General features: G+C 52.0%; 2 protein-coding genes across 7 annotated transcripts in view; one reads left to right on the forward strand and one right to left on the reverse strand.

Moving 5' to 3' along the window:
* Positions 1 to 9,417: 9,417 nt before the first annotated feature.
* On the forward strand, positions 9,418 to 48,938 carry LOC116830233 (CYFIP-related Rac1 interactor A-like). 6 transcript variants are annotated; one of them, XM_032789583.2, is made up of 13 exons: positions 9,418 to 9,639; positions 33,922 to 34,006; positions 35,565 to 35,804; positions 39,285 to 39,364; positions 40,527 to 40,648; positions 40,741 to 40,846; positions 42,506 to 42,642; positions 43,121 to 43,198; positions 43,780 to 43,896; positions 44,364 to 44,443; positions 44,831 to 44,957; positions 46,185 to 46,255; positions 48,135 to 48,938. In XM_032789583.2, exons 2-13 carry the CDS (start codon positions 33,948 to 33,950, stop codon positions 48,196 to 48,198), a joined length of 1,281 nt encoding a protein of 426 aa, XP_032645474.1. In that variant the 5' UTR covers positions 9,418 to 9,639; positions 33,922 to 33,947; the 3' UTR covers positions 48,199 to 48,938. The 6 variants fall into 6 exon arrangements, with proteins under 6 accessions (XP_032645474.1, XP_032645476.1, XP_032645480.1 ...); XM_032789585.2 differs by lacking the exon at positions 35,565 to 35,804 and having other exon boundaries at positions 9,419 to 9,639; XM_032789589.2 differs by lacking the exons at positions 9,418 to 9,639; positions 35,565 to 35,804; positions 39,285 to 39,364 and adding an exon at positions 36,017 to 36,097 and having other exon boundaries at positions 33,923 to 34,006.
* A 16,603-nt stretch (positions 48,939 to 65,541) lies between these two features.
* TRIT1 (tRNA isopentenyltransferase 1) overlaps positions 65,542 to 70,195 on the reverse strand; it is a 24,035-nt gene continuing 19,381 nt past the window's right edge. The window contains exons 9-11 of the mRNA XM_075060882.1: positions 69,387 to 69,496; positions 68,777 to 68,894; positions 65,542 to 66,169 (exon numbers count right to left, since the gene is read on the reverse strand). Coding sequence (XP_074916983.1) covers positions 66,021 to 66,169; positions 68,777 to 68,894; positions 69,387 to 69,496 — 377 coding nt within the window. The 3' untranslated portion in view covers positions 65,542 to 66,020. The remainder of the gene's footprint in view (positions 66,170 to 68,776; positions 68,895 to 69,386; positions 69,497 to 70,195) is intronic.

Raw genomic sequence — 70,195 nt, forward strand, 5'->3', positions numbered from 1 at the left:
CCTCTCCTATATGTAATCTACAGGGTCAGGTGGCTTACAGAGAACGTATATTTGTGTGTATTACTAATGTGGGGAAGTTTCTTTATTAGAACATTGATTTTTTTTAACTTGATGCCCTGGAAGTTTATTCCTTTTAATTGGCCTGTCCCCTGGATCAGGGTTTCCTTTTAAATGGTCTCGCCGGATTCCCATCTGGTCCAGGCAATTTATTCCTTGAACAGATCCTTTTTCCTCTTCCGAGTATTTGTTTAAGTGAGCACCCCTGCACCTCTGTCCCAGCACGACAGGCAAGGGGTGAGGCTTGTGTAGCTATCCCAGGATGACACCCGGGGTTAGCCGGGAGTGCTGATACCTCAGCATGGGGTCATTCACTGGTAAATGCCCTGCCAGGATCTGACCTGATTTCCTTGGAGCTGGATTCCTGATAGGCTGCATACATTGCACACAAACGCGGCTTTGACACGGCTTCGCTCAGTGCAGTTATGACCATATATGGGAGAGAGAGAGTGAGAGACGAGCTGTTCTCAGCTGCAACATCAGAGGTGGGGGTGGTCCCTGGTGGACAGTTTTCTGTGTCACTGTGCAGCTTTACTATGCACAATCAGCTAGTTCACAAGCAAGAGGCAATCTCCTCCTCCTCCATGTATCCTCCCGAGGCCCAGGGTTAGAACCCTGCCTTACCTGGGTCAATCCCACCAAAGAGCCACTTTGCGTGAGCTGGGGCGTTAACACAACACAATTAGCCATGATGGGGGACTCTGCAAGAACACATGTGTAAGTTGATTATTTGGCCTTCCTCCTGCTCTGGAGGGTGCTGAGCCTTTGGGGCAGATGGAGACAGTGCCAGGGAAGTCATTCAGGAAGGGTTATGCCCCGCACAATGGAATTCAGATCTCTGCCTTGGCAAACAGCAGTGGATTCTACCTGCTGCTGCATCGAATAGCCCAAGGTATTTCATTAGCACATATGCACAGACAGACACGGGAACAAGACGGCATTGAGCACGGTACAGCCAGGAAAACTGCAACCGGGTTAGTCAGATACAGCAAGGATGAGACAAGTGGAGCCAGCCAAGCCTTGATCTACTCCAAACAACATTAATGGACCAAACGTGACTGTTCTTTTCCCACCAGGTCCCACTCCAAGCCCAGTGACATGGACCATCCGCAGGACTGTGTCTGGTTTGAGCAGGTGTCACAACGAGCCAGTCAGTCTCAAAGGAAGCTGAAGAGGTTAACACTGGAAGCAAGTTGTTCGGTGTAGAGAAGATGGACCATATTCACTATGGACGCGATAAGGATTTATTATGGATATTATAGTACCATGTAGGGGTCACAGCCGAGATCAGGGCCCTACTGTGCAGAGTTGCACAGACACATGGTGAGAGACAGTCCCTGCCCCCGAAAACTTACAAATCTTAATAGACAAGACCAGGGCTGCCAAGAGTGGGGGGCAAGTGGGGCAATTTGCCCCAGGCCCTGGGCCCCACAGGGACCCCCACGAGAATATAGTATTCTATAATATTGCAACTTTTTTTATGGAAGGGTCCCCCAAAATTGCTTTGCCCCAGTCCCCCTGAATCCTCCAAGTGGCCCTGGACAAGGCAAAGGGTCACAGAGAGGAGAAATGACTTGCCAAGAGCAGGCTCGTGGCAAAACCAGGAATAGGACCCAGGTCGCACGAATCATAATGCAGTGCCCTAAGCACTGGATCACTTGGCGAGTAGGCTCAGACTCCCTGATGTGAACCAGAGATGGAGTTTTGGAGCTAAGCAAGATACTGATAGTCAGGGAAGGTTGGTGCATTAAACACTACACACTTCTACAACCTTCCACTGGCCTCCACTCAAGATCAAGCACTGCATGCTCGGGCCTGAACTCTCCTCTGAGTCCTGGACCCAGCCGTTCTAACAACAATGGGGATGATGGCAGCGAGTATTGTGGGTTACTCCTTGGGCCCCGCTTGGTCTGTGAGATGTGCTGGGACCCCTGGACCAGGGCTGCCCAGAGGATTCAGGGGGGCTGGGGCAAAGAGGGGGAGCTGCGGTGCTTGTACTCACCTGGTGGCGGTCCAAGTCTTCGGCGGCATTTCGGCAGTGGGGGACCCTTCAGTTGCTCTGCATTTTCGACAGCACTGAAGGGCCTCCCACTGCCAAAATGCCACCAAAGACCCGGAGCAACTGAAGGGCCCCCCGCCGCCGAAATGCCATCGAAGACCCGGAGCAACTGAAGGGCCCCCCGCCGCCGAAATGCCATCGAAGACCCGGAGTGACTGAAGGGCCCCCCGCCGCCGAAATGCCATCGAAGACCCGGAGTGACTGAAGGGCCCCCCGCCGCCGAAATGCCATCGAAGACCCGGAGTGACGGAAGGGCCCCCCGCTGCCGAAATGCCACCGAAGACGTGGACCGCCGCTGGGCCAGCGCTCACGGGGCATTTTGGCAGCAGGGGACGCTTCAGTTGCTCTGCATCTTCAGCAGCACTGAAGGGCCCCTGCCGCCGAAATGCCACCGAAGACCCGGAGTGACTGAAGGCCCCCCCGCCACTGCCGAAATGTCACCAAAGACCTGGACCGCTGCCGGGACAGGCCTTTCAGGGCTCCTGTGTGGCCCGGGGCCTCGGGAAAATTCCCCCCCCCCACCCCCTGGGTGGCCCTGCCCCTGGCAGAGAATGAACAAACCTTGTTCTAGTTCAGAAATCAGTAGCGCGGAGACCTCAAAGGGTAGATCTATACTGCAAAACAAACCTAAAACAAACCTGTGGCAACGAGTTTCTGGGCTGGTCTACAGTGGGAGGGAAGTGTGTGTGGGGGAATCGATCTAAGATACTCAACTTCAGCTACGCTATTCACATATCTTAGTCAAAGTATCTTAGTTCGACTTACCTGGCCATCCTCATGGCGGCGAGTCAACTGCCGCGGCTCCCCCGTCGATGCTGCTTACTCCTCCTGCCGAGGTGGAGTACAGGCATCGATTCGTGGATCGATTGTTTGCTACCAGCCGATCCGGCGGGTAGTATAGGCGTACCCTCAGAGCCCAGCTCAGGTCCCTCAGGCTCGCACTATGGGGCTAAAAATAGCTGTGTAGATGTTCCCACTCAGGCTCCGAAACCTGGCAGGGAGGCAGGAGGAGAGGCAGAGCTCAAGCTCCGGTCCAAGTGGGAACATCTACATGGCTATTTTCAGCCCCGTAGTGTGAGCCCTGCAAGCCCGAGTCAGTCGATCCAGGCTCTGAGACTCCCTGCTGCGGGTTGCTGGGGGTCTCTTCTGCCGGGTAGATGTACCCGAAGACATTCCAGTGGTTTTCGTGCACATGTTCAAAGGAAATACCTAGAACTATTGGACGCAGCACGAATGTAGGATCTGCTGCTGCCTGCTAAGGAAGAGACCTGAATTCTACTGTCCACGGAGTAACCCTTCCCTAATGACTCTTCCCTGGCAGCCCTTTCCCCTGTAGAACGGCCCTGAAGGGTCAGCACTTTCCAGAGAGGATGAGGGCCATGTAATGAACCTTCAAGCCAGGTCTTGCAAAGTTCCCTTTCATGAATGATCATGTTCTGAGAATAACCCATCCTCCCCTACCCTGGGAGACATTACCGCTTCCTAGTCTTAAGTCCACCATTGGCACCCTTATGGGAAAAAATCCTACTGGGAAATCAAGGCCACCTGTCCCTGGACGTCACAGCTGAAGGAGTTGGATCTCTGTCAGTAATAAGATGAGTGTTTAACTTCAAACTCTTTCATAAGAAGAGGTAATTCTGTTGGGCCAAAATGCAATGAGAGGAAGACGAAAGCCATAGCCTTGGCAAGACTGGCCCAAACTCTGACCTACAGCTTTGGACAATGGTCCAAGTTTGACGGCCTGTTCTAATGGTTTGTCCATTTCACCTGCTATTCTATGAGCCATTCATTTCCCCATGTAAAAGTCTGACCCCTGAATAGCCTGCATGTCCTCACATCAGGGGTTGGCCAGGTCAGAGTTCAGGAATTAATATGGCTTTGCTTTCCCTGCTCCCAGATGCTCTCCAATGTGGTTTCTATGGTAACTGTCACGATGCTGGTGGGAAGGCTGAGTATTTGTCTTCTTCACGAGGGTAGGAACTTGGTCCTGAGGCCAGGGCTGAGAGCACATCTTCACACGTACTCTGAGGGGCAGGCCACCCTGGGAGAGGAGGAGAGGGAAAGGAAAAAGGGAGAAAGCGTATTACAGAGAAGAGAGAGAGGAGGCCTGGAGGACCAAAGTAGATGGGTGAACCTTAATCAGTTCAGAGTTCAGTTCACTGCCCAGGAGTTTGGATGATCACTGAGCCTAAATCCAGTATCTGAACCAACTAGCTGGGCTGGAAACCTCATGAGAAAAAGGTGGGTTTTCAGCATTTCTTCTCCCAGGCGCAGAGGCTCTGGTGTCCAAATACCCTGAGAACGTGAGTTCCTGGTAGGTTCTAGAAATGGGGCAGGTCTTTCTTCCTTTGCAGCCCAGGGCTTCTCCTGGAACAGTTTCTGAATCTTCCCATAATGTCAGACGTCACCTAGGGCAGGAACAAGGCTCCACCGTCCCTGTCTATTCTGGGCCACTCTTTGTGTGTCCTCTATGTTAAGTTCCATCAGCCTGCCCTCTCTGAGTACCGCTAAGGGAAGCGATTGCTTTCGTCAGCCCCTTGTGCATGTTGCTGCAGCTGCCCAAGGCACGCCTGCTACAGCAGACACTCCAGCTTCATTCTTAACACTTCTTTTCTGAACCAGTTTGCTGATCAGTACAATGAATGACAGATGGAAAAACTTGAGAGAGAGATTTTACAGCACTGAATCGCTGCTGGAACTTCCTTGCTCTCCTGGGCCCCAGCTGAACACCGCACAATCACTGATGGATTTTATCACCACAACACCCCTGTGAGCCAGGGAAGTTCTGTCTCCACTTTACATGGGAAACTGTAAGCACAGAGAGATCGGTTCAGCCAGCAAGTCTATAGCTGAGCAGAAAACTGAACCCCCCGTCTCCCATAGCCCAGTCATAGGCTCTAGCCACAGCACTACGGCAAACACAAGCATGGGAGGCTTCACCATCACCGTTGTCTCTGTCCCTTCCATCAGCGTTTATTCTTCTCCCTGATCCAGGGCTGCTGAGCAGACGAGGTGTGTGTGTGTGGGGGGGAGATTTTGTTCAAAAGAAATAAATAAACCCCAACATTTTGTTCATTCTATTAACAGTCACAACAAATCTGTGGGGCAGGGCTGGGGAGGCTGGGACCTGTTTGACTTTCTGACATTACAGCCAGCTCAGCGCCCCCACTGAGCATGTGCTTGTTTCCACAGCATGGGCCCCAGCTGGTGAGAAACGTTCTTGGGGTGGCAGGGAATGCAGACCTTTGCCGTGGGCTCATGGCTAACCCTGTCCTAGGAAATGTTCCCAGCCAACAAACAGCTCAGATTGGGCTCCGCGATGGCTGAACTCCCCATCCCTGAACCGTGGCATGTGGAAGCCAATCCCTTATTGTTTAGACTCTCTCCACCTTATTCTCAGTAGCCTTAAGGAGACTTCCCTAGTAATGGATACAGCCCTGCTGCTCGCTCCAGAACAGCTCGTGTCATTTTACAAAATGCGTCGGCGACCTAACCAGTCTATAACTTACCCGTTGGTAAAAGAACGGGGACTCCTTCCAGTATGAGCCAAGTGCAGGAAGAAATATTAAATCATAATTCCATTAACCACCTTCCCATGTGCACCGGCCTGATGCTGCTCCCTGGCACAGCAGAGGCAAAACTCCGCTGAGGTCAGCGGGAGCTGGAACAGGCCGCATGGCTTTATAGCAAAGGAAAGCCCAGCTAAACTTATTCCTCAAAAACAATGAGAAGTCCGGTGGCACCTTAGAAACTAACAGATTTATTTGGGTATAAGCTTTCGTGGGTAAAAAACTCCATGCATCTGAAGAAGTGGGGTTTTTACCCACGAAAGCTTATGCCCAAATAAATCTGTTAGTCTTTAAGGTGCCACCAGACTTCTCGTTGTTTTTGTGGATACAGACTAACACGGCTACCCCTCCTAAACTTATTCTACTACTCTGTCTAGCACCTGAACCTCCACCTACCTGTTCATATGAACTATATGGCTGTGTAGATTCCCCCAGCTACACACTTATTACAGTACATTGTATAGTCACCTCCCAGTACACTTGTTCTTATCTATACAGCCACACAGCTCCCCAGCTACACCCATTTTAATATTATATTGTCATCTGCACCATCAACAGCACCAGGTCTTATATTCTGGAAAGCCACATCGATCCTCCGGCTACACCCTTCTTGCAGTCTATTCTGCATAGCCACAATCACTCCTCCTTATACTGTGCATCACGAATGACAACTCTCCATATAGTCTGTGCAGCTAAATATAGCACTAGGATAGCCTCATATTCTGTGTAGTCAAATACCATGAGCTGTATAGTCACAGAGCCCCAGCAAGCCCTTTTCCTTCTATGCTGTATAGCAACGCAAACCACCCATGCTCCTAACCACACCGACCCCTAATAACAACCCTTTCTAGGCTCTGGGAAGCTGCACCCCCCTGCTCTCCAGTGCTGAGATCCTCCTGAAGCAATGCCCTGGGAGGAGCAGTCCCTCTTCTTTGTCCTTATGGGACTCTCCCACTCCCCACTCAGTGAAACCTAGTTATAATGAGCAACGATCTGTTTTGTGTCTCACACCACCTCGATGGCTGGGGCAGTGATGAATGAGGGGCCAGTCCAGCATGAGGTGGTTGGCTGTCTCCATGGAAATCCAAGGAGATTTAAGCCCCCACTGGTGGGTGACTCTGTGAGGGACACATCTGCCAGCCAGTCTCTGTCTGCTCCTCCTGTGGGATTGGAAGAGGCTGGGTACAGAGCGCTGATACGTTTCCCCATGGCCATGTGAACACAATGTGGGGTGAACGAGGCCCTGGCCTCGGGCACTTCTGTCCCTCACCCCAGCTCTCCCGCCCAACGGATGAACCTACTCAGCATGGCCACTCTCTCATGCTCCCTGCCTAGGGAGATCCTGGGTGGAAAAACCTTATTTTTTCTTCACCTAAAGTCAACTTGCCGGAAACCTGTTGGCCCAGCTCTTGCTCGAGAGCTGCCATCTTGGATTCAGTCGGCTTCCCTGTCCCCTGATGTGAACTCCTCAGGGCGAAGGACCCGGAGAGTATTTCCTCCCTCCTTTTGCGGTCAGGGCTGGGGCGCCACGCGCATCGCTGGCTGGGTTCAGAGGCAGAGCGTGGAATGATGCTGGCTTGTCAAAGTTGATCAGAATCACCTGGGCTACATTCCAAAGTGGAGGAATCTGGTGCAGGTGCTTGGTGCAGCCGAATCAGGCCCGGGAGCAAACAGGATGTGGCCCCTTCCGCACTCACCACGTGACAGTCCTGGCATAAGAGGACATCATGAGCCCCTCCGGAAAACATGCCATATTTCTGGGGCCTTCACTGTCCTTAGTTCTTAGGTTTGCAGAATGGCAGTGACAGGCTGAACAGCTGGGAAAACTTCCAACCCCTGAGACTGCATTAGTTCCACGGTTTCACAGCACAACATCTGGAAATCTACAGAGCCAAGAAATGACTGCGTTCCAGCCATGTGTTACAGCCCAGCATCTAGAAACTGCGAGGGCCGCAGTACTGACAGAAGGCTGGGCTACCTCTGGAGAGGAGGGATAGCTCAGTGATTTGAGCATTGGCCTGCTAAACCTAGGGTTGTGAGTTCAATCCTTGAAGGGGCCATTTGGGGATTGGTCCTGCTTTGAGTAGGGGGTTGGACTAGATGATCTACTGAGGTCCCTTCCAACCCTAATAATGTATTATTCTACAAAACAGCTGGGCCTACAAGATTCTACTGCATCACATTGGCTACCTCACTGCAAGACACCCAAGAACTGACAGCAACCAAGCACATCAAAGAGAAAGCCAAAGGAGAGAAGTGTGGGGAGATGGATTGGGACTAGTGGCTGGAGACAGAGAGGGCTGGAAATGGCATGAGGGCAAAGCTTTGGAGGACAAGAGGCAGGCGGGTGGAGAGGAGAATGCTAAGGAGGTGGATTTGCAGCTTATGAGCCGGGATCTGGGCTGGGAGTCAGGACTCTTGTCAGATTGCTAGGAGAGGAAGAGTTTTCACAGAGATGTAGGAAGCGTGGGGGAGATGTTAGGAACTGCTGGCAAAGGGGGAAGGAAGGGAGGTTCCTTAAACCCAACTCTGAGGCCTCTACCAGGGTGGGCAAGTCTATAGTTGCAGGGGTGCAATCAGCCCAAAAGGAACCCCTGGCTTCATCCACGAAGCAAGACCACCCCCGTCATTCCTGCTAATGTCTTATCTAATCCACTCCAGAATCCCTGCCGGGACGGCACCTTAACCATCGCCCTTGGGAGTCAATGCAAGCGCCCAGCAGATCTCATGCTTTGAACGTTTCCATTGTCTCCTGTCCTCCCATCTTCTGAAGGGAGGCTCCCTTCTGCCACACTCCAGCTTCTCAGCCTTTTCCCTTGCCCCCCACCCCGCCCGATGGAGAGGGGCCTTTCTCTCCTTCCCCCATTGCTCCGTGCCAACCTTCCCTTGTGATCACTTCACAGCTAGCCACTCTTAGCCCAGCACCACACGAGCTGCAAAACCCGTCACCTGCCAGACCTAGAACAGATACGGCAGGCTGGCTAAGAGCAGGGGGGCTGGAACAATTGGTGCTGAGGTGAGGGTGCTGAGAGCCATTGAACCAAACTGTAAACCCTGGACATGATGGGAACCACTTCAAGCGGGACTGGGGTGGCAGCACCCACAGCACCTGCACTCTGGCTAAGAGGGAGCCCTGGGGACAAGCGGTAAATATCCTGCTTGCCACGTGGGCTTGCTGATATTCTAGTGGTGAGTGGGATTATCGTGGTCTATGTCAGAGTAGAGCCCAGGGCTCCAGTGGATGAGAACCCCATTGCACTAGGCACAGAGTGAGAGGCAGCCTCTGCCCTGGCGCCCTTACAATGGAACTAAGCAGGATCGGCCCACGGCGAGAGGGGAAACAGAGGCACAGAGATGACATGCCTCTCCTGGATCGGGGCAGAGCTGAGAGGAGAATGCCTGGCTCCCAGGCTAGTGCTCCAGCCACTAGATCCGTTGCCAGACGAATGGACAGCTGGAGCTTGTAAAGAAAGAGCTGCCCCCCTACAAGAGTAGGGCAGACAGAGCTGTGCGCTAGCTTGGCAGACCCCTAGCAGGGGCAGGAGAGCATTTAGAAATGGGTCTCCTGGCTCCTAATGCCCTGCTGCTCCCCCACCCGAGATCTCCCCGCGCTGGGTTCTCCAGGGTGCAGTGGGACCCCAGGCACGGGCAGTCCAGCGAGCAGAGGGTTAAACGGCCCTGGCTTCCCTGCACTTTAGACGTCACTGCTGTCTTAGGAGGGGAGGGGGGGAGCAGTGGTCTATGGTGGTCTTTGTGATGCATTTTCTACTGATAGCAGCAGCTGCTGCACTGAGCCTGCTTTCATCTGGGAGACACACGCTCGCTCACACACACCCAGGGGCCCGGGCGGCTGAGCACCCCAGCCGCGCCTCACTCCTCCTGGGCTCTGCAGAAGACTGGGATCCAGCCTCCATCCTCACGGCTGCCTTTCCCTGAGAGCCAGGCTAGCGAGCGGTGAGTGCCAGGGAAGGAGACAAGAGGTGGGGTGAGGGGGGCAGCAAGGCTGGGTTGGGTGCAGAGCCCTGGAGCATCTGGCATTTGCAGAGCCCGAAGGAAGCTGCCCGCTGGGGGCTCCCCTGGAAAGAAGTGGGACAGCTCCCCGGGTCTGTCGGGGGGAGAGTCCCTGTTCAACAATCCACCTCCTGCCTCCACTGCACCCCTCAACTCTCTTTGCATGGGGGGGGGTCTCTCTGTCCCCATGGCTACCGACGCCAGGCTCGCCACCTCCCAGCCAACCCTGTCTGCAGAGTTCGCGCTGCTCTGCCCCTGTGTTGGGTGGGAGCTGAAGGTGACTCCATGCCAGGCATGGATGGCGCGCGGAGGGGCTGGGGAGGGAGTCCGTGCTCTTTGCAGGCAAGCTGGGTCCTCCTCCCACCCTGCACACAACGGGCCCCTCCAAGGAGGAGAGGGTCTTGTTCTGTAAGCTGGGGGTCGGTGCATCCCCCGCTGCCGACAGCTGGGTGCTGCATCTCCCGCCTCAACTCCCCTGCGGTAAATTCTCCTGCAGTAGCAGGCAATGAGAGAGGCGAGAGCGCTGCCCAGCTTGGCACTGTGGTGCAGGCTGAGCACCCTGGCTTGGGAGCTGGCTTTCTCTCTCCCTCTCCAACTGTGTCAGGGTCCGAGCAGCTCCTCTGGGGTCCATGGAGACCTTTGTCACAAGTTCCCAGAAGGGCCGGGAAGGAGGCTGCATGGAGGTACCAGCAGCCTGGCTGGTAGGAGAGTGGCCCTTCGCCTGCTCTGGCCAAGGGTGGGCAAGACCCACCAGGGTGCTACTGTCAAGCAAAGTGAGTCTGGGGACATGGGAACGGCGTGCCATTGTGCCCATCCCTGTTACCTTACCTCCTGCTTCTGGCAGCTCCCAGACCCAGAGATGCCCCCTCCCTTTCCCAGTAGAGCCCAGCATCCATCTCCCAAAGTGGTGGGAGATGGTTGGCCTGTAGCTGCCTTCTCTTGATCAAAGGGGCTTCTTGTTGGTGAGGGTGACTTCCAGTTGTTGTTGTGATGCCTTCTTCTGGGCCAGTGCCTGGGTCCTGGCTGGCCTGGAGAATTGGACAATGGAGGCAGCTTCTGAAAGGGGTGAGAGAATTTCAGGTAGTGCAGTGAAATTCATTCCCAGGTTGCCTTCCAGGGAGTGTTTATTAAACTCCTGCAAAACAAGATCTGGGAAGGAGGAGGCCTGACTGGGGTTAATCTAGCTCTGCCCTTGCTGGGATCTGGGTGGGAGGACATTGGGCATGAGGAGAGGATCAGGCCCCTCAGAGCTTCCACCTCTCCAGTGGTTTTGCAGCTTGTAGATTCTCATCTCTGCGCTGTGTCTGGTGGGAATGCGCCAGCATTCTGGTACCTAGGTACCCTCTGTGGCTTAGCTTGCTGGCACGATACAGGGGAGTCGGATTCAAATTCAATGATGCAGGCTTTCAGGCTCAATGCACCACTTCCCTTGAGCATCAGCATAAAAGCAACACAGACCAAAACTACATGCAAATAAGTCAGGGTCCCTAAAGGACAAGGACATAACTGCATTTCTGGCCCATCCCAGCAGAGGGGTTTCTTCAGACAGACGGAGCAGTGCTCACCTTGGGACAGGGTGGTCAGGCCAGGGTGGAAGATGTGCAGACGAGAAATGAATGAACATGAAGATTGCCAAGAAAGGAGGGTCCATCCATCCACATCAGGGGGCTTTGATGGAATATTCTAGACTGGGGTGGCCAAACTTACTGGCCCTCTGAGCCACCTACGACAATCTTCAGAAGTTCGAGAGCTGAGGCACAGCTGCTGGGAGCCAGGGGCTGGGGCTTCAGCCCTGCTCCTGCCGAAGCCCTGACCCCTGGCAGGTGTTCTCCGCAGGGCTGAAGTCCCAAGACCCCCTTCCACGGCTGGGTAGAAGCCCCTACCACACCACCCTGCTGCAAGGCAGAGATCCTGAGCTCTCCCCCCACCGCCCCAGTCTGGTAGGTAAGAATGGGAGGGCGTCGGGGGCTCTGCAAGCCCCACTTTAATGGTAAAAGAGCCACATGTGATTCATGAGCCACAGTCTATAACAGGGGTGGCCAAACTAAACCCTGGGCTGTTGCCCCCCTCACCTGGGCAAAGGCTGGTCCTTGGCTAGGCAGTGGTGGCGGTAGCCGGGGGTGGTAGCATGAAGGTTTCCAGCAGCAGCTCCCAGAACGCCAGCTAAGGTGAGCAATGGCTGCAGCTTCCGCTCTGCTCTAGAGAAGTGGGGCGAGCCCAGTAGACTCCAGGCCCCCGTGGCTTGCAGGGATCCACTGGAGTGCCTCCATTTCCCCTAGCAGATCTGGAGGGAGTAGGGCTGACCAGGGATGGGACAATGTGTTGGGATGGAGAGGGAGTCAGCTGAGTTCCAAGTGGCCTGTCTAGCAAATGCCTCCAATCTGATGTGTAACAGGCTTACTGTGTCTCTGCCAGGGGGTCGCTCACAGGCTGCCCTCCTGGCTCGTCTTGGGCTCCTCTGCCGAGCCTGCTCCTTTGCACTCTCAGCGTCACACACTCTTCACTTGTGCAGCTGGGATGCCTTGCCCCACCCCCTGGAGCTCACAGATGCATGGAGGGTGAGGAGAGCTGGGGAGCATCACCAGCAGCTCCCAGGGGGAGAGTGGGGGGCTTTTGAAAAACTGAAATCCTTTGCATCTGCTCTTCTGTCATCTCTGCACTCCCTGGGTCCTGGAGCATTGCAGGGTATGGGGCTGGAGAAAACATCTCCAAACTCAGTTGGCTTGAAGGCGGATTATACCCCAAATGCCTCTGTCTTCAGGATCTTACTCAGAACAGCCCCTTGGGGAACGGGAGATAGGTCTTCCCCACTCACCCCCACAGCTATAGCCTTCCCCCACCCCCTCCCCCATATTTGTATGCAGCTCCCGTCAGACACATTCAGTGCACTGACAGGAGCAGACAGGGAAAGCAGGTGTTTACTGGGCAGCGTTAGTGCTGGCTGCATCCAGCCTCGACTGTACTCGATGGAGCACGGACACCTCCAGTCTGTGCTATAGCTGTTTTTCTGGTAGGTCCATCATTATACTGCCCTTGACCTGATCCCCATGCAGTCTCTCCTAGATCCTGGCCCATTTCAGATGCCCAGAGTTCAGTAGTTCCAGTCCCATCCCTGCTTAGCAGGTCAGCTCCGTGACGCTTCCGCTGGAAATTCCCATGCTGCAGACTGGGGCTACCAGCCCAGCCTAGCCCCTTTCACCGGCACTAAATTCACATGCACAAAGGATAGGATCTCGGACTGCGCCTGGGCTGAGCCTGCCAAGTCGATATTGCCTTCGGGCTGGTCCTGTTGAGTCCATACACTGCTATAGCAGAGCTCCTCTGATTCGTCCTGCTCTTGGATTGGGGCTCTCCACTATCCACTGACTCTCCTCTGTGGTCACTAGTGCCCTTGAATTAGCACCATGTCTTGGGGCAGCGCTGACATTCCCATGCGCTGCCTTCCGTTCGTAGGGCTCTGCTCTGCCCCTGTCTCTGCTGGGGCCGCGCTGGCCTGCTCTGACCCCCCCACGACCGGTGCACCTCCTTCATTCCGTCTTCACTCGGCTTTGTCCATTGTATGCTGCACCCAGACACCTTTGAACCAGTCCGCTTCTTGCCCTATAACCGAGCCCATTGGCTCAGGCCTGTGTTGATTAGCTCCCTGGAAAGCCCTGCGAAGACAAGCCGCAGCGAGGTTAGCGAAGGGCAGGTCTGTGCTTCTCCTCCTCCCTTTAAACCTCCTTGCCTGTTCCTCGGGCACAAATCGGCATTAAATATTCATGTGTTGATTTAAAGCGTTTCATCTCAGAGACAAAACCCTCGGTTCCCAGGGCCTCCATGTGAGGCAGGAGCAGCACAGAATGGAGGCTGAATCCCTGAGCCACCCCTTTGTGCCATGTGAGTGTCGACCCTGCAAATCCAGCGGCAGCACCGCTTCCTTGCTGCTGGATCCCAAGTGAGGGAGTGGGACGGCGGCTGGAGTGAAGCGCCAGGGAGTGCATTCTCCCAGCAGCAGCTGCCCCACTAACCCCTTGGAGAACATCCCGCGCGTCCCATTTGTCATTCTGCTCGTACCTTCTTCCTTCCACATCCACTGGTTCTGTGGCTTTCTCCTCTTTCACCTCCCCACTGTCTCACTCCCTCTCTTCTCCTCCTCCACTTCCCTTCTCTGGCACCTACCCCACCCCCGCTCTCCCTTCCCCTCTTTCCAGTTCTCTCTTCCTCTGGGGAGTTCCGCTCCTGCATCCTCAGTCTGCCGCAAGCCCTCTCCAAGCAAGGCTCCTGGGTGCTGTTTGCTGTGCAGACCGGCCCGTACTGAGGGCATCTCTGTCGTGTTCTTTCTTCGCTAACACAGGACCCTAGAAGCGTCCGGCAGAAAGATGTGCTCAGTGCAAAGGGGAATGAGGGGCCACGTAAACCCATGTGGGTAGCACCTTTCTGTAGACTGAAGGTACATCAAAGACGTACCTGCAGAGACGGGCACTGGCTGGTACAGCAGATTCCCCCAGTTTTCAGTTCATCACACTGGTGATCAGCCAGTAGTACAAACCGTGGGACACTCGTGAGATCCAGATCACGGACTCTGAAAATAAGCTACAAAATAATGCAGTTCTGTAGCTAATTACCAATGCCTGGTGCCTGTGTTACTTACCTTTCCCTTGAGGGCCTCAAAGTGCTTAGCAAGGATGAATTAATTACACCTCCCAGCAGTCTTATGAGATGCACCCCTCAGTAAGTACTGTCATCCCCATTTTACAGCTGAGGAAATGGAGGTACAGAGAAATGAAGTGACTGGGCTGAGATCACACAGCAAGTCAGTGGTAGAGTCAGGAACAGAACCCAGGAGTCCTGGCTCCCATCTCTGACTCCTGGAAGAAGCATTCCCCACTCATGGCAAAGCCTCAACTCAACCACTGAAGTAAATTAAGCGGTGATTTCTGAGGCAGGGACTTGTAAAGAGATTTAGCCCAATGCCCTTTTCCTTCTACAGTGTCCTCCGCACACTGTGTACCTGACTGAGCAATTCACTCCCATCCCAGTATTATATCCCCTAGCAGGGAGCAGCACCTACTGCGCAAGGCAGAGCAGACCTGTTCAGCTGGCAGCTGCATGCCACAGGCCCCGAAAACGCTCCCTCTCTGGGGGTTTCATTCTCCTCTCCTGCCCCTGGAAATTTCCACTACATGCATCTGATGAAGTGGGTATTCACCCACGAAAGCTCATGCTCCAAAACGTCTGTTAGTCTATAAGGTGCCATAGGATTCTTTGCTGCTTTTACATTCTCCTCTCCGAGAGGCAGAGATACCCCCACACACTACCATCAGGGACACTCCTACCATCAGTAAGAGGAGCAGGACCTGCCTTATCTGGCATCCAGACCAAAGAGAGGGCTGGCCCCTCCTGCCCCCCTCAGACAACCAGCTCCATAAACAGCTCCGTCCTCTCCATAGGTCACTCCTTCCTCCTGGTTTCTGCTCTGTCATCTGCAGCTGGAGCCTCCGCTACCCTGCCGTGCCCAGCACCTAGCGCTGGCTGCTGCAGTGCTTCAAAAGGAGACGGCCAGCCGTGGGGGTTCTGGGATGTAGCAGAGACCCAAAGGCAGACAACAGAGCAGACGCAGAGACAGCCTTTGAAGGTACCAGGGGACAGATGGCGGGAGGGCGCAGAGCAGCTTCAGACAGCCCTATCTGCGCTCTCCTGCCTACTTGCACTATTCTGCGGCCATCCCCAGGCACTTGGCATCTGGAGTGGAGTTTGGAGCTCCAGCCCGGCTGACCTTTCCCCACAAACTTCACTCAGCCAGACCACAGCTTCTCAGCTACCCCTGCTGAGGTCGGTTGTCTGAGCTTGCAACACTCTGCTGGAAAAGACATGGGTTTTTGGTGCTTGAGGGATCAAATACTGCGGTGAATCTTCCCTCCTCCCCTGTTCCCCCCCCAGCTCCCTGCCTTCCTAGCTTTAATCTCCTTCAGTTCCCACCTCAGACATTTTGGAGGCAGCCTGACAGAACTCTCAGAAGAGATAATGAATCCACTAAACTCCCTCTGGCAGCAGTAAACCCCCACCATTGCAGGCAGAGCAGAGCCAGAGGGGATTGTATACAGGCTCTGGAGAGCGAGCCCCTCTTTCCTTCTCTTTCCTTCCAGAGCCTTGCGGGAATCGGGAGAGACTGACTGGGTCTAAAATCACTCAAGGGAGAGTAATTCCTCTGTGGCGTGGAAGGGCCATTAGAGAGAGAAGATCATTCTTCCTCCTCACCTTCACCTTTTAAACTGTTATTTATTCATCCAGGATCTTGCTATAGCCTGGATTCCTGCAGCATCCCTCTGCATACGTAAGAACCAGTGCGTGGGACATAGACAACACGTGGGCGCAGACCGTCAGATGTATTTAGGATCCTAACTTCCACCGGTTCGGCGCCTAAATCCCTTTGAGTCTAGGCCCGGGTTTCTGGTGGCCTTAGATCAAAGGACGGCAACCAAGAACAATGTGCTGAGGAGAGACCAGAGCCCACTAGAAGCTGAAGAGACATTTCAACAGTGAAGGGGGGAAAAAACATTCTGGCTGGTTCTTCATCTCTTTGCGCTGCCCTAGAATTGCCTGCAGCACAGCCACAGAAACAGGCCCACTGAGAGAAATTTGGGGGCCGGTGTATCATGTACCTTAGCTTTTAAGGGCAGAAGGGACCACTCTGACCATGTACTCTGACCGCACATAAGCACATGGTTTGCACCAAGCTGGGTTTCCGAGAAATCCACCCATTCCAAGAACGCTCCTTGCTTCTCTAACAGGAAGAAGGATGCTGCAGACATTGGTTTCCATGGATGCTTGTTTGAACTTTAAAGGAATTTGCTTTAGCTGCATTTGCTCCTCGTTTTCAGGGAAACTTCTGGACAATTTTACTAGCAAAAGTGGCCCATGGAAAGGGCATTTCAAAGCCCAAGTACCTGCAGACACCAAATTGTAAATTTGCACAGGCACATATGTACACGACAGAACCATTCACCTGCTGATCCAATCAGAGTAGAGAAACAATCCCATGCGACCTTTCTTACCAATCCCAGCGATGCTGGAATTTGGACTGTTTTGTATTTGGTCCAGAAAGCAAGCCCATTGGAAGAGGCATGGATGGAATCAGCCAGACTCACCATCAGATGGTGGATAAAAGAGGCTGAATATGGTTCATAAATTATTCCTTGCTAGTTATTTATTCAACTCTGGCTTCTGCCACATAAAACCCATTAAAAGCTCGACATGTTGGGATGGGAAGGGAGAGAACATGGCTTTCCCAAGGCACCTGGCATAAACTAGGTAAAAGCTTGGTGAGCCCGGGTGCTCCCACTGAGGCAGAGAACAGGTTGGCTTTGTAAGAACAGAGTTAGCCCTGCCCCTTCCGACATTTGCTCGGGCACTAAGCAGCAGCCCAGCCCTGATCCTGCAGCTCCCACACTGCAAGATCCCTGCAAGCCACCAGAGCCGCGCAGAGAGATTCCAGATGGGGAATTCACCTCGGTGTCAGCAGGGCACTAAAATCTCCTGGAGCAGGCGGGGTTTGGGATTCGTTCTGGGCTCCTGGCTTATTTAATGAAGTAGTTTGGGGTTTGTATTTAAAAAAAAACAAAAAAAAAACAGAGAAAGAAGAAATAATCCATATGTAAAAAAACCCAAACTGCTGCTGAGAAGGCACTAGTCCCACCACACCCCTATCCTTGCTCCAAAACCATCCAGAAGGTCATTTGCACACACCACCAACCTACTTGGAACCAAGCTGTCCAGCTCTCCCATTTCACTTTATGGGATAAAACGGGCTGGTTCTGCAGGAGTTGAGCGCTTGTGACTTGCTCAGGGATTGAAGAAAAGAGCGGGCAATTCCCTTCCGACCCCCGGAGCTTCAAACAGAGAGCTTAGGGCCTGGCCCTGGGCAGGGACAGACCGTGCTGCATCAGCTGCTGCATTACGGTTTAATGAGGAGTGTCAGATAGTTTACAGGGCCTGTGGAGGTATTGAGATAACAAAAAAAACCCAGGGCCTCTTGGAGATTTAAGGTTCTCCCTTAATTTAGTGCTTCTGAATATCAGCACTAGCTTCAAATTTGACAAAGAGACGGCTGTTCTTTTTCAGGTTATTTTAACTTCATAGCGAGCCACAGACAGAAAAATACCACGTCTGGAGTGGTAGGTTAGTTTGTCATGGCAGCCTGAGGCAGAGGCTCATGGAACTTAATTGTTGTGCAGGGATGGCCAAAAAAAAGACCCTAAGTGGAGGAACTAGATGGCTCAGGGGACCGGAGGGGGACATGGAGACTTTGCCCCTATGTGGCTAGTTCAAATCCAACCCAGTTCTGCAGGAAGTGAAAGTTATCCCCACGTATTGTGGTAGCACCTACATGGATAAAGCCTCATCTTGCTAGGCAGTGTACACGCTGATAACAAAAATACAGCCCTTACCCCAAAGCGTTGGCAACTGAAGATTAGAGACAACAGGTGGATCCAACAAGCAGACAAGGGGTAGCACAACATCCATTTGGTGACATCTGCCTACCTGTTTATATCATGTTCCTCCCCACAGCATCTGGACGTGCCATGCAAATCAACATTTGCATGCATGAATGTCCTCTGCCCGGTCCAGACTCCTCCCTGCTCCAGGAGCAGCTGGAAAAGCTTTGAAATGGTACTTAGCACCTCTGGGGGAGGTGCTGCCTGGAAGACAGTCACAGCAGCAAGCACTGCATTGTGAGAGTTGAGATCTGTGGGCATCTCTCACCTCCTCCAAGGGAGTTCCCACAGCTTCAAACCCGCTTGCAAGACAGACCTGTCCCCAGTGCTCGTGTGCTTAATGCCGGGGGTCCGCAGCTTTATGGTGGCTGTGAAATGAAGCTGTCAAGGGAGGATGTGGTCTCTGAGTGAAAGATGTTATGTTAGGTAGGGAGGGCCGATACCGCAGAGTGGCCTTCATGAGAAAAGCCAGGATTGTGAATATGCCCCTCTGCGTGAGACTGCCTAGCAAGAGAAGCACAGGGGATGGTGGGCTCTTGGATCCAGATTGTCGAAGGTATTTGGGTGCCTAACTCCCAGTAGAACTGGGCACCTACATGCTTTTGAGGCGCCGAGCCTTGGTGACCAGCAGTGCTGAGAGCTGGACCAGCTGCTGTTGTTTTGAGGTCAGTGTGGCTGTTTCTGATGGATCACTGTGACCAGCTCAGTATCTGCTTTCCCATTATCCCCTGCTACCTCTCAGAGGCAGGAGGCTGGTAACGTCTCGGAGGCGAGATGGTTAGGATCCGTGGTAATAACTACAATGGGCTTTGGATCAGGAAGCTCCCCAGTCGAATTTGCTCATCGTCCAGTTGGCTGCCCAGAAATCTGCTGCAGCAAGTCTCTTCCCTAGGATGACAGCACAGCAAACATTCACTGAGCGCTCCCAGGATGTGCGATTACCATAAAACGGCTCAGACGCAGGGTAGGAAGAATCAACCATAGACGGCTGACCCGATCAGCCAAAAAAACAACCAGTTCACATTAGAATGTAAATGAATAGGAAGTCAGTGCCTGAACCGGGAGAAAAACCAAAGTCATGCACACCCAGATCCAACCATGTGGACACCCATCAACGCTGAGGCTACTTAGCCACCACCGAGAGATTGGAGTCCCATCAGTCCGTGTTTGGAAAAGACTGGCCCTATCTCTGGGCTGCCCTATCCATGTATTGGAAGGTGTGGGGGCATTACCAGAAGATGCAGAGCCCCACGTCAGGTTGTGGGGACGACCCTAGACAGAGAGGCTTCTGGAGGGGTGTGATAAGCATGCACAACTGGGGGAATCCATACCCAGGAAAGATAAATGTCTATCAGGGATGGTGTAGACAGTATTTGGTCCTGCCATGAGGGCAGGGGACTGGACTCGATGACCTCTCGAGGTCCCTTCCAGTCCTTGAATCTATGAAACAGCAGTCAGTTTCACTGCAAAACACCTGCTGGCTGTACGGCTCCAAGAGAGTTCAGTCTCCAACAGCAGGTTCATACTATTTTGGACCTAGCTGAAGGAGCCACAGTGAGAAACAGAGGTACTGAAGCCTGCAGCTTCAGAATAGTGGAGGACGGGGCCCCTCCTTTGAAAAGAGTGGAGGCCTAGGGCTTAGCACTAAATGGTTACCCTCCCAGAGAGACTGAATACAGCTCTGTGGCCTAACACACCATGTGAACCTCTGACAGCCTTCATGAAGATGCAATGGCACACAGGGGTCGACTTTCCAATGTGCCGGGGGGTGCTCCACCCCTGTCCTGCCTTTTCCCACTCCTGCTCCACCCTGCCTCTTCCCTCCCCCGAGTGCATTGCATCCTCACTCCCCCCGCCCTGAGCTTCCTACATGCCTCAAAACAGCTGATTGTGGTGGGCAGGAGGATGGGGAGGGAAGGGAAAGCACTGATGGGTGGGGCCCACTGGAGGGGGTGCTGATAGAGGGGCTGCCAGTGGGTGTTCAACACTCATCATTTTTTCCCATGGTTGCTCCAGCCCCATAGCACCCATGGAGTTGGTGTCTATGCAGCAGCATTGCTGCTGAGCCATACTAGGAGTTTGGTTCAAACCAGGATATAAACAGTTTTGGTGTCTCTCTCAGGTGCAGAGAGAACTAGGAAAGAAAAGTTCTGGAGGAAATATCCTAGTACAACCAGGCTTGGTGAGAAAGCTTAGGCTAAAATCTGTTTGGGGTTGGTAGATGAGTTACCAGTAAAGCCAGAATCCAGGAAGAGGATAATTTTGGACCCTATTTGTTCACTTTATTAGGAGCAAGGTTAGAAGCCCTGCCTGTTTGCACTGTTTTTTCTCTCTTCTGCCTGCACCCAATCTTGGATTCGAGAGGTCTACACAGATACATCACAAAACTCAGATTCCATATGGTGAAGTACTGGCAGCTATCAGTCCTTTGTGCCCACAAGACTGGTTTGGGGTGCTTGACTTGAGAGATGCCTATTTCCACATCTCAGTCAGGCCACGTTGCAGGAAATAGCTACATTTGTGTAGGAGAAGATCAGTACACCATCCTTTCCTTAGGATTGTCCACAGTCCATGGCCTCTTCACCAAATGTACTCTGTGAAGCTAAGAAGCCAGAGTAGTTGCAGCTGTCCCTGCTTTAATAATAGCTTAGTCACCTTTGAGGGATAACCTTATCTTTCCACACAACTTTATCACTGATGCCAAAGGCTGGATCCCTAGAAAAATTGAGAGACATCCATATTAATTTCTAACTTAGAATTCAGTTTTCATAGGAGCCGTGCAAGGTGCTTTCAGAGTGCTTGCTACCTTCCCTCTGGAAAATATCAAAATATGAAGTCTAATAGCTGCTCTTTTCAAAGAACCTTGGGTAATTGTGAGGACATTGTCACCGTGGTCCTTCATGCACAGGTGACTGTATACCTGAAGTGACAGTTCTCAGTTCATCTGGGACTGTGTGTCACCTTCTTACCCCTTGCCTCCAGCATGAGGGTATCTTGCCCCTGCCTGACTGGGTGTCAGCTCCCTGGCACCACCCACCTTTCAGCCACTTAAGCACTCGCCCCAGGGCTGTGCCAGTCCTGTCTTGGCCTTGCATATTAACATTAGGTCACCAGTCAGTGAGTACCTTTGAATGGTTCCCTTTGTAATACCCAGCCCCTGACACTGGCCACTCAGAGATGTCCCAGATCCTCTGCCCCCAAAGGATCATTGTACCCCAGTTTAAGAATTTTTCCTTAAATCACTACTCCTGTATAACCCACAGCACTTGTGTTCACTTACAATAACAAGTAGGTTTATTTAAGAAGGGGTAAAGATTTAACTAGAAATGAGAGAGAGCGGTGGAAACAAATGGTTACAACACAAAACAAAATCATAAAATGCGAACCTGGCTCTACACCTGTTAATAGTTACCTTTCCTGTGTAATGAAGTAGGCCCCTCCCCTCTCACCAATTCCAGTCTGCTGCAGAGCTGCCTTTTTTCATGAGACCCAGGATCCAAGGGCTTTCCTCAGTGAACAAATACAGAGAGATTCTCCATCCTCTGTGTAATTCTAAAAACAGCCTTTTGTTTCTATTCACAGACAGGAAAACCCAAGTCCCTTTTGTACTTTCAAGTGGTTTGGATTGTTTACCGTAGCCTCTGATGGTCTTCCATTGGAAGTCTTAGTGTTGCACAAGGCTAAACAATTGAGCCTTGCATTGCATCACTGGCTAAACAGGGCAGGATGACAACTCCGCCCTGTCCATACGTGCCATCATCGAGGCACATTATCTCCTGGTGACTAATTTTTACTGAGTCCTCAAAGCATACTTTCAATATAAATATACTATTCTTTAAAAATTACCCATACATACACCTCTCAAGGATCATGAATTTTGACATGTCACAAGCTTTCTGTAGACTCTTTGGGGATAGATATCCTGTAAGATGTGTTTGGTATAGTGAGTATATCAAGTCTGAAGTGAGAGTTGTTTGCAAAGACCAGGGGACCGTTTACCAAGGAGCCTCTGTATCACGCCTTGCTCAAGGTGAGTCTACTTCAGAGTTTGGTTAAACACTGTCCAGTTTCAGTTTGAAATTCTCAATCATCTCCATAAACATTGATTTACAGATTTCAGCAGGGAGCATTATGATCATCTAGTCCTATCTCTCGTGCATAACACAGGCTGTACAGTCCCAGCCAGTAATGCGTGAATCAAGCCCATAACTTCTGTTGGTCTATGATCTATCTTTTACAAAGACAATCCAGTCTTGCTTTAAAGACTTCAAGTGATGAGGAACCCAGCACATGCCTGAGTGAATTGTTCCAATGGTTAATTAGCCTCACAGTTAAAAAATGTGCAGTTTATCTTTAGTCTGAATGGGTGTAGGTTCAAGTTCCAGCCTTTATATCTCATTCTACCCTTTTCTGCTAGTTTAGAGAACCATCTGCGATTGGAAATCTCCTCCCCATTCTAGTGTCTGTAGATCATGATCAAGTCATCTCTTACCTTTCTCTTGGATAAACTATGTAGATTGAGCTTCTTTAATCTTTAACTGTAAAACAAGTTTACCAGACCTCAGATTATTCTTGTACCTCTTTTTAATTCTTTTCAGGTTTTTTTAACATCCCCTTTGAAGTGTGGACACCAGAACTGGATACAATGTGGTCTCAGTATCTTAGAGGCTTTTTAAGGTCAGGCTTGACAAAGCCCTGGCTGGGATGATTTAGTTGGGGTTGTTCCTGCTTTGAGCAGGAGGTTGGACGAGATGACCTCCTGAGGTCTCTTCCAAACCTAATCTTCTATGATTCTATGATCTTAATAAAATATAAGCTTTAACCCAGCATCTATGGTCTTTGTATGCAGGGGGGTCTGGCTGGATGGTGTCAGTGGCACCCTCTGGCCTTGGAAGCTGTGATCTGTGAGTATCCCTATTTATCCCCTTTCTTCGTAGTCTGTAGGGAGAAGAGGACTGCCTGCATTGCCCTCAAGATGCTTTTAACACTTGCAGCTCTGCATTAAGATAATGACTGTAATTAAATCTCAGGCTGCAGGGCTTTAGATGGTCAGGGGATCAGGAAGGAATGTTTTTTCCCTAGTGCACAGTTGCCTGGATTTATTCCGTTGGGTTTTTGTTTTTCACCTTACTCTGAAGCATCAGACATTCTCCAGAGCTGGAGAAGGGACATCAGTGCTCTGAGGTCATATAGAGCAGTGGTTCTCAAACTTTTTTCATTTGCAGACCCCTCAAAAATTTCTAGTGGAGATGCGGACCCCTTTGGAAATTTTAGGCATAGTCGGCGGATGCCCAGGGTTCAACGGACCACAGTTGAGTTGAGAACCACTGGTCCATCTACCCCAGTGTCCTGTCTTCCAACACTGGCCAGTGCCAGACACTTTAGAGGGAATGAACAGATCAGGACAATTTATCAAGTGATCCATCCCCTATCATCCATGCCCAGCTTCTGGCAGTTAGAGGATTAGGGACACGCAAAGCATGGAGTTGCATTCCTGACCACCTTGGCTAACAGCCATTGATGAATCTATGCTCCATTCCTTTTTGAACCCAATTATACTTTTGGCCTTCACAATATCCCCTGCCAATGAGTTCCACAGGTTGGCTGTCCATGATGTGAACAGGTACTTCCTTAAGTTTGTTTTAAATCTGTTATTAATTTATAATCAAAGAGGCTAATAAAGGAGGTGCTGTTGTCATCATGAACAGGTCTGACTACCAAAAGGAGGCCGCCAGACAACTCTCCAATACCAAGNCCCCCCCCCCCACTGTGTAATGCCACTCAGAAGGCAAATGACGAAGGGAAGGCAGCCTGCCTAAGATAACTTGGTCTGGAGAGACAAATGGCTGGGGTGGCGTTTACCGGGGCTCTCTTGTGCTTTAGAGTGGAAGGTGCCAGGATGCGCTGTAGTGCTTCCATCCTTCAGCCTGGCTGAGGGCAAAGCTCTGTCCTGGAGGGGATTATTCAACACTTAGCATTCAAGACAAGCACTGAGATGCAGCATGGGTGACACCCTTGTATTTCAGAATGGTGCCCATGAGGCTCTGGCATTGGGAAACATCTGTGTCACCTTGGATCTACTACAGCATAACATAACATCTGGGACCAGTTCCTGAGCTAGTGCAAACTGGCTTATCAACTATGGAGCTACACCAATTTACACCAGCTGAGGATCTGGCCCTGGGGCATTACTATGCCCCAATTACAACAGCATCCGGGAACACGCAGAGATGAGGGATGGCTGCATCAGGTTTGGTATCTTACCACTGGGAGAGACAAGAACCATCTCTACAGGGCAGTGTCTAGGAGAATGAATAACTTGCCTCACCTTAAAATTTTTTGTCAAGACCTCATTTAATTCTCCAGCAACACAACGTCCCCAGAAGGGACACAAGTGATTTAGTCCAAAAGGAAACCAAGCTTTATTTTGCGAGAGCTGTTTGAATAAGGAGTCAGACCCTGGTAGCCTTTACTGTAAATAAAATCCCTTTGCACTGTGTATTACAGGTCCCGTCCTGGCCTCTGAAGAAGTGGGCTGTAGCTCACGAAAGCTCATGCTGAAATAAATTTGTTAGTCTCTAAGGTGCCACAAGTCCTCCTGTTTTTTCTATCAGTATAGTGTAACATCACCTCGTCCCCAGGAGGTTAGGAGGAAGAGGAGGGGGTAAGGGCCCGGGGGCGAGAAAGAATCCACAACAATAGCTTTTTTTCAAGGAACAGCTTTCTAATGGGGTCCTTGTGCAAAGTTGAGGGCTCCCCTCTTGTCCTGGAGAACATGGGAGCCATCTGAGAGTTTTAATGAGAGCGGCTCTCTGGCTGGGTAGTTGCTGCCTTGCAGTTGCTCAGAGGCCTTCCCGAATGTGTTTCTCTAACACACGAGAGGGATGATTTGCCGCGGTGAGCTGGGTGCAAATTGCATCATGAACCCTAAGCCCTTTTGGATCTTCTGCCGCATTAATTAAACCGAGCAGTCAGACTGTTACATGCAAAATCTAGCTTGAATGGGAAACGTGTGGCCCAAAGAGACAAAAGACAGAAAACTCTAACCAAGGGCTGATGCTGCCTCCACCTCTTACCCACGAGTGAAAGAATGAATGAGAAAGCAGCTTTGGGGAAGGCATAAGGGGAGGGCTTTGTTCTGCCCTCAGCTACACCAATCTGAAGGAACACCACCAATGCCTCTGAGAATTTGACTCAGAGGACCAGGCATAACTTTGGGCCAGATCCTGCGGTCTTTTGCTGAGCAAACCAGGTGTAGGCTTGCAGGGGAATTCCTCCTCTCCCCGCCCTGGGGATGATTTTTTTCTTACCTACTGCTCGGTGCAATCTGTTCCATTGGGACTGTGGGCCCCAGTGACAAGTCTGGCCTGCAGGGATGATGCATCAAGATCAGGGATGGGAGCAAGGGGTGGGGGTGGGGGTGGATTTCACCCATACAAAACCCAGTGATGGCATTTTAACCAAAGCCCCCCACCAGCATATCAGTGATCCACCTCCGTCTACATCAAGCAACTAGCAGGTTGGTGATTATGCAGAGAGCTCGCCACTGACACAGGACCCAGTGCTGTTCCCATTAAAGTCAATGGAGCAGCTGGGAGTAGGAGAAGCCATGGTTTCCCGTCTCCACACGATGTCTCTTGCCTTGTACGTAGGCTCTACGTTCTTTGGAGCAGGGAATATCTTTGTGTTCTGTGTCTGTACAGAGCCTAGCTCAAGGGGAAGCTTGGCCCATACTTAAGGCTCTTGATTGCTACTGCAATATAAATTAATAGTAATTATAATCATCTGGTGACTTTACCCTGGTTGTTGCTTAGGCTGTATTCTGAAGCCAGCTCTGATTGTCAGGTTCCTCGTTGGTTTCCTCATTACCAAATGCCATTTTCCAGGGGGGACACTGGTCCTACGTGGCAGCCCTGCTAGCTGGAAACATGCATCTTTAAAATAGCAAAGAGTAACAATCCCATTTACCAGCTGCGGCTCGAGCGTCCGCTGTAAATCTCTGGATGACAAGAGATTTTCTCCTCTGGGTCTGACAATTTGTGCGACCTGCTGCAGATGAAAAATTCACCTATGCAAACAGGCATAAATCAGGGAAAACCAATGACTTGGAGACCTGTTTGGGAATTTAGTTCCATGTCATTGGAAATAAACAATCTCACCCAATCCAGTTGCAGTCAGTTTTCTAATAAACGATAGACAGAGGGGGAAGGACAGTTCAGGCACTAGCTTAGGACCTGGGCTCAGGTCTCTGCTCTGCCACAAACACCTGGTGTGACCTTGGCTAGTCACTTAGCCTCTTGGAGCCTTAGTTCCCCATCTGTCCCATGGGCTCCTGGTACTTCCCTACCTCACAGGGGTGCTGAGAAAAGCTCGGATAATATGGTATCAGGGTCCATATAAGAACCTAAGGCTACATCTCCACTGCACCCCACTACACCCCGCAGGGAAAAGCAGGTGGCTTTCACGCTGTGGTGTGTAGCTAGACGCAGTCAATGAAAGGCTCTGGTGGGGCAAGGCAGTGAGGAAAGCCCAGCAGTGGGGAGCTACTGGAGCCTTTCCCTGCTGCCGGAGTCCTTCCCTGGCAGCAGAGTGGCAGTGGGACACTACACTGTTTAAAATGGCAGTGGAGAGCGGGGAAACACTGCTTGGGTGTGCAGAGGGCTGTATAGGGTACATACTCACAGGGCTCAGGTGTGTCCTAACTCTACTCACCTATGCAAAGCCTCACCATCTACATTGCTATCTATACCTGTGCTTGGGGGCGTGGGTGTAGTGCAGGTACCCAACACGCCGCAGAAAGGCCCGGGCACTGTAGCCGAACCTTAAGATAGATGCTTGGCCAAATTCGCCCCCGGCATTGCTGTATCAATATCAGTGGAGTTACACAAGTGACAAATTGGGCCCAATGTAGTGAGGAATGATTTTTTTTATTATTGTTCTTTTGTAAAGAAATTAAAAACCCCATAAAAATAAAACTCACCCTCCACTGGTTGATTTTCGGGTGGCAGGAGGGTATTTTGCACCTGTGTAAGCGGCAAATTAGAGCATGCCGGAGAGGGCGTTTTGTTAAAGACTCATAGCCTATGGCAGCCCGCTGGGGAATTCCGGCTGTCCTGGGATCTAGAACACAGGAAACGAGCAATCAGATATTAATTGCTGGGGTATCCAGGGAGCTGGTGGTGGAAATAGCTGTAGTTTGTTTCAAGACTGATGTACCAGAGCCAGGAGAGTGTCACGGAGTCACCGGAGTGATGCTCTGGAACTACTGCATGCAAAGCCAGCCAGTACCCTGGGGAAGCCGCCTCTCTCGGAGCAGCCTGTTGCCAGGGCAAGAAGATCACAAAGCTTCGACCTTCCTGGGTCTGAACTTGGAGCATTCAGCATCCCTTTCCACATTGTGCGCTTCCCACAGCGAGTCTGCCCAGGCGGGGCTCCTGGGGAAGCCAGAGGGCCCTGCACCCCAACTCCGCTGTCAGACGTGACTCAGCCAGCCAGTAAAACAGAAGGTTTATTAGTCGATAGGAACACAGCGTGAACAGAACTTATTAGCACAGAAATCAGTGACTTTCAGCCAAGTCCATCTTTGGAGGAGGGGAGCCCAGAGCCAGGGCTCTGGCCCTTCCCCTGCACCCCCAGCCAGCCGAGACTGACTCACTTCATACTGCCTGGCCCCTGTCCTGCCCGTTGCTCCTCCTCCGGCCTTTGTCTTGCTTCCCCGGCCAAGAGTCACCTGGTCACATCACAGCATCCGTGCCGGAGCAGCCCTGCAAAAGTCACACACCCTTATTCTCACCACCTAGACACTGGTGCAATATACAGGGAAACTGAGGCACACACAGTAGTCATGCAAAACAGTAAGACTCACATAGGCTTACATACCACATAACAAGGGAAAATCCCCACTTTGTCACAGGGAGTTTCTTGTGAGGAGAGGAAAATCGCAGACAAAACCCAGTAGAACAACAGGCAAAATTCATCTCTGTTGGCTTCATCTCATCAAGCTTTCCAATGCACTAGCCAGGCCGAAAGGTGAATGTCCTGCCTGGAAGGACGTTTGAGTAGACGCATACCCAATGCTTGCGGGAAAGCAGTGTGGTCTGAGGGGACTAAGCCCATGGGTGGGAAGCTGGTGGTCCCAAGTGCTAATCCTAGCTCCGCAACTTATTCACTGGACGGACCTGGGCAAGTCACTTTGCCTTCCAAGCGCAGTGTGGCTGCCTGTAAAATGGAGATCAGCCACCAGTCTCACACAGAGGTGTTGTGAGGATTAGCTAGAACGTTTCTGGGAGGTGCTGTGAATGCTATGTAAAGGCTCAATATTATTACACAAACACAGGGCTCCTTCCTTTCCCGGGAGGCTTCTGCTCAGATGTCAGCTGGAAGAGCTGAAGGAGATGATAGTAAAAAAGAACAGATTCCTTCCATGAAAGGCTGGCTGGCTTCCAAAAGCCACCGACTGCTGGTGAAAAAAAAAAATACAGGCAAATAAGGTGAACCTTCAAGGCGCAGAGCACAGAGGCACAGACTGCAATGCTGGCCTCACCCACAGCAGGGAGAGCCGGACTGCCCGTATGGATAACGTCAGACAAATTAGAAAATGAGAGCAGGCAGTATTGCAAGAGGCAGGGCCCAGATCTGTAAAGGCACTTAACTCTCATTGAAATCATTGAGAGCTAGGCATCTCCGTATCTTTGAGAATCTGGGCCTAACACCCAAACTCTGTGCTCAGTGGCTCTGGACTGTGCTGCGCTTGCCTTTATTTTGGTATTTAATGTGCCGTTATAACGACAGGCAGTCACAGAAAAGCTGACTGTGTACAAATGTACCTTCTTTCTCAGCTGTGTGTCATCATGGGCAGATCTGGTGACCCTAGTGAGAAAACTATGCTTCTAGTGCTTTTTATTCCCGTTCGGCTTGCAGAGCTGGTGCAGCTAGAGGAGACTGAGCTAGATGCGATTCTGGCTCATGCAGCATCAGGAGAATTATTAAGCTTGGCCCAGTGGCAGAATGGTTATTACTGATGATGATACACAAGACTGAGAGAATCCAGCTTGGCTTTCAGATCCCAGGGGGAGTTGATAGGGCTGGCAGCTAAAAAAAGAAATGTCTTTTGAACCTGCAAGCTGAAGAAAGCTACTAAAGAATTGCTGAGACCAACCCAGACTCCACAGTGCTGCTCCCACAGAGTCATTTCAGAGTAGGGCTGAACTCTCGGAGTACCTCAGGGGAGCCAGTGACCTTTGTAAAAGAGGAGCGAAGGCTGGGAACAATGGGATCAAATGCAATGGAAGATGAAGACAGCGACTGGTCTGAATCACGGTGTACTGATTACCTAACATTACTGGGCGTTTATCTGATGCCTGCATTTTGAGATTTGCACCGGCAAGGTGTGGTCCTGAGAGATGTTAACAATGCACAAGTCCCACTGATGTCGACAGGAGTTACGATATTCCACATCGATTCTGATCTGGAAACATATTAGAACTACAGCAGGTTGACAATTTTTGTTGAAACATTTTGTGGGACAAAAAATAGCTTTTCAACTCAACCATTTTTTGCAGAAAATTTCATTTTGGTCAACGTTTTCCAGTTTTTCAAACAAAAATCAGAAACTGAATGCTTTCTTCTTTTAAAAAAAATAAAAAATGTTCAGTTTTCAGTAAAAAAAAAAAATGGTTTTCAGTAAAACAGTTTGGTTTCAGAAATTGAACAATTCTCCCAAAAACTGACTTTAAAAAAACAAAACAAAAAACAGTTTTCAAGAGCAAACATTTTTCCATTCACAATTTGGGGGTTTTGTAAAAAAAATAAATTATGTAGAATTAAAAAAAACACATAAATAAAAAAAAATGATTCCCACAAAAAATAAATGGCATTGTTTTTACCAGCTCTAAGTAAAAAAATTGCACTGATTAGTATTGCACATTTGTATGGCAGTAGCTGTTGTGCCAGGTGATGTGCAAACACACAACTGTTTTTTAAAATGGATTTTGTAAGAAAGAAAACAATTTGTAAGAAAGCTAGACTGAGTTATCGCATTCTGATGGCTGATAGCCCCAGCCCTTTCCCTGAGGAAAGAAGCTGCAGCTACTCCCACACATGCTGTATCTTCTCTCCTAATATTAACTACGAAATGTTAAAACTTAGCAAAAGGACAACTAGCACAGAACAGAGAGGGAGGAAAAAGAAAGTAAAAGCAGGAAGAAAGATGGGCATGGCTTCCAGCTGCCGTTAATGCCATGAAAGCCACATGCTTCACAATGGAGTCAGTGAATTTAAGGGTCTTGGACTTTTCCAAAATGAAAAGAGTAGGAATTATTAATGTGAGTTGCATTGTAGTAGCGAGTAGAGGCTGCATATGAGCTTGAGGTCATGTCGTGGTAGGTGCTGCACAAACACATAACATGAGATAGGCCCTGCCCCAAAAATTTACAATCCAGGGAGACAAAGGGTGGGAGAAAGGAAATACTACGACCTTCATTTTACAGCTGAGGAATGAAGACACTGAGAGGTAAAGGGAGGCTGTGGCAGGGCTGGGAACTGAGGCCAGCGCCTTCACCACAAGTCAAACAATCCTTCTGCTGTCTGTCTTTCGCTTCTTGATTATGGGAGAGGACTTTTTTCCCTGCATGCCCAGAAGGGGGAGTATGGTTCCATTTTGAAAGAATGCTGCTGAAGTCGATGGTCATGGCTTTTGAGCTCACTATGCATATGGTGACACACAATTCCTTAAACTGAGAAGGACTCAGAGCATGTTTGCTCAGTGCCACACTACCCGATGGTTTGCGGGTACTGGCAGACCGGATCTCTGGAGAGAACTGATGGGTTTATGACAGCTGTTTCTTTATGCCTTAGCATCTCACTGACATCGTGCAGAGAGTATTTCCACCTCAAATTAGACAGAGTGTTGGTGAAAATCAGCAGTGTATAAGCTTCACTACCCAGCTGTTTGCTCTGGATGGTAGGATGGCAGGGATCTCTAGTTTAGCTCTTCTTTCTCCATCTGTTTGTACTTTTTCCTCTGTGACACCCAGAATTTCTAAAGAATCTCCAAGTCTTTGCTCTCCTCTGAGCTGTGCAAGAATGAAGAATCGGTGGCTCTGTGGCAAAGTGGCTTCCCAGGACTGGGAAGTTTCCTATAGGAAAAGAGCAGGGCGCATTCTTGTTTTTAAGGGGCAAACATAGTGAAATCCATCCCCTTACCTGTGGAACTCCTTGCCAGAAGACATTGTGATGGCCAAGACTATAACAGGGTTCAAAAAAGAACTAGATAAGTTCATGGAGGATCGGTCCATCAATGGCTATTAGCCAGGATGGGCAGGGATGCAAAACCATGCTCTGAAGTATCCTACCCTCTGTTTGCCAGAAGCTGGGAATGGGCGACGGGATGGATCACTTGATGATTCCCTGTTCTGTTCATTGCCTCTGAAGCACCTGGCATTGGCCACAGTCAAAGACAGGACACTGGGCTAGATGGACCATTGGTCTAACCCAGTCTGGCCATTCTTACGTTCATATTGTGTGGAATCTTCCCTGACAACTTGAAATGGTGCTGAAAATAAACACACAAGAGAAAACAGAGGTAAAAGGGTATTTTAAATCCTTTACTCGGTGAGTCGAGCTCTGCAATATTTTCATAGTTAGGTTTCAAACCTAAAATTCTGTTCAGTTTGCTATGGTTCGTATGATCCTGGGCTGAGTTATGGTTTCAGGAGGGAATCATGTGAGAAGAATCAGAGTAGAAAAATGTCCTGCCCACAACCCCAAATCCCATCCACAATCCCAGCATGGCTAAAGGTTTCGGCCAAATGATCAATCGTAAATTGGTAAGAGATTAATGGAGCCAGTTCACACCTCTTCAAACTAATGACTCACTGTGTCTGCAGACTCAGGAAGACAGCCCTGTATTGAGGTCATATTCAGAAGAGGAGGTTGTTTTTTTAAGCAACCATCATGCCACCAGCCCTTGGTTCAAAACTCAGCCCTGACGCACATTTTCTATCTGAAAGGGTGGCCCTGACTGCATTTCTCATTGAATTTTTGGGCAGATTCAAACCTAAACAACAAGACTGTACTCTGAGCCCATGTGAACCAAAACCAAAGAAAGTTTTGCTCCTCTCCTACCTGACTGGCCCAAGCTTCGGGCTGCTTTGCTGGTGCATGGTAGTATTGCAGTGATATTTATGGGATGCCTGGTATTTATTTGGTAGACCGGAATGGTAACATATCTAGGAGTGTCAAAAAGAGCATGCATAGTCCATTACTGACAATGCTCCATTTCCGACCACTTCTGTTTGTCTATGTAGCCATTCTTAGTGATAATTTATTAATTGCCTAGATACCGTGCTGAACTGCCGATGGCCTGTTAACAATACTTTAGAGACATTAGACAGATCCTTTGGAAGCAATTTAACTCCAAATGCAAGGAGGAAAGACCCCTCCTGATCACTACTCCGTTCTAGCCTTTAGATAAGGGTCTGACTCAGAGGCAAAAATACCCTTTGTCCCATTGTATATTTAGTGATGGATGCAACGACACTGCAGACCTTCAGCCTGCAACTTTACAAGATGTTGAAGGGGGCCTCTCTGCCGTTCTCACTGACATACAGTTTTTAGACATCTGCAGAAGGCAGTTCATCCCCAGTACAGAAGCCATAACTCATCTCTGCAGAGCGGCAGTGATAGTAACCTATTACTATAGCTTAACTGTTCCCTGGGCTAGCAGTAACTGATGCCTTTTCATGTGCATCTTGCAATCGAAATGGCTGATGATAGGAAACTGCGTCGTGAAATGAGTTCAAATCCCATGCAACTCTGGGTGAGCAAGGGAAAGTTTGGATTGTAGACACATCACAGCATGATTAGAAACTCCCTGTTGTCATCTTAAAGTGCCAATTGCTTGGGCACATACCCCTTGTTGCTCTCGACAGGCAGAGGAGCAACAGGCCCCTAACGCGCTCGATATAGGGCGGAGGGAGGATGTCTTAAGGAGAGATTTTAGCTGTTGCCATAGTGATGTGGAGAGCTCAGCACCAAGATGGAAACCAGGCAGAGATGCAGAGTTTGTACTGCAACTTGATCTCACACTCAGAATTCCCTCCCCGTCACAAAGATTGGCCACGCTGCCTTGAGGACTAGGAGGGTCCAGGGTAGGAGTTAATGGAGGGTGTGATGGGGTTGGTCCCAATGCAATGAGGATGAATCTCATATCTAAGCCAGCCTGTGCAAGAGACAGACTCATGGCTGATGAGCTGTGGTCAGCTACAGATCCTGGGTTTAATTCCTGAGCAAACACTTGCCCCAACTCAGAGGAGCTAACCTCTTAGCCACGGGGACACCTCTTTGATTCACAGGAACATGGTCCTCAAACAGGAACATCGTGTTTGGAGACACATCCAAGAAGGTGATCTGAACTGGAGGAGCCAGAGTACAAATGAATGAAGTGTCCAGTGAGGCCACTGCCCGGACAAACCCCCATAACGTGGCCTGCAGAGAGGCAGAATTTTAACTGCCATTACCCTAATAGCTTCCTCCATGTGACCCACTCCAGACAGTTGTCCTGAGACCTCCTTGGTAGCTCTCCCTGGATGAATGGGCAAGGCCTGGGCTCAGGCAGTCACTCCCTGGCTTCCAACAAGGACACTCGGCCCCCACTATCAGCAGGTTTATAGAGAACTGCTTAGCTCATGAAGATGGTCAAAATTTGGACGCCTCCAGTGATGTTCTGTCCCTCTCCTTGTCACTGCAGATTTCTGCCAGCCGATGAAGTGATTTATGAGCATTACACAGCCGCGGTTCCTGCCATACAGGTCACTGAAGCATCAGAAATCAAGGTAAAGACAATCATCACTTGCTGTTCAGAGCAAACCCAACTGGGAGGCCCGCAATGGAGGAGGCTATGACCTTAGAGAGGAGGTTGTGAGGTTTACTAGTGGGAGGTCACAGATAGCCTGGGCCCAGTCTCTCTCAGCAGGATGTAAGAGCACCAGTTTAAGTCTAATTCCCCTAGCAGGCACTGGATGGGCATGGGACTAGCACAAAACCACTTCAGTTTCAACAGGAGGCACTGTACTCAATGGATGAAAAGGGGAAGCAGAGAGCAACCCTACCTATAGCAGGAGTCACTGAAGGAAGTTACACAGGAGCACGGCTTCCAGCCCTGATTCCTGCCAGCATCAGCCAGATAGTTAATGGCAGAGGAGCTCTGCCAGCTGGGGTCCTGGTGCCTCCTCGATGGAGTCCTTTTTACAGGCACAGAATATAGTAACCCAGGCTGTCCTAGGCCTCTGCTCAATGTCTGTTACCAAGTAAGCCCTAGATACTAGGGCCCTGGTATCCTGGAGTTGGGCTCCTTGATCCTTGGAGTTGACACTGGCCCTGCCCTAGCCATCCCCTGGGGCCAATCAGTGTTAGCAATAGCCTGGAGGAGACGATTGAGAGACCACTGGCTGTGAGAGGGCTAGTGTATCTTAAAATTGCAATTGAGAGGGGATGAGGGGTCCCTGTCAGGGGCTGCAGCAACTGGACAGCACATTAGGAAAGCAGCAGATGGAGGTTCAAGTCACAGGGTTCCACTCCAGCCCAAGGATTCTTATGCTGCATTTCTGGTCTGCAAAGCAAACCAGTGCTGGACTGACAACAGGGACCCCACCACCGAACTCTGCTACTTCTTAATGGCAGGTCACACTGCGCGGAAGCATCATGGTCATTCATGAAGGTGGTGGAGTCTCACGGTGGGACAGACAAGGAGCAAGACTGCCCAGTGGGTAGGGGCACCAGACGGGGAGTCAGGAAATGCGGCTTCCATTCCTGCTTTGCCACTGACTCACTGTGTAATGCTGGGCAAGTCACTTCACCGCTCAGGTTCCCCCACTGCTTAATGGGGATAATGAGACTTCATGATGATTGTGAACTGCCTGGCGCTGGACAGCTGAAGAGTGCCTGGCCTTAGCGCAGAGCTCTCACATAGTAGTATGTAAACCCAAGGGGCGCATCAGGGAGCCCTGTTCCCATTCGTTTGTGGAACCATCCCATGCAGCTTCACAGGGACTGGTTTGCCTGCAGCTCCATTTAAGGAAGTGTAAAGGTTGTGGTATTATGGGGACAGGTGTTTTCCCATCCCAATGCCTGCAGTGGCAGACAGATGCTAGGTGGGCCCTAGAAGAGCTCCTGCCACCTGCCACCTGCCAGTCAGGGGAACAGGTTCTCAGAGCAGCTGAAGGGGTGCCAGGAAAGAGCATCAGCATGTGCCAGGGAAGCCACGGGGCCTCTGCCGTTCTGCTGGGCCAGGAGGAAGTCCTGAGAGGCAGCACAGCTCGGGTGGAGGGGAAGATGCGAGAGGTTCACACAGGAAATTCAAGGCACGGAACAAGCTCTCCGCTTCCCCTCCAGCCTCAAAAATAGAAAAAACAGAAGTGGTGGGGAGAGCAGTTGCGCTTCCGCGTCCTCACGCAGAAACCCAGAGGGAGAGGGACGCAGGCAGAGCAGACAGCTGTGCTGCGGACTGGAGCATGCCCAGGTTTCACCGCCGCTCACCTGCTCTTGCACCCCGAAATCCATAGCCAGGTGGGGAGGCAGAGGGAGACTCCCCTTTTTTGCAGAGCCGATACCAGCTGTATCTGGCGCAAGCAGGTAAGTTGGCCCAGGCTGGAGAGTGGTAAGAGGATATGATTGCGAGGGAGCCTTTGGCCAGGGCCTCTCTGCCGGGTGTGTGCAGGCTGAGAGGTGCAGGAGGGAGGATGGCTCCAGGCCAGGCGGGAGGAGAAGCGCCGTGCTCCGGGCCGTGGCATGCGGTAGCTCTCGGTGCTTGTGCTGTTCCATTCTGTTCTGTTTCTCTCGCTCAGGTCTGCTGGCCATGGGCAACCTGATAAAGGTATTGGGCAAAGATTTAGAAAACTGTCCTCATTTTTTCCTGGATTTTGAAAGTAAGTTCCGCGCTCAGGGCCGGGGGATTTCTGTGCCTGCCAGGAGGAAGAGCCGCTGCTCTCTAAAGATGACAAGACATTCACACACTGCAATGGGCTTGACGGCCGGCCCTAGAGACCTCTCTGTGTGAGGCAGCCACAGTTAGGAACAGGTCCCTAGCTCAGGATGGGCTGGCACTGGCAGCTCCCATAGGTTAGGCTGGACAGGTGGACACAGGGCCGGCCTTATGGGTGGGCAATGTGGGGGGGACCAGGGTCAAGAGACAAGGAGTGGGCACAGGCCTGGGGTGTGAGACTGCAGAAGGGATCTTGGGGAAATGGGGTGGAGGGGAGGTTGCAGGGCCTAGGGTGATGGGTGGGGAGCCCAGGGAGCCAGCAGCGCTAGGGGCAATGGATGGGGGGCCAGGAGAGGCAACAGGAGCCAGAGGGATGGTTGGGAAGCCTGGGGGAGGCAGAGGGAGCCAGGGCGGATGAGTTGGGAGTCTGTGGAGGTGGCAGGGGCCAGGACAGATGGGTGGATAGGGAGCCAGGGGGGATGGGGGGATGGGTTGGGAGCCTGGGGATGTGGCGGGGGCCATGAGCGATGGGTAGGGAGTCCAGGGAGGCTGTGGGGGCCAGAGGGGATGGGAGGAATAGATAGGGAGGGTGTGGGCCCAGGGGTGATGGGGGGATGGGTTGGGGAGACGGTGGAGGCCATGAGCGATGGGTGGGGAGCCCAGGGAGGCTGTGGGGGCGGGATGGGAAGGGGGGATGGGAGGATGGGTTGGGAGCCTGGGGAGGTGGTGGGGACCAGGGGTGATGGGGGATGGATTTTGAGCCTAGGGAGGCAGCGAGGACCAGCAGCGCCAAAATGCAAGTTCGCCCAAGGCACCATTTTCCCTGAGGCCGGCCCTGGGTGGCCACTGAGCAGGGGGGTGGGGAGGGGGCATTAAATAGACTCTCTCACACGTGAAATCACCATGTGATTTCCCTGGCGCCTGTCACATCCCATCTCCATCGCCAGCCGGGCCCAGGGAGGGAAATCTCATCCCGCCCCCATTGAACGAGCAGCTCCGGGCTCACCCTGGAACTCAGGGGCTCTCCTGGTTTTATCCTTCATGGGGGGAATTTCCTGTATGCTGGAGCACCCACTGCTCCCCAGCCACTGCCGGAGCAGAGCAGCCCCAGCCCATTGGCTCTCGGTATTTATCCAGCACCCGTGGCTCTGGGATCCGGGTGCTGAGACAGATTTGCTATGGAGTGAAGCTTCCCAGCTCCCTGGGTGATCCATTGATGGCAGCAATGGAGAAGTAACATCCTCGAGGATATTTGGGAGGGAGAGAGGCCATTGCCCTTACCTTTAGGATCTCAGCCCAAACACGCTCTCCCGAGGCGGCTGCCTGGTCTGCCCCATGACCCCGGAATCCCTTTCTCTCTTCACAAGCCTGTAGGACTGGGACCCTAGTACACTTCCTAGCAGGCCGATAAGCCCCCAATAACCCGTCTGCCTGTAACAGCTGGTCACATGCTGCCGAGGAAGGGAGAAGGAAGGATTTGTGCTGCCTCATTGTACCGCAGGCAACATCCAACGGCTTCAGGGAGCCAAACTCCCTCTGGCCCCCAGCCTCTGGCACTTGAGGATGGGTCAGGTCAGGGAGCAGCTCAGCGAGAACCAAAACAGAGGCTTGGCCATGCTGGGAAAGCCACCCCATTGCTAGCCATGGGGTGAGGGGCCCCCGTGGTCAAAACCCACCCAGGCTTGGGCTAGCTCCGTAAGCTGCCCCAGTGCTCCCAAGGGGGCAGGGAAGGGAACAAGGCATGAGCTGTGCTCGGGGGAATGGGGAAGCAGAGACCCAAAGGGGAGAGAGCAGGTTGCCAGAGAGATGAAGCAGGCAGCCAGTGAGAAGGCAAGGGCCTGAGGGAGGCAGGAAAGGGGGAGAAGACAGCAGGGGGGATCAGGAATATGGGGAGGGCGAAGGGAGGACTGAAACTGGGGCTCACTCCTAAAATAACCCACCTGCCTTTGACTAACCCCAGCGAGCCAAGAACCCCTGTGGTTGCCCCTCCTCATCCACCCAGACAAGCAGCTCAAAGTCAGCGCTCAGGAAAACCCGAGGGGTGTAAAAATAGTGCCAGAGCAGCACAGCTCACCCGGCAGGGGCTGAGAGGCGAGCGCTCTGTTCGCCACACGGTCAGGCTCAAAGAGGCCTGGGGGGAGCCCAAAATAGTCCTCTGGCTCTGCAGTGCTGGGGAGGCCCTTGCGGTGGGAGGCTGGAGATGGGGCCAGGAGGGATGGCTCAGCTCTAAGACCCCATTCAATGACCCTGTCTGGTTGTCACAAGAGCAATTCCCCCAGCAGGGCCCCGGGTACTTCTTGACAGCAAGAAAGTCAGGAGACTCCCTTCCAAACATGCTGCCAATTTGTGGCAGAGCCTGGCCCAGACCCCTGTTCTGTAACCAGCACTGGATACATCCGAAGCTTCAATCTGGGCGTGGGCCAGGCCGTTAAAGTCTTGTCCCATGTTGTCTCCGGGTCACCGGAGCCAGCTGTAATTGTGAGGTAGCTGGATGTTCCACACTGCTGTGTAATCACCTCCCTGAGACTCCAGGGGCAGGTGGTGGCTTTGGAGATGAAATGAGACACACCCACCCCAAGCAGCGGGAATCCAGGAAGCCCCGGGACCATCCCCCCTCCCCACCCTTCCTGGAGAACAGCGGCTCTCCCTCACTTTACTTGTTACTGTTGGTCACCACCCTCATCAGCCCACGCTCATCTCCATCTGGGGGCAGGAAGAGGCTGCAGCTCACGGGGCTGGGAGCAGCTGCCGGGCCGCCCTCCTGCAAGCCACATCTGGCTGCAGTCGCCATCAAGATCATAGGAGAGTCTCTAATGAACCTCAGCTCCTTCTAATTGAGCAGCACCGCTCATTAATGTTAGAATTGCTGCATGCTGCAAACCTATTGGGCATAATCGCCTTTTCCTCCCTTAGGCTCTTGCTTACGAAGAACCAACAACTGGCACCTTTTACATGTGGCCACAAAGATTCAGGAGTTACACAGCTGGCCAAAAACCTTGATGCTCTGATGCCTGAGGGACTCTTCCTGCTTCCCAGATGTTGGCCTTCAGGCTACTTCTCCCACTGCTTCCTTCCATGAACGCCACCTCACTACCCATCATATTTTTTTCCTCTTGTTTCTTCTCTTGCAGGTGTCACATGGGGAACCTTCTTAAAGTGTTGACTTATAACGACCTTGAACAAGGCCCTAATTTTTTCCTTGACTTTGAACGTGAGATGGGATTTTTATTTTATTTTATTTTCCGCCTCCCCAACATTCATGTCATTTTAAGTTGTCGTCTCAGTTAATCTCCCATGGCATTGTACCCATTCCAGAAATTGTAGTGATTTCCTCCCCACTCACCACCCCGTTTGATCTCCCATAGGTGATTTCCTTCTCAGGAAGCTGGTCTTGCCAGATGTTGGGGGATTTAACAGGCTGGTTTCCAAAGGGGCGGCAAAAAGGGCTGTCAGGTCATTCAGGGTGCTGGTTGGGGCATTTCAGAGCTGGAGGGGGGCTTAGCTCTCCATCCCTAGTGCTAGTCCCATCTCTGTAAGGATATCCTTCTCCTGTTGATTGTAATCCAAAGCCACCTACAGAAGCTCAACCAGGCAGGTCCAGCCAGAAGCTTGAATTCTTAACATTTACCTGCCTCTTAGGCCCACTCATTATTCCGGAGAGACGTTAGCTAGCAGGGAGCTGTTCTCCTGTACCGTCAAGGCGATGGCAAGAAAGGACAGAATGCAATCAGGCCAGAGAACTCTGTGGGGGAAGTGGGGCAGGAAGGGATCTGACGGTCCCATTCAGGAGCAGTAAGATTGAGAGTTGAGTCCAGAGTCTGGCCCTGTCAGGAAAGAAAGGGCCCCATTCCCTCCTCACGCCAGTATGATGCTGCTGTAGAACCACTGACTCCTGATTTGCTATGGGATCAGAACCAAGCCCATGGAGGGGAGTCATATTCCAAGGCAACTCATTCCAATTGGGTTGTTCTCTCAGCAGGAGACGTTTCTTCCCTTTGGTTTCCTTTGTGTTTCCTTTGCACACGCTTCTTTTCCGTTGGGAGCCTGCGTGTGTGACTAGATCAGTGGGGCGAGGAGAGCCAGGTCTCCAGAAGGTTCAGATCTGACTAGAGGACAGATGAGGCCTAGCGCTAGCCGGTGGCCTGGCCCTACTGGTGGGAGGTTTTCTAATTCCCTTTAGCACGTCTCTCGTCAGCACTTTCTCCACAGACTTAGGCAGAGAAATTGCTCTGTCTGCCCTTGCGCCCCAGACAAGCCAGTGCGTTTCCCCAGGTCTAACACTGCTCAGGGACCAACCGCCAAAGATCTCGTGCTCTCGCTGTCCGACACACACACTGAAATGTTGCTTTTTGGGGGGGGGTGATCCGATGCAGATGCTCAGCCCACAGAAGCCGAGACAGCTGTGTGGAACCAGGTCAACGCAGTGCTAGAGGAGGCACAGACAATCCTGGCTGAACTGCAGTCCTACACGGGGGCTGGCCTGGAGATTAGAGAGGTACAGCTCTGCAGCTCCTCCAGCCATCAGCCTGGGGACACGGGCAGGGATTCAGGCACTAATGATGAGCTTGCCATCTTGGTTCCTTGCAGGCAATCCAAAATCCCAATGACCTCCAGCTACAGGAGAAGGCCTGGAATGCCGTGTGCCCTCTAGTGGCAAAGCTGAAACGCTTCTATGAGTTCTCTCTTCGACTGGGTGAGCCCAAACTTCACTAATAACGCCATTTCCATTCCCGTCTCCCGCGCAGGGCCGGCTCCAGGCACCAGCCCAGCAAGCAGCTGCTTGGGGCGGCCAATAGTGAGGGGCAGCATGTCCGGATCTTCGGCAGCAATTCGGCGGCAGGTCTCTCACTCCCTCTCGGAGCGAAGGACCAGCCGCCAAATTGCTGCCGAAGACTGAAGTGGCGGCGGTAGAACTGCAGATCACGATCGCGACTTTTTTTTTTGCTGCTTGGGGCGGCAAAAACCCTGGAGCCAGCCCTGCCCCCAAGCGTGCAGGTGTTGGCACAAAACTGCTGCTCTGGCCCACATCCACCTCCCTGCCCATCACTCCAAACTCTATCACTGGGCCACACACGCCTGTCCTTTATTCAGAACAAGCAGCGCATTGCCTCAGCAAGGCCTGCGGCATTTGGCCTTGGGCTTCAGAAGGGAGGATGGTCTCATAGTTAAGGCTCAGGAGTGGGGCTCCACCCTGGGTTCAAACCCTGATGCTGCCACTGTCTTGCGTGTCTAAGGCAAGTCACTGTGCCACTCTGTGCCTCCGTTTAGACTTGAAATTAGATGAAGGTTTCTAACCATCAGAGGAGTGAAGTTCTGTAACAGCCTTCCAAGGGGAGCAGTGGGAGGCAAAAGACATCTCTGGCTTCAAGACTAAGCTTGAGAAGTTTATAGAGGGGATGGTACGATGGGATAGCCTAATTTTGACAATTAATTGATCTTCGACTATTAGCGGTAAATATGCCCAATGGGCTGTAATGGGATGTTAGATGGGGTGGGATCTGAGTTACTACAGAGAATTCTTTCCTGGGTGTCTGGCTGATGAGTCTTGCCCACACGCTCAGGGTTTAGCCAATTGCCATATTTGGGGTTGGGAAGGAATTTTCCTCCAGGGCAGATTGGCAGAGGCCCTGGGAGGTTTTTGCCTTCCTCTGCGGCGTGGGGCACAGGTTACTTGCTGGAGAATTCTCTGCACCTTGAAGTCTTTAAACCACGATTTGAGGACTTCAGTAGCTCAGACATAGGTCAGAGAGTTGTTACAGGAGTGGGTGGGTGAGAGTCTGTGGCCTGCGTTGTGTAGGAGGTCAGACTAGATGATCATAATGGTCCTTTCTGACCTTAAAGTCTTGCTCACAGGGGTGGGGAGACAGAGAGGCTAGATTCACCGATATATGAAAAATGGATTGGCTAAAAGGGGCTGAAAAGGACACAACAGCTCAGATTATCAGCTCTGTTCCAGTGACCTCAGGTGACTGGGTGGCTGAAATAGGCTGGCTCCCTTCCTTCACTGAGCCATCTGGGGGCTGCTCACCTTTGGAACGAGATCAAGAGGATTCACCCAGGAAATAACCCCGCTGTTAAACAAGAATAAAGAGATTTGCTTCTGACAGCTTGCAGGGAGGGGAACACCATTGGTGTCCCCTGGGTCAGGAGAGAGAGAAAAGTCCCTGAGTGCGGGAGATGGAGAGGTTATATCCCAGAACCTGCAGTTAAGTCTGCTGCAAGCTAAGTCTGAACTGCTCCATACTGGGGAGGGGGGTGGAGGGGTTAAGCCTGGAGTGCTGGTAATCACTTTGTGTTCGCACGGTGACATGACACCCTGCAATGCATCATTTTTCTCTCCTCCCGCTCCCAGAGAATGCTCTGCGCAGCTTGCTGGAAGCTCTGACCAGCCCACCCTATGCCCCGACTCAGCACCTGGAGAGAGAACAAGCCCTAGCAAAGCAGTTTGCAGAAATCCTACACTTCACCCTCACCTTCGATGAGTTCAAGGTAGGGAAGCTTTGCATGTCCGACTAGAGACAGTAGCTTAGAAACTCGGCTTTCCCAGGGTCGCTCAGTTGGTAGAGAGTCAATGCTGCATGATGCATTAACAGCCTAATGCAAGCCATGCTGTGCAGGGAGTCAATATTCCCTGGCATGTTCCTCTTTGTAATGCTGAGTTGTGACTTGGTGAATTATCTCTGGTTTACTTGACATGCAAACGTCAACTAAATGAACCGTTCGTTAGACAAATGGGCAGTGGAGCTAGCCTACATGAGGCCCTCTGGACCATTCCCACCAGTCGCTGCTGGGGTATCATCCCTTACGCTAGATTTTGAGAGTTTTATCCACTCCTCTTTTCAACCATCTCTTGGAAAGCTGCCCCCCAGTTTAACAGATCCAGATCTAGGACCCATTTTGCCCTATGGGAACGTTACCAAAAGCAGCTGATCAGACCTCCAGTCTTCTCTGTCCATGTTTGCTGCAGATGACCAACCCTGCCATCCAGAATGATTTTAGCTACTACAGAAGAACCCTCAGCCGAAATCGCATTAATAATTTACAGGTAAGAGGTTGGTCACCCTCCCAAAGGGTTTGAGTTCCACTGTCAGAGCAGTGTGGGGATGAAGCCTAGCACAGAATGATCATGGATATGGAAGTCTTCTTAGCCTTGCTAGCCCAGGTTAACACTGGGTAAAAAGCTTGGGGGGTGAACTCTGCATAAACTGCTAGAAAAGTAAGATGAGAGATTCTTGCAGAGGCAGTGGTTGTCACTAGATGCTCTACCAGATGGTTGGCAGAACTAAACATCTCAAGGACCAAGCAGTGGAGGACACGGGCAGTGGGTGGGCCTCTCATAAAAGTGATGTGCAGAATGAACTGGAGGATGGCTGAGTTAGGTCCCCTTGCCCCCTGCAGCACCAGCAAGGCTTGAGGTGAGCAAACCTGAAGCCGGTCTGGGTTGAGCCCCCAAGTTCAGCAAACCCAGACCTGAACTGGGAGGTGTGACCTGGTGAGGTTATAGTCTGGCTCTGTTCAGCACATTCCAACAGGGCAGATTAGGCTGGGCTCAGACATTTTCAGCATTTGCCCAATCCTGTTGGGATTAACATGATCAAGACGTCTTTCGCATCTCATGTCCTGCAGTTGGATGCCGAGACTGATGTTAACAATGAAATGGCCAACAGGATGTCTCTCTTCTACGCAGAGGCCACACCTATGCTTAAAACTCTAAGCAATGCCACAACCAAGTTTGTTTCAGAGGTAAGTGAGCCCCAAAGACAGAAAGAGAAACCAAAAACTGGGAGAAGGGGAGGGCCAGAGGAGAGAAATATAGACAATAACCTAGATGTACCTGTTGGGTAAACCCATGAGACTCCATTGAAGTCAATCAAGGTGTGCCCAGCAGTATATTTGGCCCAAAGAGTCTCCATGAGAGAAAATACGTTGTGAGCTTTGGAAGGATTGCTCCACGAATTCAGCACATCTCCAACATCCCTGGTCATGGACGTCCTGCGTCATAAGAAACAGGCGTGTCTAAGCCACAGGCATGGAGAACTGTCCACTAGCAGCACAGGCAGGGGAGTTTATAGAGTAAGACCAACTGTACAGGGATTAGGGAAATAGAGATACGATGAAGTAATTCAGTTCCTAACTGACGCCTCCTCTCCAGTGAGGGGCACACGGGATCAGGAGGCAAATCTATTCTCTCTCTTGTTCTCTCCTTTCAGAACAAGACCCTCCCCATTGAGGACACAACTGACTGTCTAAGCACCATGGCCTGTGTTTGCAGGGTGATGCTGGAGACCCCGTGAGTATTTCATCCTGGCCCATGTGCCTACGCATGGAACCCGGGCTGGCAGATGGCTTCTAAAATCACAGGCCAACAGGAAGCCAAGGGGTGGAATTCAAGCACTGTGCACTGGGAAGGCCGGTACTAAGCGATCACCCTGTCAGGAATGAATCCATGCAGTGCCTGAGCGATGAGAGATCCTTGCAGGTCCCCAAGGCCAACTTTTATAGGCACCCATATAGCAGGGGCATGTACAGGTAGAAGCTCTCCCACCTGTGACACCCCCTCCACCCCATGGGATGCTCTCTCTCATCTCCCTTCACTTGTCAGCAGCAATAAGGACCCTGAGTCAGACCCTGCCAGACTTCCCTCTCCTTGTCACTTTGACCCCTCTCTTGATTTCAGGGAATACAGGAGCCGGTTCACTAACACTGAGACCCTTCTCTTCTGCATGCGAGTGATGGTTGGAGTCATCATCCTCTATGATCACGTTCACCCCGTTGGGGCTTTCGCAAAGACCTCCAAAATCGATGTGAGTGACACCTTGGTCTCAATAGCTGGCGCACTGCCCAGGAAAGGGGCACTGAAAAAAAAAATCATGAGGGAGTGAAGCCGTCTGAGATGGGGAGTGCCATGGGGCCTACAGGCATAGGTTTGGTGGTTAGCAGGAGCTGTCCTGCTAGCCACCTCCTGCATCAGGGCAGAGTGAGAAAGAAGACACTTAATCTCCACCCAGGTTCTACTGGTTCTTCTGGGCTGAAAGAGCCCATCACAAGTAGCTGAGCAAGAATCGCTCCTGCTCTCCTATCTCTGAGCAATGAGGTCTTGGTCAGCATGAAATATGCAAGGGGTGACATCCTGCAGAGCCAAGCTTAGCAAACGCTTACTGGCCAGCCTGGGCAGCGACTCACTTTTGGCTTTCCAGGCTGCCCAAAGACCATGAGTCCTACCACAGCTAGATTCCCATCTGCAGTAACGCGCACGAGACACACCCCAGGACAGGGGACTTCATGCACTGCACTGGTCCACTGGAGCAGTTGGCAGCCAGCTGACAGACACAGCAGTCAGCCTAGAACGCAGTGTGGGCCGGAGACAAATCCCAATCCAGGATTTTATGAATACGGTAGGAAGGAAGCGATGGAGATAAATAGATGGATGAAGGAAGGAACTAAGGCTGTCTCAAGGCTACATATTTCCCACCACTGGATGCAGCTCCACAGGGGATAGCACCAGTGAGAAATCTAGAGATGGTCAGTCCCTGGTGTTTCAACTCTTCTCAGAGGAGGTCTTAGAGGACATTGTGGTTAATACACTAAGGGCCTTGTCTACACTGCAGGTCCCACCACTGCAGTGTTGCAACCAGTAGCAGCAGGGGTGGGACATGTTAAGAAACAGAGGGTATGTCTACACAGCAAATGAAGGTGTGATTTCAGTGCTTTAATCTGCCCAGCAGGGGATCCTGGGTACGCATTCAGGTTGCTGGCCCACCATGTCTTCCCTGCTGTTGTTAACCGTGCTAGCTAGACTGAGGCTAAGGTGCTTGTGCCTTCCTACGCTACAATCACCCCTTTGTCTGCTGGGTGGAGACAAAGCCAAAAAGGAGAAGGACAGAGCAGCCAAGACACAGCTGGCAAGTGTGAGGGGAAGGACGGCTAAGAGAGGTGTGGGTAAGGGAGCTGCTGGTCCCTGCTCCCACCTGCCATGTGCTCTTTTCAGTTGAGCGCTGACCCACCTGGCTCTTTCTTTTTAATCCTGGTAGATGAAAGGATGCATCAAAGTCTTGAAAGATCAGCCTTCAACCAGCACAGAGGGGCTCCTGAACGCACTGAGGTATGTACAGCTCTGTCCTCCTGGATAACGGCTGCCTTTGCATGTTCCGCGTTGAGAAGAGGAGTGGGGGCGAAACAGGAGCCGTGGTCACATGAGCTGCCTTTCCTGTCCTTCACTGCTGAAAAGCCTCAAGAGTCTTCTTTCCCCTCAGAGCCAGCTCAGATCACAATCGAGGGCAGGGACTAGGTGGTCAGATTTGGCGCCTGTTCCCAGTGGAAACACATCCAGGTTGCAGAAACAGCATCGCTAATTGGAGAAGTAATGCTGAGAAGGTGGAAATTCCACCATGCTGACAGGGATTTTAGCAACTGTGTCAGAGAGAGAGAGAGAAAGACGAGATTTTCACGGCCAGCTGGGGAATGTCAATGAGAGTCCTACGTCTTTGGTTACATCTACACAGTGATTGTAGTGCAGGTTGGCATATCTAGCGAATGTAGCTGGTGCATGGAATCATGGTCATGAAGACCTGGTGACAAAGGCTTCCTGACCCCAGGAAAAGCCTGCTAGTGACTCTGGATACATCCTGAGGTTGCTGGCCAGGATCTGCGCTGCTGTGTCTTCACTGCTATTGTTGCCCACACTAGCTAGGTTAAAATTAGTGCAAACATGCAACCCATGCTACAATCACAACTTCACTTGCTGAGTAGGCATATTCGAAATCCCTTTGTCAGCTTTGATAAATCGTGTGTGTGTGTGTATACACAGAGAGTGTATTTGATCTAACAGAGAACAGTCTAACAGGGTTGTGATGGCAAAGACCATCTCTTACTATGCGTATGTGCAGCACCTGACACAATCTCAGCTAAGGCCCCCAGGCACTACAGGAATACACATAGTAATCATGCTTTCAAGTCCCTGAGTCAGCCAGTGCAAAAACTGTATTTCTGGTGCGCGCCCATTGCTCTCTCTGAGGCATTGATAAAAAATGCATGAGACTAGAACGCCTTGGTTCCAGGTCCACCGGGCTTCCTTTCGAGTGTCAGCTGTAGCACACCCATGGAGGCATTCTCCCATAGATGTTTAGGTTGATCTCAGCTATGATCTGCTCCCATTACATAGATCCTTTGGAGTGCTGGTCTCCGACGTATTTGAATCTGGTGTTCGATGCAGCTGGCTGCTGGCCTGGTGCCTGGGGAAAGGGTCAGGGTTCAGGTGTGTGTCGAAGCACATCTCTTGCAGCTGAACTCTATTCTACAGTACATTTCCCATCTCTTGGATTCAACCCCTCGTCACACACAGGTTCTCAGTCTAAATCCCACTTCACATGATAAATGGCTCCTCCACAAGGGACATCAGTCCTACCTTGCGTGGTAATTTCCGGTTTCTATCTGTGCCTTGCCGTTCCCTTCTCTGTCCTGAGCGTTCACTGTTCAGAGGTTCCCTGGTGGGACAGGATTAAAATGTGGTGTCAGCGTAAACACCACAACGTGAACGGGGGCACCAGCAGTGCTGTGATTCTCTGTATGGCTGGGGGCGAGTCACAGCACCACTGGGTGCCCCCATTCATCCATGAAATAGGGCTGGCATTGCCCAGTAGCATCGTTCTTGTCCGTCTCTGCCCAATGGGGACACTACACTAGTGGCACAGAGAGAGTAAGGGCTGGATTTCAGAGGCGTTGAGCACCGACAGAATGAGATGCCCAGCACCTCCCACAACTCGGCCATAAACACCTTGCCCAAGGCCACCAGTGAGTTCGTGGCAGAGCCAGTGTCAGAGTCTAGGAATTACAGTCCCAGTCCTGTCCTCAGACCACTAGCTCATTGTGCTGCTTCAAGGACACACACTTATTGGGGGTGGAGGTCGGGTGACGAGGCTTAAGGGCTTGAAAAGCACCAGGTGGACTCTTCCGGGGCATAAATCCCCCTCCTCCGTTTGCAGGTACACCACTCGGCACCTCAACGATGACACCACATCCAAGCAGATCCGGGCCCTGCTGCAGTGAGCGCCTCGAGAGCGGTGGGATAGGGGCGGGATCTGTCCCGCTGGGGCCTGGAGGCTTCACTTAGAACTGTCAGCAGAAAATTTTAAAAGTTGCCATGTTGCTATAAATAACCATGATCATATTCCTCATTTTGTAAAGAAAGGGAAAAAGTTTTTTTAAAAAATAAAAAGACAGAACTACAAGAACAAACTAAGCAGCCCACAAATCCGCCCTCCCCAACATTCCCCTCCCCCCCCCACCTCCCTCCAAAAAAGATCAGTGTCCAAATATGACAGGCTGTGTGTCACCCACTCCGTGCGTCTCCGTTCCCCCGCCCCATCGGCGGTGACATGACATGCCCAGTTCTTAGCCTGCCTGAGCTTGGGCTGGGGGCTAGGAGATGGAAGCCCAGGAGCAGGGGAGCGTCCCCATCGTTCCCACAGGGGTACAGTGTAGGGTCACTTTATCTGGACCATGCCCCCCAAGTGTGCAGGGAAGGGTCCAGGGTAGGGCTGGCAGGAAGCCTCCCTTCCTGACAGATGTAAATAATGTGCGTGAATCGCTCTAAGGGTTCGGCTGTGACGATGATGATGAAGAAAGAAGAAGAAGAAGGCATCATCTTTAAATCCTCTCGCACTGAGTCCATTGAAAATAGCTCAGTGGTACCTTTTAGATTTTTAATATAAAAATTAAAATCCACTCACCTGTTATTTTGTACATTTTTGTGTGAAATAAAATAAAATTTAATGTTTATTGCCCAACTGGCGCCGTCTCTGTTACTTGGCCTCACTGGGGCTTGCTCTACAGGGGAAAGGGGTCACCGGCAACCCCCCCTGCAATCAGCTGTCCATCGCCCCCTGGGCAGGCTGGGCCTGGAGAGGCCACCCCCCAGTGACTGCTTCCCCCGCATTATAGCAGTGCCACCCTGTGCTCTAAAAAGATCCACCAATATTTCGTCCCCTTTCAGTGCAAAATGTTGATGGCTCCCAACAGCCTCTTCCTCCTGGGCTTGACCCTCTTTCTCCCCTTCCCCCGGCAGAGATGCATCATCTTCCTCAGGCCAGAGTCCTTGATCTCCCTCCTAAGTGTGGCAACCTGACCCCTTCCACCTGTGCCACTGCCTTTCTGCCGCAGCCGGGAGCCCTCAGTCACTGGGACTTGGGGGCCAAGGATCCACACTCTGGCCTGGGTCCACTCCTGATTCCAGCTGGCAAAGGCTACCACCAGAGTAGCAACGCTGGGCCCTGCAGCAGCACTGGCGACAGCCAGAGTCCCTCCGGTGACCTGCAGCGGGGGGAGCCGGGAGCGGTCCCCATTTGCAGCCAGGGGAAACAAACTGGACCAGCGCCACTGATGCCCCTGGCTCACTGAGGTTGCCTGGCTCAGTTCGACCGGTGTTTGTGCTGCGTCGCTGGTCCAGCAGGTGGCCCCACGACACTATTGGAAACTGGCTGTTAATTGCATCGTTGCTCGTTTGCCCAAGAGCTCCCAGGCCAGAGCCCCAGGAGCCAAGCCCCATGCCCAGATCCGGCGGCCAGGCTCGGTCTCAGCAGCGCCAGAAAAATCTAAGCCCTGGGAGCACCTGATGAGACGCAACTGCCAGAGCTGAAGCCGTCAGTTCTCTGTGCATGTTTGTATTAAAGCAGCAGAAGAATGGGGCTGCCGTTAGGCTGGGGCCGTTCCCGTGAGGCGGTACCAGCCATGGGGGAAAGGTGCGGGAGTGACGAATGGGAAGGAATTTCCACCCCGCAGTCAGCAACGGCCCGGTGAGAATCAGCGAGCTCAGGACAGGCCGAAGGCCATGCCAGGCCTGGGAGCTGCCCCAGCTCCCCTCTGCTCCGAGGCAGGAGCCCACGGTACAGGCCAGAGCCTCGGAGGCCCCCGGGGGCGCATTGGTTGAAATGGAACCTGCCCCATCATGTCTGGATGTATGGCCGGGCCCAAGGGGGGGGCGGGGCGGGGTTTGTATCGACTTCAGCCCCCAACCCGTTTATCTTTCCGGCCCAGGCACCAGATTCCCAGTCGTTGCACTGGGGCACCCGTCTCCCCCTGTCCCCAGGACCGTGCCCCTCCCACCCGCCCCCCGGCTTTCAGCTCCTGCCTCTCTGCCGCTGACTCCCACCTTGACCTCTTCGGTCTCTTCCTCAGCTGCCTTTCCAGTACCTCAGGCAGGACATCCGCCATGATCCATCAGCTCCAACTAATCCCAACCACCGCCCCCCCCTTCTCTAGCACAGGCGACAACCCGCTAGCCCTCTCACCAGACTCACGACAGCCTTGGGGACACCCCGCCCCCAACAAGCTCCTCCATGCAGCGTCTCCTCCCCACTCCGGGGGGTGGTTAGCAGTGGGAGTGGGGAGGAGGCCTCACTCCTCTCCACTGCAGCAGGCCCTGCCATGCCAGTCTCTGGCCTCCACCGCCAGCCCAGCCACATCCCCCTGCCCTCCTCAAGTGCCCCTGGCTCCAGTGTCACCCCCTCCCCATCCCCTGTTTTGGAGCCTCTGCTGCTACCTGCATCTCACCTCCAGCTCCTCTTCCGGGGCCCTCCGCTCTGCCTCTCCGGGCTCCACAGCACCCCAGGCCTGCGCAACCTCCCATTTGCATCCCCCCACACACACGCTTTCCCGCTGCACACACTGCTCAATGCCAGGCGGAAATGCATTGATAAAACTGTATGCAGCAAGACAGGCCAGAAACCCTCTCTGGAGCGTTTCCCCCCTTGCTCGGCCAGTGCCCCCCGCAGTGCACATCAGGGTATCTGCCCCATTTATGCTGCACACTCCTTGGGGCTGCAAACACTGCAAACGAAAGTGTCACCAAGCCAACTAAGCACGTTGCAAAATTGAAAAGAAGTGTGTGTATGGGGGAGGGGTCTTAACAGGAACATTATTTATCAAATCACCAGTCCTGTGTCTGGGACACTTTGAACTGCTTTGCCAAGGGTCCTGTCCTACAACATGGGCCCAGGCAGAGCTCCCTTTGGCTACAAGGGCAACATCGCGGGCATCAGCAGCGCAGGATCAGGCCCAGACTTCACCCTTTGGTGGGTCTGTTTGCCAGGTGGAGCCAGTGCCTCGTGCCAGCTGCTGCAAAGACAGCGAATGGCACCGGACTCCAGGAAATAAGCAGAAATCAGTGGGTTATGTTAAATGCAAAGGAGAATCCCTAAGGGAAGGAAAAAAATAAAAGCAACTAACCAACCATACAGACCTGGAGGGGAGGCTCTGTGGTTAGAGCAAAGGCCTAGGAATCCTGGGTGCTAAGCCCTCGGACCCCTGGAGAAGCTACAGCTACTGCACACCTCGCCTTTCCCCTTATTGCTTGGGGCGCGTAAGTAGCTAAGGACCTCCTACACTTTCAGAAGTGACTAGAGATTTGGGGTGCACAAGACACCCAAGAGAGGCCCAATATGCAGGGTGAGGAGGCGCTGCATTTTCTGGCAATCTGGGCCCACTGATGGTGTCTCATGCTGCCCCCCCCCCCCCCCAAAAACCACCTGTCTCTTGAAAATTCACAGTCATGTTTGTAACATGCTCCGCACTTCAGGGTGCTCTGACAGAGGCAGAGACCAAGTCTCGGGTGCATGGAACACAGCTGAGCCCTGCCCAAGCCCTGCCACCCGCTGCTGCACAGACCAACCGTGGGCAGCAGGTGCTGGCGGCTTTCCCAGGGACCCTGCCGCCAAATCTCCCTGAGTCACCGAGCGGCTCCTCTCTCAACCGCCACTCTCGCGCTGCAGGGCAAGAGTCCAAATTCCAAGAGGTTTTTCATTGTGAAAAGGGCCTTCCCCCGGCCAGTTTTGCCGCTAAGCCCCAGAGCCTTTCCCGCCGGGGCACTCAGATTACCTCCCTCCCCCGCCCGCCTGATCATAGCAATCCAAACTGGCGCAAACTGCAGCTCTCACTTCCTTTGGCAACCTTCTGACTCCTCTGCCATGCACGAGCTGTTGGCAAGAGCCTTTCTGCTCAGGCCCTCCAGCTTCCCTGGCTGTGTTCCTCTGGGGGGCTGGAATAAACAGCACATCCTCCTGCCCCACATCCCTGACCCCCACCGGGTTCCATTCCCTCTGCATTACTTCAGCCACTTCTCCGCTGGGAGCCAGGAGTCGTGGGCTCTGGTCCTCAGGCATGTCTCTGTGGCTCAGCTTCTCCATCAGAAAAATGGGGACCCTGGTGCTCATCTACCCTTGTAAAGGGCTTGGAGATCCCCAGGTGAAAGAATCCAACAAAGGAGGGACTCTGACCTGAAGGGCGTCCCGTGGTCCAACGCACGGACAGCGGCTGGCGCTCTCAGACTGAACGAGTGGCTCCTGAATCCACCGAGGTCTGATTTCCAAATACCCGGACTTCCTGCAGCCCCCGAGACTGTGCTGGGGGTTAGGGGTGTTCAGCAGCTCTGCAGGCCACAGATGAGCCTACCCTCAAGTGTAGGCTCCCAGGTTTGAAATATGTGGCCTCTGTTTGTGGCTCATTAAAGAATGTCCCAGACCTCTCAAGCAGCGTATTTCCCCTGGGAACTGGAATCGGACCTTGGAACGGCTCTGAAGCTACCGTCACTTTCTCCAGTATCTCACCTGGGTTTTTTGTTGTTTTTTTTTTAAGACAGACTCGATTGCACAGAAAACATCAAAAAAACGCAAGCTGAGTAGAACCAAAGCAGACAGCAGCTCACTAGCTTGGAGAGGTGTGAACTGCCCCAGGCATCTCCATGACATTAACTCGGACAGCCGGGCAATGATGTCAGTGTTAACTATTTCATTGCTCGGGTGAGGAAGGGTGGAAGGGTCACACAGTGGCCCAATGCACCCGAACTGACACCTCCTTTTGGTGGGCGGCATGTAGGACGTGCCACACTACTGATTTTCCCAGTCAAGAAGCAGCCCAGCCCAGAGAAAGGAGCAGATCCCAGCCCAGGGTCATGCTCAGCATGAGGGTTATGGACTGTTTCAAGCTCCAAGTGGCTAAGCAAAGTCTCCCTCTGGAGACAGAGAAGGGGAACTGCCTCCCCTGCCCCTCCACGTCAGGCAGCTGCTAGCGACCCCGGCAAATCTCTGCCTGCCCAGCCCAGGTTTCCCACTGACACCCCGTGTCTCAGTGGGTCCAGGGAAAACCCTGTGTCAACTGGGCACAGCTGGCAGAGCTCAGAGCTTGTCTCGAAGCCCAAAGCACAGAGAGGGCTGCACTGTGGGGCAACCCGGTGCTCTGGTGTGGACACAACCCAGCCACACCGCGAAACCTGCTCTGCACTGCGGCACGACAGCCTGTTATCAGACCACGGGACTAATGGACCTGCCTCAGCTTTGGCCTGGAGAAGGGGACCCGGGAGAAAGGGGACATGTGCCCCCCCCATCCCCATTCCTTGGGTGAGAGCTGGTGGGAGGGCTGGGGCTGGGATGAAGTCTCCTGCTGCAGGCCAACGTTTTCAAACAGCTGCCTAGGAAAGTACCAGCCCTGGGAGGGGAAGGAGCAGAGAGTGGCCGGTGGGAGAAGAGAATAATTCCTTTGTTACTGGCGTTCCCTGAACTGCTGCTCACTGGGCCTGCAGCCAGGATCCAGGGAGTGTCTCTAAATTCTCTCCGCACTCAAAAATAAAAAAAATACCCGGGCTTTGCCGCCAAACTGTTTGACCCGGTAGCAGGTTCCTGCTCCACCAGCAACCATAAATCTGTCCCACCCAGAGTAACAGAACAAGGACCTCAGCCGCCCGTAGCCCCTGGGGAGGCAGGGCGCGCCCCAGCTCTTATCACCGCAGCAAGGAAAACAGTTGGTGTCAAATGCTTTATAGCGCAGGAGCCATACATTTATCTAATGGCCTGAGAGCACAGGAGAACGTACTCTACTCCTGTCATAGCCTGCCGGAGGGGAGCTGGAGCCGAGCGGCTCTTCCCTCCCCAGCAATGCAGCCCTCGCCAGCCCAGATGGCACTATCATCCGACCTGTTTTGTGCCAGTTGAGGTTATTGGGGTCAGGGCTCCAGCAACTAGGATGATAGCAGCGGGCTGTAGTGGGGAGAGCACAGGAGTGGTGCTGTAGCCACTGGAGACCTGGGTTCTGATCCTGATCCTTGGGCAAGTCACCTTCCCGCTCTGAGCCGCCGTTGCGCTGTCTGTGAAATGGGGCGAATGGCAGCGGCCTGCCTTGCAAAGTGCCTTGAGAGCGAGGGATGGAAAGTGCGAGATAACAGCTGGGGATTCATTACTATGAATGGGACGCTTGCCTGGTGCACGAGACCTGCACGGATGCCCCCGCACACGATGGAAGGAGACCAGGGGTGAAAGTAACTTAAAGGACTTGCTGGTGCTCCAGAGTCCTGCAGAGGAGGAGGGGCCTCAGCCAGAAGAGGCGTGGCCTCTATCAGAAGAGGTGGGGCCTTTAAATCCTGATTTAAAAGCCCTGGGATTTACAGGGCTCAGGGATTCAGCTGAAGCTAGGAGCCGGGCCTTTTAAATCACCCCCAGAGCTACCAGCTGCAGAGGCAGCTGGGAGCCCTGGGGTTTGGGCAGGGGTGAAAGTAATTTACATTTCTTACCCATATGGTCCAATCGCAAGCAGCCCACCTCTCCTACGTACTTCATGGATCCCTCCCATTGCATGACATAGATAGAGAAAATAAAGCTGCTATTGCTGCTACCAGTACTGTCTGTAATAAAACTTTACTATTGGAATAAGCCTGAAAAAGTGAAAATTCACTGTCACATTTTTCTCCGTGTCTTCCCTCCTCCTCCAGGCAGGCTGTGGACACTAGGCTCCATGCTTTGTCCCTGCCTGGCACTGAGCAGCAGCTGCAGGGGCTTCCCTCTAGCTTGCAGCAGGGAGACTGGCTGAGGGAGGGAGAAGCCTGCATCCTGCATAAGAACAGTTTAAACTCAGCTGTTCCCTGTGTGGTTCAGTAACATTTCAAAGAGGATCTGCAAGCAGTAGACTCCGACAACCATGATCCTCTCTGGGAAGGGAATGGATAGATTTGAACTTGGAAATGGCTTTCCTGATTTTGATTGTGTTTTGTGTACAGGGATGCCCTCATCTGGGGGCATAAAAGAACAGGCCCCTGCCATGGGTCTAGCTCCGCGGTCGCGCGCGTCCTCTCTCCCAACAACTGGGAGTGAAATTAACAAGGATGCCAGAAATCACTCCTAACCCCGAGGGCTGAACCACTCAGGGAACAGCTGAGTTTAAACTATTCTTATGCAGAGGGCAGGCTTCTCCCTCCCTCAGGCAGTCTCCTTTTCCTATCAGTCCTCCGTACCGGCCCGTACCCGCTTACTTTCACCTCTGAAGGAGACTGTCCCGGGCACGTCAGTTACACATGCTGCCTCCTTCACTTTCCAGCAGCACCGCCACCCTTTGCGTCAAAAGCAGCGGCACACCTCCGGGGCCGGCCCAGAGCATTCTGGGACATCTAGTGCCCAGACGCGGTGCTGGGATCAGAGGCTTCTGGGTAATTTCCAACTATGAAACAAAGCATTGTGGGATAGAAACGGAAAGACTCGGGGTAGCAATAAAGCCTGTGGAGAAAGCACCAGAGACAGTAGCAGCTGGGCTGATGATGCCTCATTCTGGGCATTGTAACCAGGCCGCAGAGCCAACGCTTGGCAGATCCGCAGGACTGCCGCTGGGCCTGACTGCCGCGCGGCTCGGTAAGCCCAAGGAGAGCCAGTGCCTTGTGGTGTGTCAGATGCTGACGGTGCTAAATACCCTGGGAACCACGTCAGTGGGGGAGAGGACGCAGACGGCTGAGCTGCGTTGGCTCTCCCTAAGGCTGTGGGTTTGTGTCCTGCACTAGTGACCAAGAACGGCACCTGTATCTGAATGCAATTGCATCCGGTTCAGGTATGTGGGGAATATACCAGCCTCTGGCACTGGGCGCATGGTGCAACATAAATGATCAGCAGCTGTTGGCAAAACACAGTGTGGAGGAGGAAATGCTGCTCTCGGGACCCAGCCCGAGAGCAACTGGAAGGAATATGTCGAACAGGGAAGTTGGCATCTGATCGGGAAACTCCCAGGCATCATGTAAACAGCCTGTTTGTTCCCTCTATTTCGGCCAGGTTTGGGGCAAGGCAGTTGCTCTTTCTGTGCCCCTGCTCTATCTGTTCGTCCTAGCTCTGGGCACAGACAATGCCAGTCAGGAGCATGGCTGAGCAGAAACAGGCCCAGCTGTCTGCCCGCTGGAGACAACCTCAGTACAGTCACGAGAACCGCCCCAAGCACTCACATTCAGCAGAGCCCACAGGCACTGCTCACGGCCACGGCATGGGACTCCCTCGGCACTTGACACAGGCGCTAAAGGAAGCACCTGACCCCCATCACTTGGGGGAAGCTGATTCCCACCCGACTAGAAAAGTCCCAGCAAAGATTACAAGTAAGTTTGGGATATCAGCAATCCGGTCTCCTGTTCAACCCAACAAGCTGTAAAATCTCTCCCCCTAGTCAGGAATCAAGGCTGAGCAGGAGCAGAAGGGGTTAAAAGGCCCTGGGCTAGGAAGATCTGCCCCTGCTGAGAGCCTCTCCCCGGCTCAGATCCCACAGAGCCCAGGGCCAGCTAAGTGCAGAGATGATTAGCCAGCCAGCAGCCCAGCAGAGACCGCCCAAGCCAGCCTCTCAGCTGCAGGGTCCTTAGCCTGCTCCCCAGGCCCGCTGCACACCAGGACCCAGAGCCTTTGGCAGCCCGGCTACCAGCTGCCATCTGGCCTAGGGCAGTAGCTGCTGGGAGTCACCACATGCCGTCTGGGAGCTGCTCAGTGGCACGGCCTTTGGGAAACGACTCAGCCTAGGCTTCCACGTCCCCAGGATCGTCCCCAGACCTGGCTCTAGATGGGCGACGATGCCCGAGAGCTCCTCTTGCTCCCGCAGCCCCTTGGCAGGAGTGAAGCTTCCACTGCTCTAAGGCCGCATCCCATCACACGGGAGCACCGCACCGTCCTTACCGTATTGAGCCTCACACCACCTCTTGGCGGTGCTGTTATCCCCGCTGAGCAGAGAGGCCCAGAGGCTGGGCTGAGTTGTGCCCGGCGAGCCGGCACACCATGGATTCACTCCTGGGCTTGCCGTGCAGTAACTCACTGCATAGACAAGCCCTAAGTGACTCATGTAAGGTCACATGGGACAGTTGTGGTGCAGCAGAGACTCGAACCTGGGTCTCCTTGAGGGCCAGGCTAATGTCCTCCCCACTAAACTGTCCTTCCTCCCCCTGCACCAGCCCCTGTCCCATCTTCAGCTTGCCAAGGATTTGTGATCCCTACATGCCGGGAGCTTCCTGCCCCTGGGATGTGCTTGCCAGTCTGGGGTGTCCCTCTGCAACCAGCCCAGGCTTCCAGCCTGAATGGGGCATGCAGGGAACTGCCCCCTGGCTCAGTGATAATGGGATAAGATGCGGCAGGAGACTAGAGAGCAATCGGTGCATTTCTCAAACCAACCCTAGGGCTGGCAATTGCAGCTGTAGCTTCAGAAAGCGTGTGCTGTCTCAAAGAGCTGCATGTAGGGAGTGCTTCCGCCGCACCTTTGTTTGCTCTGTGCCGTGGCGAGAGAACCGGCTGCTGGCTCCCAACGAGCTACTGAGCTCTCTATAATTCACTCCTTGTTCCACCCTCACATGGTGGGGCTTGTGTCAGCCGCGACTCCTAGCAACCGAGGCAAAGCCCCACTCCAGTATAATCAGTGCAAGGCAAGAAGTGCAGGGATTGCGTTCCAGCCCTGAGCGGAGCTGGCAGCTCTGGCTGGGCGAGGAGGTGTGATGGGAACAGACAGGCATTGAGACTTGCCCAGTGTTCGGGAAGCTCAGATTGGAGAGATCTGCTGGGCCTGTGAAAAAGATAAAATCCCAATTTCCTGATGTGGCTCCAGATCTTTCCCAACGTTTGGGGGTGCTTGGATCCTGAGACGCAGGGTGGCCCCTCGCTAACCCGCGCAGACATGTTTCTATGCGGCTCTCTATGCACACTGAGCACACAGGACGTCTATGCACATGGAGATCCGAACACAGCACTGGGAGTCAGCTGCACCCGAGTTCTAGTCCCAGCTCTGCCACTGATTCACTGTCTGACCTTGGACACGTCACATCTGTGCCACAGTTTGCCCATCTGGTTCCCGGCAATGCACCAAACTCCCCCAAAGCCCCTGTGACGTGGGCAGCAAGCGAATACTGACCGAGGACTTCGAAGACGGAAAGCCCTGGATAAGCAGTATCATCACTCGTCTCTCAAAGAGCGGCGTGTGCTTCAAAGAGCAGCCTTCCCCGTCCAGCAGTGCAACGGCAGCAGCAGCAGGCGAGCGCTGCTGCTAGTTGCCCTTTGGCGCTGGGGCATCGATATTTTCAGTACACAAGTCACGAGCAGATTGGAAAAGGAGACCTGGTGTCAGGAAACAGCACCGGGAAATCCTCAGCACTGGTGCCATAGGGTTGGCAAGGCAGTGACCTTACTGGAATGCACAGGCAGTTATTGCTGGTTGCATTATTACAAGTCCATTCATCTGTCTGGTGCCTAAACTCAGCTCCGCCTTGTCCCGCCTAGTGGCAGTTTCCTACGATTCACGGGTGCTCCAGTCTCAGCTGCGGGAACTCAACCCCCATGGCAAAGCTGCACGAAAGGCCTCGACTTGGAGTCCATCCACCAGAAACCCCAACCCCAACCAACAGCAAAGCAGCAGCAGGGCTGAGAATAGGAGTCTGGATTCAAAGCTGATTTCCCCTCTATTCCTAGTTTAGAAGGGCAGTATCTGGAGAGACCCAGACACACAGGGCATCTCCTTCCACCCCCTCCCCAAGTTGGCATAAGAAGAGTTAACATTGTCTTGCTGGATACAGGCACAAACCAACACTGGCCTGCGTGGTGGAGTGGGGTGGGGGAAGGGGAGCAGCAATACAAGAGACGCCCTTGACTTGGACACACGGAGAGTTCCCGGCTCTCATGCCGAGTGTAAGAAGGGAAGCTGAAGCAGTGCTCTTGCTGCTATCTCCTCCCAGGCCCCGGCTGCAGTAAAATCCAATTCGAGAACTAAAGATCACGCAAGCGGCACTGCTAATCCACAGTTGGTTTCAGTTTGTATCCTGCAGCTGCCATGTGTCTGCACAAATGTGCCTCCCCATGTGATACCAACCCCCAGACAGCCTCCTACCAGGTCAGAGTCTGCCGGGGGCGAAGGACCAGCCCTCTCAGCGTGGGAATCCTCCCCAGGCGGGGCACACTGTATCACCAGGCAGCTGCCAAGTGGGAGTTAAAGGGTCGGGAAGGCTGAGGATTGGTCCCATGAACACCTGTGCACTAGATCCTCTTCTGACTTCTCTCCGTTGACTCCAGCAGGATTGGCCCTACAGAGATGAGAATTGGGCCTAGTCTCTCAAACCTTCACCCCTCTTCTCTTCCACAGGCAACCACCAGACGATGACATCAAAGGGGAAAGAAGCTATCTCCTCCCACATTCAAGGCAGATTGAACAGCATCCTGAAGACAAAAACCCAGCCTTCCTGCCAGCCAGGCCTATCCCCACATCCTCTGCCACAGGCTGAGAGGCATTCTCCAGCCAGCAGAGAGAGATCACGGCCTTCAGCAGCAAAGAATTATCCCCGGCTACTAATCCCTTATTGACGCAACAAACTCCCTTCCCATTTGCTCATGCAAATATGGGCTCACCACCTTTTTCCTTTGAAAATCAACAGCACTGTATTACTGGGAAATCAGCAAAGGCAGCCAGTGCATGCTTCAAACTGTTCTGAGGCTTCGCTTCCCGGCGCACACAGGATGCAGCATGCAGAACTCTCCGCTGTGGAGGGGGCCCATCTGCAGACATTTCCCTGCACGCCTCAGGAGGAACAAACTGAAGAACTTCCCAGCCTGGCGCATGAGACAGGCCTGATGCCAGTGGTACAAAGAACCCAGCAGCTGCACTGGAGACCCAGCAGAATTTCTTCTCAGAACAGGAGCCGATGCTTTCAATAAAACTCATCATATACATAGTGTCACTTCCCCAGCACCTTCCACTGGAGTACTTTGCAAATTAGTAAGCACTGGGTAGGGTCCCATGGTCTGTGTTCTACAGGTCAGACTAGATGCTCATAAACAATCTCTTCTGGCCTTCAAATCCAGAGTCCTGTATGGTTCACCGCCCTTGGCACAGTGGGTATTAGCCCTGCTTTACAGATGGGAAAACACAGGCACAGAGAGGGTAAGTGGCTTGACCAAGATTGCCCAGCAAGTCAGTGGCAGAGAAGGGGATCAAAGTGGTTGAATCCTGACTACTAGAACCCTGCTGTTGCCACATGACACCAGTGCCACCCTTAAACAGAAACCAGCAAGAGCTCAATTATAATGATTTATGCACAAGGTTCCCTTCCCCCTTGCACAGGAATTGCAAGTGGGCATTTCCCCATAATCAACACGGAGGCTCTTTCGGCAGCACCTGCCTCACCTAGGTGCACGTTACATGAGGCAAGGGCCACCTGGCAACCCAGCCACAGCTGGTTTTGGAGTGAGCTACCAGCTGTTGGCCTTCTCCATTGTTCTAGGTTTCTTGATGTTCTCTCAGAGGCTTTGCTGGAGCAGCGCTCTGGCTGGGTTTATGTAACACAATCTCTTGACCTCTTTTTTCCAGCACCTGTTGCCACAACGTTACCTGATGTCTTCCTTAGGCGAGAGAGGACAGCTTGGAGGGCTTTCTGCTGGCCACGTGTTCTCAGCTCCACTGACTGGGTATTGTACAGAAACATGTGGGCTTGAGTTCTGCCCTAGGCTTTCACCATGGTCCGGACAACTGGGCTGGGCTCTAGTCCAATTTCCCTGCTGGGGGTTCAAGTCCCTCAGTGGTTTCTGTAACTCCCCCTCATTGTGCTCAGGATTGTGCTGCAGTACGCAGAGTGGGTCTATAACCCAGGGAGCATGCTAGCACCTGGCTGACTGCGGCCAGCTGTAAAGGAGGCACTGTTCTGATCCCAGCCCAGATGGGGCTTTGCTTTGCTGATGACGGGTAGCCCGAGGGGCTGTCAGAACTACACGCCAGGACTAGACCTCCGATAACAAAAGGCCCAGCTTATCCCCTTCAGTGGAACCTGCAGGAGGGGACTCCGGGGTAGGATGTCTCCATGACAATCTCCTGACACGGATCCCCCCAGCTCTTCAGTTGGGGGACAGGAGCAGGAGACGTAGGATTTCCCGGGGGAATGGGCCTGCCCCAAACCTGGCAGAGCCCAGCCAAATTCCCCCCCAGCAGCACAGCTTCATTAGAAGCTGAGGAGTAAGAGAGCGTTATGGTTCCACAGACCCCATTCTGGCAGCATAGCTGGGCCCTCTCTGGACGCTTTGTTCACACACGGACAGGTACCGGCTGCGTTTCCAGCCGGTCACTTTCACGTAGAATATAAAGGTGGCATCTCAGAGTTTGCAACTTAGCAATAATGCAAAGAAGGAGCCATCAAGTAACTAAGATGTAAAGGGACCTGGTTCTTGCAGGTGACCAGGTGCTACTGCTACTAATTAAAACCAAAGAAAAGCCTGAAGGGACAGCTGCAATCTCCCGGGGCTGGGAGTCTGGGATAGACGCCCAATGCTGCCACTGACCCACTGGGTGGCCATGGGCAAGTCATGCCATTTCCCCAGGCCTCAGCGATCACACCAATGAAATGGAGACTCTTTCCCACCCTTCCCCAGCCATTTTCAGCAATGGATCTCACAGCACAAATCAGGGCGCCGGGGATTAAAAACAGAGCAGGCTGTGATCAAACATCTCTCCTCAGAGGTCTGCAGGGGAGAAAGGGAAAGCAAGCTTCCGAGAAGAATCCACAGGGATACAGCAGAAAAGCAAAGGATTAACTGGACAGACCACAGCTAACGGACCAGGCTGGCTTCTAGCCGCTTTCACCAGTTTCGGCTCTCAGAGATGGCTCAACCCTGAGTCACAAACACCCGCAGTGGCAAGAAAGGCCGAGATGACCCACGTAAGGTGACAAAAGGAACGGTGAACCCAACGACAGAGCTTTGTACGGGCGAATGAGAAACTCCTGACGGGGACAGGGGATCAGTGCTGAGGAAGAGCCCAAGCAAAACCTTACAAGGAAAGGGGAGTAAAGATGGAAGATCTGCCAGGATGGTAAATATCATGGGGAGATGGAAGAGCCACTAGGTCAGCTGGGTCCCCAGGGTGTGGGGCAGCATAAAACAAACATATAATGAGTTTCAGAGATTGCAAGAAACGGAGCCAGACATTTTAGGAGCAACCGTTGTAATGATCCAGTCTGATCCTGTATAACAGGCCACAACATTTCACCCATCAAGCCCAATAGTACGTGACTGAATCATACAAGCTGCTTACTATGAAGAATGGGAATCCAATGAATGGTTGGTGATATCCATGGGATGAGCACTGTGGGTCTCAGCTCAAGTCACGGACAGTAACTCAAAGCCACCAGCACACTTGGCACTTGCATGGCACCTTTGCTGGCAGCCTCAGCAGAGCTACTAAGAATCCCCCCTCTCACCCTTACAGCTGTTTTCTCTTCTGTAGGGTTGGGGGCTTCACTCTCCAGGCTCCTCCTGCTAGCATCTCTCCTGAGCGCTAATGGCCCCTGGAAGGACACAGCTGGGAAGCGGGAACAAAGCAGGATCTCCATTCTAATTTCTGATGGTCAAGGTGTTCATGGCCGATGAGCTCCAAAGGAGGACTGCCCCTAAGGCAGGCCGTGCATTTCCTCAAACCTCTCTCTTTGGGAACCATCTACCTGCACTTCTAGTGCAGGGTCAGGGCCAGCCTAGCAAAGGTTTTTACTGACAGGCAAGGCTGGGCCTGTGCTGTTTTCTAATCCCACTGTAATTAATTACCTTATCTTTGGCCAAAGTCATTTAGATAAAGTGCCTGGTGTGATAGTCCCCAAGACTCTGGCAGCACAGATGGGAAGGCTGCATTTGTCTGGGGATTAGCCGAGGGCAGATGGAGCTAAGTGGCATTCCTCATCCTCATTCCACTCGAAACTGACAACAGCCTGAAACTCGAGACCCCACCAACTTTCTCAGGGAGGCTGATTTTTAACTGTGCTCTTTGCTGAACAACGCAGAGAGGGGGCCAGGTGCAACAAAACCAAGAGGGAAATCTGAAAAAAAGGTCATGCAGCACAGCAGCAGGAACCCATTTGGGTCTTCGGCAGAACCCAGCCAGAACTGCCTTCAGACCAGGCCTGCGTACTGGCACTTACCTAACACTGGGAAGAAAAACAGCCTGGGGTGGTTTTTCACACCTAGGGGTAACGTGCAGTTTACTGGCTAAGTTCAGCTGCCAGCAGGTTCCCCGCTGGCCTCTCAGGGCGACAGCTAATGAGGAAGATCATTCAAAGAAACATTAACTCCTCCCCACTCGAGACTGCAATCCAGAGCCAAGACAGCCTCAGCCCCCTCCCCTGTGTATGGAGCATTTCCACTGCTCCAGCTGAATCTGCAGCAGGGTTCAGATCCTGAAAGTCTGAAGTCCACTAGAGACTTTACTTGCAGGATGCTCAGATACTGCGGCGATGGGTGGCAGTACAGGACCTACAGGAGCGGTATCTTCTATCTGCTCAAGAGGAGAAGATGCTCCGGCTAAGCCTCCATGCGCCAAACAGTGACAGGGAAATGAAGCCTTGCACCTGACCCTTCCAGGTCCTGAGGGCCCTCTACCTCCAGGAATCAAGGGGGCTTCTCTCAGGCTCAGCCCTGAATGAAGAGAAGGTTAAAGAGGGACTTGATTATAGTCTGCAGCATGCACATGGGGAGCAAACATTTCATCAGGGGCTTTTCAGTCTAGCGGAGGAAGGTCTAACATGATCCAGGGGCTGGAAGTTGAAGGTTAAAAATTCAGCCTGGAAATAAGAGATCCATTTTTCACAGCAGGAGCAATAAAAAATTTACCCAGGCTCGGGGTGGATTCGCCACCACAGAAAATTTTTAAATCATGAGTGGGAAAAGCTGCTCTAGGAATTATTCTGGGGACATTCTCTGGCCTGCGCTACGCAGGAGGACACATTAGATGCCCACAATGGTCCCTTGGAATCTATGACCCTTCGCATTTCCACCAGCTGATTCACTTCCCAGCTCAGTCATGGGAGGAATGAGATAATAAAACAGAACCTACAGTCACGAGGGCCATATCCTCCTACCCCTGCCATGAGAGGGCGCAAGAGGAAGCGCGAGCATCACACACACAACATCGAGGAGAAGGGAGAAGCCCCCACTTGCAGCTCGGTGTCCATCGCTAATGGGATCGTCAACGGAATATGCAGACTAGCAGCAGCTATTTTGGTCGTATAACACTGTTAATCTATGGAGATAGTGGAGTTCATATTAAACCGATTAGGCCCATTAAATCCATTTTTAACAGTGTGGTCATCTGACAGCACATGGTCCGTGAGGCAGACTGGATGCCTCCCCGTAATCCCGGCCTCATTCACAGAGTTTGCCTGGATGATCCCGACCCTGGCTGGGAAGACAGGGAAAGGGGGAGGGGAAGAGTCCTTAAAAAATAGTAACCTCTGAAGGTTTCAACGCCAGCATTCACCCCTTGCTGATTCCAGGGCAAAAGAACGACACGTTATTTGCAAATTCTCCCTGGATTTATCTTGACTGAGCTAACCCCAGTGGGTCACGCAAATCAACAATGCTGCTTTTCAGGGCATTACAGAACAATTAAACATAGGGGACCCAGAGAGCATGTCTCAGCAATTCAACCCAATCCCCAACCAAAGATCCATGCCCAGAGCCTGCAATAGGGAATTTGTCCAGAGAGACTTTTTTTAGTAATTCAGTCCATTCCCAAGTGGGCAGAGCCCTGGGGCATTCATCTCATCCTGGTCACATTCAATGATTCTTGGCAGCTGCAGGAACACCTTGCGCTTTGAAGGCTAGAAGCCCCACAGGAGAAACCTGAGCCAAAACACAGTCTGCTCCCTTTGCAACAAGAATCCCACAAGCCCAGTCTGAAGACAGAATGGTTTTTACACCGGGAAATAAAGCAGAGTAGCTGGATCTCTCTTTGATCCATCAGAATGAAGCTCAGATGCATTCACCACCACAAAGAAACCCACAGGAGTACATCTGCTCCAGGTACGGCTCTGCTCTCCAAGCATCAATGGATGTCCAACCATGGTATAAACCCCTGGGTATCAGGGTTTAGCTAGGAAAGACTCACCTGTTGTCAACTCCAGGGATTTTAGTTCTAGTCTAGTGAAATAAGATTAAGTTCTGCGCACAGCACACGAAGGGCAGGTGCGCGGGTTCCTCAGGCTCTGCAGAACACATGTCTGGAGAAAAGGGCTGGACCTGGTGTAACATGCAGGCCTATGAGCAGCTCAGGGAAGCCTGGAACAGATCAGAGCTACCAAACGAGAGGGCTAATCGTTTTCACCAAAAAGAGAGGGCCAACATTTCTACTTTATTTAGATGTAAAAAAAAAAGGCTCCATAAAAAATAAATCAAAGTAGTGAGAATTCCCTAGTATGTGGCTCTAATCTTTTGGCCAAGGCTAGTACGAACACAGTTATTTCTGTCCCTGAGAACGCTCACTCAAATACCAGCAAACTAGATCAAACCCCAAGGCTGGGATGCTGGGTCACTGCCTAGAATTAAAAACACAATCAGCTCGGTTGCTCCTGCTGAGCTTGCTTGGAGGTTCAGCAGTTTTCAGGCTCGGCTGGAGAAGTTTGGGGATCCTCACCCCATTCATGCCAGGTGAAGAGGATACGCTCTTGCCTATAGCAGGATACTGAAAGCAAGACATCCAGCTTATCCCCAGATCCTTCCTGCGCTCTGCTCCATTCAATCTCAATTCCATCGGGGATAGAACAGCTGCTGACCCGGCTCCCCAGCTGGTTGGCAGATGCAGAACTGAGCCTAGTTTCTCTCTTGTCCCAAGTTCTCTATCCCTTCACTGGCTCCTTGAGTCTCTGTGACATTAACTTGGCTTTCCACAGCACTGAGCTTTGAGTGCAGCTTCCATCTTTTCTTCAAGTGGTGCAGGTGGGACTTCGACTTTGTGTGAGCTGAGGGCACAGATAAAGCAGAGCTTGTGATTCACGGTATCTTGGGGAAGTAAACACCCAACTCGTGCAGTCCTGTGATGTACTGAGCACCCTCAACTCCCATTCACTGCTGGGTGGCAGGGGGGAGGAGGAGGAGGAAGGATGCTCATTACCTCATAGGATCCAGCTCTCAAGCCCCATTAGCCCCTGTTCCAGTCTCCTAGACATATTCCTCTCAGGCCAAACCAATTCATACTCGTTCTTAGCACTAAAGGAAAAGGCCTTGGTGTGTTTAAAATCCTGTCACCCACTTGAATAATCCAAATGGATAAACATTATATTACATCACACACACACTCTGCACTTTAAAGAGAGACACAAAACCATTTTTGTGCCAAAAGACTCACAAACGGGTGACCTCCACACTGCGTCTAGCCCTCAGTAAGGAACAGCTACCGCGAGACTCGTATCACAAAACGGTTTTCGTATCTCATCATGTCGTGAAGTTGGACAATTGTCTGCAGCAGCACGAAGCCGAGACTATGTCTTTATATACGATATGTCACAGCTGGGTGTTTTGTGCGTCTATAGACTGGATGATGTTGACACCTACAGAGATGTGCACAAGCACAGGTGTGCCACAGGTAGGCTCTGATCCTGCAAATACTCACACTTGTGCATTCCTTTAAGCACCCAAGCAGTTCCATTGCTTAGGCCTGGCTTACACTCAAAGTTTTACTGGCGTCACTATGTCCGTAACAGGTATGATTCATTTACAACACAGTTATGCCAGGCAAAGCACCAGTGTACATGCAGTTATATCGGCAGAAGGTGCTTCACCAAACCAGAATAGTAACGGCAGTATAAGCACTTTTATGCTGGTATAAAGCCTCCACGCTCGGGGGTTTTTGCTGCTCTAATCATGGCGGAATAGGTCAGGCAGCAATACTTCAGTGTATACATTGCCTTAGTTAAGCATGTGCATGTGTGTCTGCAGGATGGGGGCCCTAGGGTCTTTTCTAGACTTGGGGGGGGGAGGGGGGAGCCTCCTTCTAAAGAAAATTACATGTAAATCTGGTACTTTATTGCAATGTTATTGGGACACCATCAGGTTGCAATGAAATCGCACATCTCTAAGTGGTACCAAAGTTTAATGCAGACAGTCCATGTCTCTCCTGTCATTTGTGAGAGTCTTTTGTTTTAAACAACATGAAAGTGCAATTGTAAAAACCAGAACAAAAACAACACAAAAACTGAGAGGACCATCAGGGCCAGGAGCAGTTTCTGAAACTACTTCTAACTCATTTTCAGAAACCGATTACATTTCAAGCTGACTGTGTGCCCCTAGTGCTTTCATTTCTTGCCTCGTGTGTTTAAATTTGTAGTGTTAAGATTCCATTTAATGGCAACGTTTCAGTTCAGCTCTACATGCGTCCTCCCTCCCCCCAACACTGCTCTGGCACTATTTATGGGTTCGAGCCAAATATGGATGGACACAGGGGATGCAGCATTGATCAAGGATAAATAAATATTATTAATAACCGGGAACTTAGGCAACACCCCCAGAAAAGGAATTTATTGCCCTGTAACTGTTGCTTATGAAAGTACCACTCTGGTCATGCTGCTTCCTGTGCCTAACAGCATGGAGTGGGCTCTCAGCGCTTTCAGAGACACTCCCTCCTTGGTGTGTATGGATGACTTTTAAAATGTCTTCAAACTAGGACATTACACAGATCTACTAAAAACCAGATAACTAAATTTATGATCTAAGCATATTAAAGAGAACTGCTACATTAAAAACACCAACTTCCCTACCTATGTTAGAAGCCGCTCCTTGGATCAATAAAACTAAATTAATCTTTAAAACCTAGTTCTCGCTATTAATACTGCATTTGCTTTCAGCATTTCACTCAGTTTGCACAATGAAGATAGATGTGTCAGTTTCATGTTTGTTGCTAGTCAGTTTCTAGCCAATTTCACTTTGAGGTTCTGAGCTTCAGGGAAGTGTTAATGAGTTTAAAATATTTTGATTCCAATGAGATTAAAATTCAATTTTCAAGCTTATGGAAATGTTCCTATCGACGTTAGATCTGGGAAAAGCTTTAGTTTTACAAAACGTAAATGTTGGAGCAAACCCAACTTTTAAAAAGCTTTCCAGGATAAATTATTGTAGCTTTTAAATAAAAAAAATGGATTGTAAAAGAAACAAGATTCTCGGTGCAGGTTCTCTAACCCTCCTGAATTGCTAGCAAGGACCAGCAGCTCAGAACAAACACTGACAAATTCAGAAGTGATGCGCTAAGAAGCGTGTTTTGACGGAGAGGGCTCCCACTACCCACTGCCAGAAGAGAACGTGAGCTTTACTGTTTCCCTCCCCCCAGCCCGGTGGTAAGAGCTGACAGATGGCTGCTGTGGCACGGCTGACATACCCCCTCCAGGGTTGCAAGTGGCTGCTTTTATCAGAGGGCTGTAAACAATCCTTGGAAGCCTGGTATCATGTGATGAAGGTCATATGGCCAACAGCAGGTATCTATGGACTCATTTTGTTCCCTTTGCACAAAATGCAATCTCCACATTTAAGTTGCCCCATATATATTCCCTCCCCCATCCCCACCCCGCAGATCTTACCTGCCCATTCTCTGTCCCCAATGATGACTCTGTTGCAGAGCTCACACATGTGATGACTCCGTTTGTCCTCATTTATCTCGCTCTCCATCTTTACAGGGTCTGCTGATGGCTGCCGCCCCTGAGGTTATAAATGTGTCAGGTCAGTTTCTATTCAGCGAGGTTTCTCTCGTCACTGCCACTGTCATGGGATTTGGAGATATGAGGCTTTCCTCCTGACCTTCGAGGGTCGGAGCTACGGAGTCCGACTCCTCCCAGTATGAGAGGAGGGGCATGCTTGGAGGTTCCTTGGCAACAGCAGGACAGAGTCGGAAATCTGGAGTTAAAGACACAGCAAGAACCCATGGCCAGCCTGAGAGAGGCAAGTCTGGAGGCCAGAGGAGTAGAGAGGAAGCCCCTGGAGTTGGGAGAGAGAGAGCTCTAGGTCAGAGACCTGGAGATCGCAATCTCCCAGGGTGAAGCTCTGGGGAGAAGATCTCAGCTTGTAGCAGAGACCCGCTGCAGTTCTGGTAACAGTCCCCACCCAGCGCAGGACAGAGAGATCACACACACACCAAATAAGGTTCTCCTAAGCAACTGCTCACACAGACCCCTGGCCACGGATGCAGCTCACCTGGACGAAGCTCTCCACAATCTGAAGGGCAGGTTTCAACACATTCTCATCCCACTGGGAGAGATCAGACACCTCCAAACCATATACTGGGGGCACATTGGGTCCAGGGCCTTGGGAGAAATGCAGAGCAGAAGCAATTAGCTGCCAGCAGTATCCCAGCCAATCAGTCACGCTACTCCTGAGCAGTGCGGCTGCAGGACCCGAACATCCCTTCGCTGGAGAGGCCCCATATTATTCTCACCAGCTTATCCTTCAATGCTCCGAGACAGAGCAGTCCTGAGACAGGATTACCAGAGACCTTGGTTTGCTAGGAACCCTCAACCCCAGGGTCCAGCAGGGCAGTTTGCAATCCAGGAGCAGGAAAGCAAATCCAACATCTAGAGCTTGGCAAGAGCCAAGCAAATTGTGCTCCCTTCATAACTACAAACCTCTTCCCACCAGCACGGTCCACTGGAAAAGTCCATGCTCACTCAGCCAGCAGAGGAGACCCAGACGGCTCCAGCACATAGCAATTATGTGAGGTGCAGCTGTTCTTCTAGGTAGCTTGAGCCTGGTGCTTGGATCAGGTATTTGCTTGTAAGCCTGGTTGCTTTATTTACAGCGGTCACGGCTAACGAGGCCGCAGAGGTGGACGCGCTGCAGACACGTCTCCAGGTTGCCATGGGTGTGCTTTATTTGAATGCCTGCATTTGATGTGGGGCTATTTGAAAACCAACCAGTCTGCCTCCTGGAGCCAACGTGAGGGCATTTGGCGCTTCCAGAGGCCTGCCCAGCACTCAGAGCACAGAGATGTCTGCAAACCAGGCAGC

Source organism: Chelonoidis abingdonii, chromosome 25, assembly GCF_003597395.2.
Source record: "Chelonoidis abingdonii isolate Lonesome George chromosome 25, CheloAbing_2.0, whole genome shotgun sequence".
NCBI classification, from domain to species: domain Eukaryota; kingdom Metazoa; phylum Chordata; order Testudines; family Testudinidae; genus Chelonoidis; species Chelonoidis abingdonii.

What these genes read in the sequence shown, in the direction of transcription:
- LOC116830233 (XM_032789583.2), top strand. Translation starts at nt 33,948, where the DNA reads ATGAGCATTACACAGCCGCGGTTCCTGCCATACAGGTCACTGAAGCAT. An exon ending in TTTTTTCCTTGACTTTGAAC is followed by an intron (nt 39,365 to 40,526) that starts GTGAGATGGGAT and finishes GATCCGATGCAG; the next exon opens with ATGCTCAGCCCACAGAAGCC. An exon ending in GGGCTCCTGAACGCACTGAG is followed by an intron (nt 46,256 to 48,134) that starts GTATGTACAGCT and finishes CTCCGTTTGCAG; the next exon opens with GTACACCACTCGGCACCTCA.